This window comes from Triturus cristatus, chromosome 10 (assembly GCF_964204655.1).
Source record: "Triturus cristatus chromosome 10, aTriCri1.1, whole genome shotgun sequence".
Classification (NCBI taxonomy): domain Eukaryota; kingdom Metazoa; phylum Chordata; class Amphibia; order Caudata; family Salamandridae; genus Triturus; species Triturus cristatus.
This window is the reverse complement of record NC_140593.1, coordinates 189,648,668-189,720,756: the sequence shown is the minus strand read 5'-3', so window position 1 is coordinate 189,720,756 and position 72,089 is coordinate 189,648,668.

Genomic DNA, 72,089 nt, shown 5'->3' with positions numbered 1-72,089 from the left:
GGGTGATTGAATAGGTTGAGGGGTAATTTCTGGGCGACTGGAGGAGTGCATGGGTACTGCCTGAATGATTAAAATAGTGCATCAATAATGCCTAGGTGATTTGTAAGTGCACGGGTAATGCCTGGGTGATTTTGTAAGTGCATGGATAATGCCTGGGTAATTGCATGAGTGCACAGGTAATCTCTGAGTGATTGGAGGAGTGCATGGGTACTGCCTGAGTGATTTAAGGAGTGCATGGGTAGTACCTGCGTGATTGCATGAGTGCAGGGGTTATGTCTGGGTGATTGCATAAGTGCGTAGGTAGTGTCTGGGTGATTGGAGTAGTGCATGGGTACTGCCTCAGTGATTGAAGGAGTGCATGGGTGGTGCCTGCCTGACTGCATGAGTGCAGGGGTAGTGCCTGGGTGATTTAAGAAGTGCATGGGAACTGCCTGAGTGATTGAAGGAGTGAATGCATAATGCCTGGGTGATTGTATGAGTGCAGGTATAATGTCTGGGTGATTGGAGGAGTGCAAAGGTACTGCCTGAATGATTGAAAGAGTGGATGGGTAATGCCTCGGTGATTGCATGAGTACATGGGTACTGCCTGGGTGATTGTAGGAGTCCATGGGTACTGCCTGCATGATGGAAAAACTGCATGAGGAGTGCCTGGGTAATTATGTAAGTGCTGGGGTAATGTGTGGGTGATTAGAAGAGTACATTGGTACTGCCTCAGTGATTGAAGGAGTGCATGGGTAATACCTGAGTGATTGAAGATGTGCATGAGTAATGCCTGGGTGATTGCAAGACTGCATGGGTAGTGTCTGGGTTTTTTGGAGGAGTGCATGGGTACTACCTGAGTGATTGAAGAAGTGCATGGGTAGTACCTGTGTGATTGGATGAGTGCAGGGGTAATGTCTGGGTGATTGCATAAGTGCATGGGTAGTGTCTGGGTGATTGGAGTAGTGCATTGGTAGTGTCTGGGTGATTTCATAAGTGCATGGATAATGTCCGGGTGATTGCATAAGTGCATACGTGCCGTCTGGGTGATTGGAGTAGTGCATTGGTACTGCCTGAATGATTGAAGAAGTTCACGGGTAGTGCCTGCATGATTGCATGAGTGCAGGGGTAGTTCCTGGGTTAGTGAAGAAGTGCATGGGAACTGCCTGAGTGATTAAAGGAGTGCATGTGTAATGCCTTGGTGATTGTATGAGTGCAGGTATAATGTCTGGGTGATTGGGGAATGCAAGGGTACTGCCTGAATGATTAAAGGAGTGGATGGGTAATGCCTGGATGCTTGCATGAGTGCATGGGCAGTGACTGGGTGATTGGAGGAGTGCATGGGTACTGCCTGAGTGATTGAAAAAGTGCATGAGTAGTGTCTGGGTAAATGCATAAGTGTAGGGGTAATGTCTGGGTTATTAGAGGAGTGCATGGGTACTATCTCAGTGATTGACAGAGTGCATAGGCAATGCCTGAGTGATTGAAGAAGTACATGGTTAATGCTTGGCTGATTGCAAGACTGCTTGGGTAGTGCCTGGGTGATTGGAGGAGTGCATGGGTACTGCCTGAGTGATTGATTAAGGGCATGGATAATGCCTGGGTAATTTCATGAGTGCAGAGGTAATGTCTGAGTGATTGGAGGAGTGCATGGGTACTGCCTGAGTGATTAAAGGAGTACACGGGTAGTGTCTGCATGACTGCATGAGTGCAGGGGTAGTTCCTGGGTGATTGAAGAAGTGCATGGGAACTGCCTGAGTGATTGAAGGAGTCCATGGGTACTGCTTGATTGATGGAAAACTACATGAGGAGTACCTGGGTAATTGCTTAAGTGCTGGGGTAATGTGTGTGTATGTGGGTGATTAGAAGAGTGCATGGGTACTGCCTCAGTGATTGAAGAAGTGCATGGGTAATGCCTGAGTGATTGAAGACGTGCATGAGTAATGCCTTGGTGATTGCAAGACTGCATGGGTAGTGTCTGGGTGTTTGGGGGAGTGCATGGGTACTGCCTGAATGATTAAAGGAGTGCATCAATAATGCCTGGGTGAATTTGTAAGTGCATGGGTAATGCCTGGGTGATTTTGTAAGTACATGGATAATGCCTTGGGTAATTGTATGAGTGCAGAGGTAATGTCTGAGTGATTGGAGGAGTGCATGGGTACTGCCTGAGTGATTGAAGGAATGCATTGGTACTGCCTGAGTAATTGAAGGAGTGCATAGGTAATGCCTGGTTGATTGAAGATGTGCATGAGTAATGCCTGGGTGATTGCAAGATTGCATGGGTAGTGCCTGGGTGTTTGGAGGAGTGCACGGGTACTACCTGAGTGATTGAAGAAGTGCATGGGTAGTACCTGCGTGATTGCATGAGTGCAGGGGTAATGTCTGGGTGATTGCATAAGTGCATGGGTAGTGTCTGCGTGATTGGAGTAGTGCATTGGTAGTGTCTGGGTGATTGCATGAGTGGAAGGATAATGTATGGGTGATTGCATAAGTGCATAGGTGCTGTCTGGGTGATTGGAGTAGTACATGGGTACTGCCTGAGTGATTGAAGGAGTTCACGGGTAGTGCCTGCGTGATTGCATGAGTGCAAGGTAGTTCCTTGGTGATTGAAGAAGTGCATGGGAACTGCCTGAGTGATTGATGGAGTGCATGTGTAATGCCTTGGTGATTGTATGAGTGCAGGTATAATGTCTGGTTGATTGGGGAATGCAAGGGTCCTGCCTGAATGATTAAAGGAGTGGATGGGTAATTCCTGGATGATTGCATGAGTGTATGGACAGTGACTGGCTGATTGGAGGAGTGCATGGGTACTGCCTGAGTGATTGAAAAAGTGCATGAGTAGTGTCTGGGTAATTGCATAAGTGCAGGGGTAATGTCTGGGTTATTAGAGGAGTGCATGTGTACTACCTCAGTGATTGAAGGAGTGCATAGGTAATGCCTGAGTGATTGAAGAAGTGCATGGTTAATCCTTGGCTGATTGCAAGACTGCTTGGTTAGCGCCTGGGTGATTGATTAGGAGCCTGGGTAGTGCCTGCATGATTGCATGAGTGCAGGGGTAATGTCTGGATGATTGGAGGAGTGCATGGGTACTGCCTGAGTGATTGAAGGAGTCTGTGGGTAATGCCTGGGTGATTGCAGGAGTGCAGGGGTAATGTCTGGGTGACTGGAGGAGTGCATGGGTACTGCCTGAATGATTAAAGGAGTGCATCAATAATGCCTGGTTGATTTTTTAAGTGCATGGGTAATGCCTGGGTGATTTTGTAGGTGCATGGATGTTAGAAGGCGACCTCAGAGGAGCCCGGAGGCGGCCCTGACTATCCTGAGACCAACCCTTGAGGTATCGTAGCCGGGCACTGGCAGGAGACTCCTCAGGGGAGGAATCTCGTATCTAAGATCGTACACTTGGCACCACACGACAAAGAGACGCCACACCGTGAGTTCTTAAGAACAAATCTTTATCAAATCGGAGTCGTGGGATCTTTATGATCAGCAAGGCAAATATATACAAGTAGAGCACGGGCTCATAGAGTCTCGGGGGGGTAGGAGGTAGCGGGAGAGTCTTTGGGGATATGGATCAAATGCAGGGGCGTACCCGGCGCACAGCTCACAATCCTCGAGCTGGGGGATACGCTTGTCATCGTCTGGGTCCGGCGGGACCAGGAGAGTCTGTGGGAGCCGCGAGTCACTCAGCAGGGCTCAAGCACAAGTTCGGAGGTCTTACGATCTTTCGGGGAGCCGCGAGTCACTCAGCAGGGCTCAAGCACAAGTTCGGAGGTCTTACGATCTTCAGGGAGCCGCGAGTCACTCAGCAGGGCTTAAGCACAAGTTCGGAGGTCTTACGATCTTCAGGGAGCCGCGAGTCACTCAGCAGGGCTCAAGCACAAGTTCGGAGGTCTTACGATCTTCAGGGAGCCGCGAGTCACTCAGCAGGGCTCAGGTGTTTCCAAAGGCGAATCTGCCGGATAGTCCCAGAGCACCCCTTGTTATATGTCGACTCCTCTTTGATGTCCGGAGTCTGTGCAGGCAGGGGTCTTGTCACCTGGGGGTCGCTTGTCGGGGTTTCCTGCCATTGTCTATTGATCCTTTCAGGGCCGGGTCGGGAGGAGTCCCAGACACCCAGCAGGCGTGGAGCCAGCTCTCGGGGAGGCCGGAGGGCCGATCGAAACCCACCTTCCCAGGGGAGCTCAGAGGTGCGATGGAAACTGCTCCTCCCTCTCTCATCCCAATGGGAGCGCGATGTCCTCCCGCCGGAGTGGCGCCTCTAGGCCAGGGTCGCGCTGGGGCCGGGCGGCCATCATGGTGCATGAGGTGGGCACGCGGGCCCGGTGTGGCCGAAAGGAGGAAGGCCACGGACGGGGAAGTCCGGGTCGTGTGTGTGTGTGTCCTGGTGGGAAGGATCGGCTAGGCCGTGTGCTCGGGGGCTGCATGAGGTGCATGGGTCAGGATATGTGGTGCGGGGACAGGGATGGCCATGCCACGAGGCCGGGTCTAACACGCGTCCCCCCAGCTGAAAGCCGGAGAGAACTACCCATCTTCTTGGGGGTTCTCTTCGCTGAGGCGGAAGAACCGGGAGAGGCCTTCGGCGTTGGCGTGGTCAGTACCAGGGCGATGTTCCACGGTGAAATCCATCCCCTGGAGGGAGATTGACCACCGCAGTAGTTTGGGGTTTTCTCCTCGCATCTGCATGAGCCATCGCAAGGGGCGATGGTCGGTTTGGACTTTGAAATGGGTGCCGAACAGATAGGGGCGTAACTTCTTGAGGGCCCAGACTACGGCGAACGCCTCGCGCTCGATGGTGCTCCATCTCTGTTCTCTGGGCAACAGCCTTCGGCTGAGGAAGGCTACGGGCTGGTCTAGGCCCTGGTCATTCACCTGGGACAGGACGGCCCCAATGCCATGCTCGGAGGCGTCCGTTTGTACCACAAACTCCTTGGAGTAGTCGGGGGCCTGGAGGACGGGGGCAGTGCACATGGCCGCTTTCAGGGCATCGAACGCCTCTTGGCAGGCAGAGGTCCACTGCACTTTCTTGGGTTGTTTCTTGGACGTGAGTTCCGTGAGGGGACCGACCAGGCTGCCGTACCCCCGGATGAATCTCCGGTAGTAGCCCGTGAGGCCCAGAAAGGCTCGGACCTCCGTTTGGGTAGTGGGTGGTTCCCAGGTTAGGATGGCGTCGATCTTGGGCTGTAGAGGGGCGACCTGGCCGCTTCCGACCTGGTGCCCCAGGTAGACTACCGAACCTTGCCCAATCTGGCACTTGCTGGCTTTCACGGTGAGGCCTGCCTGGCGCAGGGCGGTAGCACCCTCCGAAGGTGCTGGAGGTGCTCACTCCATTCAGAACTGAAAACTGCGATATCGTCTAGATAGGCAGCGCTGAACTTTTCCAGCCCGGCCAGGACACAATTTACCAGTCGCTGGAAGGTGGCCGGGGCATTTTTCATCCCGAAGGGCATCACGCGAAAGCGATAGTGCCCATCCGGGGTGGAGAAGGCGGACCGCTCCTTGGCTCCTTCTGTGAGCGCAATTTGCCAATAGCCGCAGGTGAGATCGAATGTGCTTAGGAACCGAGCAGCCCCGAGTCGGTCAATGAGCTCGTTGGCTCGGGGAATGGGGTGGGCATTGGCTCGGGTGACTTCATTGAGTCCCCGGTAGTCCACGCAGAAGTGGAGTTCTGGGGCGACACCGGGGGCAGCTGCCTTCGGGACCAGGACCACGGGGCTGGCCCAGGGACTGTCTGAGGGTTCGATCACTCCCAAGGTCAACATCTTCGAGACCTCGGCTTGAATGCAGGACCGGACCCGATCAGGGACTCGGTAGGCTCGGGGTTTCACCGGTGGGCTGTCTCCGGTGTCCACGTCATGGACACACCAGTCGGTGACTTGGGGGACCAGAGAGAATAGGTCGGAAAACTGCCCTAGGAGCTGGCGGCAATCCTCACGTTGCTGGGAAGTGAGGGATGGGGAGAGGTTCACTCCCTCTACGGAGCCATCCTTCTCTTTGGTACACAGGAGATCAGGGAGGGGATCCGACTCCTCTTCGGCCCCGTCATCGGTGGCCAGCAGGAGGCTCAGTTCCGTCCGCACAAAGTGAGGCTTGAGGCGGTTCACGTGAAGGACCCGGAGGGGGTCCCGTGGGGACTGGACGTCCACCAAGTACGTGACCTGGCTCTTCCGCTCAATCACTTTGAAGGGCCCGGTCCATTTATCCTGGAGGGCGCAAGGTTTCACGGGGGCCATGACCCATACCTGCTGGCCCGGCTGGAACTCGACCAGAGTGGCATTCTGGTCGTACCAGCGCTTCATCTCTTCCTGGCTCGCCTCCAGGTTGGCCTCGGCCAGCTCTCGGAACTTCCTAGTCTGGTTCCGGAGGGTTAGGACGTATCGGAACACATCTCGTGGGGTGTTTCGGGGCGCCGCCTCCCACCCTTCCTTGACCAGGCTGAGGGGCCCCCGGACGGGGTGCCCATAGAGTAATTCAAACGGGCTGAACCCCAAGGATTTCTGGGGGACTTCCCGGTAGGCAAACAGGAGGCAGGGGAGCAGGACGTCCCACTTACGCCGGAGGGGCTCTTCCAGGCCCGCGATCATCCCCTTCAGAGTCCGGTTAAACCGCTCTACCAGGCCATTTCCTTGGGGGTGGTACGGGGTGGTGAACTTATAGGACACTCCACATTGTTGCCACAGGGACGTCATGTATTTGGAGATGAAGTTCGTACCACGATCGCTCACGACCTCGCGTGGAAAACCCATACGGGAAAAGATTCCCATCAATGCCCGGCCCACCACGGGGGCTGTGACGGTGCGCAGTGGTATGGCCTCAGGGTATCGGGTGGCATGATCCACCAGGACGAGGATAAAGCGGTGACCTTGGGAGGTTGGGGGGTCCAGGGGCCCCACGATGTCGATCCCGACCCGTTCAAAAGGGGTACTGACGACAGGGAAGGGTTGGAGGGGAGCCTTGCGCTTTCCTCCGCTCTTCCCACTAGCCTGGCACGTGGGACAGGACTTGCAGTGAGCTTCTACATCCGCTTTCATTCTGGGCCAGTAGAAGTGAGTCACGAGGCGACTGTAGGTTTTGTCCTGGCCCAAGTGGCCTGCGAGGGGGACGTCGTGGGCTAAGCCCAGGAGCAGGTCTCGGAAGCGTAGGGGTACCACCAGCACCCGGGCGGATCCTAGCTCCACCGCCTTCTGCTCGCTGTACAAAAGGTCATTTTCCCAATACACCCGGTGCGTTCCAGTTTGGTCGCCCGCGGCCTGGGCCTCTGCTTGTTGCCGGGGCCCGACCAGGGAAGGACAGGTAGCTTGCTCCCGGCAGAACTCCTCTCGGGAGGGGCCCCCCTCGTGGCGCCACTGGGCCAACTCGGGCAGATCGCCTAACTCGGTGACCTGTGCGGAGTCGGAAGGTGGGGGTTCGTCGCTGGCGACCGACCCTCCTTGTGGGGGGCTGTGGGGCTCCTCGGCGGGGACCATCCTGTCTTCTGTGGTCGGGGCGTCTTCGACTTCCCCAAGGGGGGGTCAGTCGGGCTGCCATAGATCGGGTGGTGGCGCACACCCACTCAGGGAGACCCATCATCCCTAGGTGGGTCTTGCTCTCGACTTGTTTCCAGGGGGAACTTTCCAAGTCGTTCCCCAGGAGACAGTCGACTGGCTGGGAGGTTCTCACTGTGACTTTCAGTTTACCGACCACCCCTCCCCATTCAAAAGGCACCAGGGCTACCTTACACAGACTTTCCGTATTGTCAGCGGAAATTACCGGGCAAAAGACGTTGGGGAGGACCTGGTCTTCGTTGACTAAATGACTGAGGACACCGGTGATGCTGGCCCCGGTGTCACGAAGGGCCTCTACTTGGTGGCCATTGATCGTTACGAGCTGCCCATATTTCTTCGTGTTGGAGGGCAGGAGGCTTCCAGAGACCATTTCTCTATCTCCTAAGGATACTAGGGCCATGGCGGCGGGTTCCCACGCTACGGTCTCCTCAACCTCCTCCCCCAGTGCTACATTGGCTATCTGTCTAGCGGGGGGTGCTGTCGGGGTGATGTGTGGGGCCATGGGGCATTCAGGGTCGTTGGCGTAATGCCCGGGCTTCTGACAACGGAAACAAGTGATGGTCACCCGGTGCCCCCGTCTCACGGGTGGGCCGGATACAGCTGGTGGGGGCACCGGGAAAGGCGGAGGTTGGGTTTTTGGGGGACTGGACTGGGACTCTCTCTGCCCTCCCTGGTTCCCCCCCTCTCTGACGGGGTGGTCCCTGACTGGCTCGGGGGTACTCTCCTACGGGGCCCCGGGAGACCCGGGTGTTGGTCCAGCGATCCGTCTCGACAGCCAGCTTTCTCGGATCCGTGAGCTTGCTGTCGAGCAGATGCTGACGTAGTTCCACAAAGCAGTTCGCAGCCAGGTGTTCCCACAACAGGAGGTCGGTTAGTTCTTCTAAGGTGGTTACCTTGCTGCCCTTGATCCACCCATCGAATGCACGGCTGAAGAAGTTTACATACTCCACCCAGGTGGTGCCTGGGATCTTCCTGCAGTCCCGGAACCGCTGCCGGTACATCTCCGGGGTGAGGCCGTACCTTGTGAGGAGGGCCTCTTTCATGTGGTTGTAGGAGGTCTGCATGGAGGTTGGTAGGTCGAGCAAGGTGTCTCTCCCTTCGCTCAGAAATCGTCCCCACAACCCGGCCCCCCAATCCTTCTGCGGGACCCGATGGGAGGTCATGGCGACCTCGTATGCCCTGAACCACTGTTGGATGTCATCGTTTTTGTAATATTCTTTGACCACATCCTTGGGAATGTGGACCTTCTGCTCCGCCGGGGAGGCCGCCTCTCGGTTTCCCGGGGGCCGCGCTTCTTCGCTTTTTGCTTTTAGCTCGATTTCCTTCAAGCTGCGTTCGTGCTCCAGTTGAAGTCTCCTTATTTCGTGTTCCCGTTGGAGTTTCTTCTCTTCTAGTTCTCCTTGTACTCGCATCTGTTCCACTGCCAGCTTTTTCTCGGCTAATTTCAACTCGCCCTCGATTTTAAGCTTGGACAATTCGAGTTCGTGATGGCGACTTCTCTCTCTGTCTGCGAGTTCCTCCGGGGATAGGCCCCCGCCTGGTACGAAGCTTCGCACCTGGTTGCTGCTGCGTTCTCCTTGGGAGGCTCCAGCTTCGTCGTGGAGCTCCACCGCTCCTTCTGGGCGGGGGGCTCCAGAATCCACCCAAGCTTTCAGTGCCTTCTGCATATCTTCTTTGGTGTTGAGACCAGTGGTAGCGTTTTTAGTTCTTTGCAGAATTGCTTCAGTTCTCTGTGCGTGTACTCTTCCAGTTGTTCCGCCTGGAACACGGTACTGGTGTCATTTTCTGTGAGACTCATGGCGTTTCCTTCTGCCATCTTTGACGGTAGTGCGTCAGCCGTTCACGGTACAATCTCTAGATTATGGGCCCGAATCCCATCGCTTGCCACCAATGTTAGAAGGCGACCTCAGAGGAGCCCGGAGGGGGCCCTGACTATCCTGAGACCAACCCTCGAGGTATCGTAGCCGGGCACTGGCGGGAGACTCCTCAGGGGAGGAATCTCGTATCGTACATTCGGCACCACACGACAAAGAGACGCCACACCGTGAGTTCTTAAGAACAAATCTTTATCAAATCGGAGTCGTAGGATCTTTATGATCAGCAAGGCAAATATATACAAGTAGAGCACGGGCTCATAGTGTCTCGGGGGGTAGGAGGTAGCGGGACAGTCTGATTGGAGTAGTGCATTGGTAGTGTCTGGGTGATTGCATGAGTGGAAGGATAATGTCTGGGTGATTGCATAAGTGCATAGGTGCTGTCTGGGTGATTGGAGTAGTACATGGGTACTGCCTGAGTGATTGAAGGAGTTCACGGGTAGTGCCTGCGTGATTGCATGAGTGCAAGGGTAGTTCCTTGGTGATTGAAGAAGTGCATGGGAACTGCCTGAGTGATTGATGGAGTGCATGTGTAATGCCTTGGTGATTGTATGAGTGCAGGTATAATGTCTGGTTGATTGGGGAATGCAAGGGTCCTGCCTGAATGATTAAAGGAGTGGATGGGTAATTCCTGGATGATTGCATGAGTGCATGGACAGTGACTGGCTGATTGGAGGAGTGCATGGGTACTGCCTGAGTGATTGAAAAAGTGCATGAGTAGTGTCTGGGTAATTGCATAAGTGCAGGGGTAATGTCTGGGTTATTAGAGGAGTGCATGTGTACTACCTCAGTGATTGAAGGAGTGCATAGGTAATGCCTGAGTGATTGAAGAAGTGCATGGTTAATCCTTGGCTGATTGCAAGACTGCTTGGTTAGCGCCTGGGTGATTAATTAGGGGCATGGGTAGTGCCTGCATGATTGCATGAGTGCAGGGGTAATGTCTGGATGATTGGAGGAGTGCATGGGTACTGCCTGAGTGATTGAAGGAGTCCGTGGGTAATGCCTGGGTCATTGCAGGAGTGCAGGGGTAATGTCTGGGTGACTGGAGGAGTGCATGGGTACTGCCTGAATGATTAAAGGAGTGCATCAATAATGCCTGGTTGATTTTTTAAGTGCATGGGTAATACCTGGGTGATTTTGTAGGTGCATGGATGTTAGAAGGCGACCTCAGAGGAGCCCGGAGGCGGCCCTGACTATCCTGAGACCAACCCTCGAGGTATCGTAGCCGGGCACTGGCGGGAGACTCCTCAGGGGAGGAATCTCGTATCTAGGATCGTACACTCGGCACCACACAACAAAGAGACGCCACACCATGAGTTCTTAAGAACAAATCTTTATCAAATCGGAGTCGTGGGATCTTTATGATCAGCAAGGCAAATATATACAAGTAGAGCACGGGCTCATAGAGTCTCGGGGGGGTAGGAGGTAGCGGGACAGTCTTTGGGGATATGGATCAAATGCAGGGGCGTACCCGGCGCACAGCTCACAATCCTCGAGCTGGGGGATACGCTTGTCGTCGTCGGGGTCCGGTGGGACCAGGAGAGTCTGTGGGAGCCGCAGGTCACTCAGCAGGGCTCAAGCACAAGTTCGGAGGTCTTACGATCTTTCGGGGAGCCGCGAGTCACTCAGCAGGGCTCAAGCACAAGTTCGGAGGTCTTACGATCTTCAGGGAGCCGCGAGTCACTCAGCAGGGCTCAAGCACAAGTTCGGAGGTCTTACGATCTTCAGGGAGCCGCGAGTCACTCAGCAGGGCTCAAGTACAAGTTCGGTGGTCTTACGATCTTCAGGGAGCCGCGAGTCACTCAGCAGGGCTCAGGTGTTTCCAAAGGCGAATCTGCCGGATAGTCCCAGAGCACCCCTTGTTATAGGTCGACTCCTCTTTGATGTCCGGAGTCTGTGCAGGCAGGGGTCTTGTCACCTGGGGGTCGCTTGTCGGAGTTTCCTGCCATTGTCTTTTGATCCTTTCAGGGCCGGGTTGGGAGGAGTCCCAGACACCCAGCAGGCGTGGAGCCAGCCCTCGGGGAGGCCGGAGGGCCGATCAAAACCCACCTTCCCAGGGGAGCTCAGAGGTGCGATGGAAACTGCTCCTCCCTCTCTCATCCCAATGGGAGCGCGATGTCCTCCCGCCGGAGTGGCGCCTCTAGGCCAGGTTCGCGCTGGGGCCGGGCGGCCATCATGGTGCATGAGGTGGGCACGCGGGCCCGGTGTGGCCGAAAGGAGGAAGGCCACGGACGGGGAAGTCCGGGTCGTGTGTGTGTGTGTCCTGGTGGGAAGGATCGGCTAGGCCGTGTGTTCGGGGGCTGCATGAGGTGCATGGGTCAGGATATGTGGTGCGGGGACAGGGATCGCCATGCCACGAGGCCGGGTCTAACAATGGATAATGCCTGGGTAATTGCATGAGTGCAGCTGTAATGTCTGAGTGATAGTAGGAGTGCATGGGTATTGCCTGAGTGATTGAAGGAGTGCATGGGTACTGCCTGAGTAATTGAAGGAGTGCATAGGTAATGCCTGGGTGATTGAAGATGTGCATGAGTAATGCCTGGGTGATTGCAAGACTGCATGGGTAGTGCCTGGGTGTTTGGAGGAGTTCATGGGTACTACCTGAGTGACTGAAGAAGTGCATGGGTAGTACCTGCGTGATTGAATGAATGCAGGGGTAATGTCTGGATGATTGCATAAGTGCATGGGTAGTGTCTGCGTGATTGGAGTAGTGCATTGGTAGTGTCTGGTTGATTGCATAAGTGCAAGGATAATGTCTGGGTGATTGCATAAGTGCATAGGTGCTGTCTGGGTGATTGGAGTAGTGCATGGGTACAGCCTGCGTGATTGAAGGAGTTCACGGGTAGTCCCTGCATGATTGCATGAGTGCAAGGGTAGTTCCTTGGTGATTGAAGAAGTGCATGGGAACTGCCTGAGTGATTGAAGGAGTGCATGTGTAATGCCTGGGTGATTGTATGAGTGCAGGTGTAATGCCTGGGTGATTGGGGCATGCAGGGGTACTGCCAGAAAGATTAAAAGAGTGGATGGGTAATGCCTGGATGATTGCATGAGTGCATGGACAGTGACTAGGTGATTGGAGGAGTACATGGGTACTGCCTGAGTGATTGAAAAAGTGCATGAATAGTGTCTGGGTAATTGCATAAGTGAAGGGGTAAAGTCTGGGTTATTAGAGGAGTGCATGGGTACTACCCCAGTGATTGAAGGAGTGCATAGGCAATGCCTGAGTGATTGAAGAAGTGCATGTTTAATACTTGGGTGATTGCAAGACTGATTGGGTAGTGCCTGGGTGATTGGAAGAGTGCATGGGTACTGCCTGAGTGATTGATTAAGGGCATGGGTAGTGCCTGCATGATTGCATGAGTGCAGGGGTAATGTCCGGGAGAATGGAGGAGTGCATGGGTACTGCCTGAGTGATTGAAGGAGTCCATGGGTAATGCCTGGGTGATTGCATGAGTGCAGGGGTAATGTCTGGGTGACGGGAGGAGTGCATGGGTACTGCCTGAATGATTAAAGGAGTGCATCAATAATGCCTGGGTGATTTTGTAAGTGCATGGGTAATTCCTGGGTGATTTTGTAAGTACATGGATAATGCCTAGGGTAATTGTATGAGTGCAGAGGTAATGTCTGAGTGATAGGAGGAGTGCATGGGTACTGCCTGAGTGATTGAAGGAATGCATTGGTACTGCCTGAGTAATTGAAGGAGTGCATAGGTAATGCCTGGTTGATTGCAGAACGCGATAGCAGAACGCGCTAGCCCAGGCAGTGACAGTATTGCTTTTTACTCGCTTTTAACTCGCTTTTAAAAATTGGTTCTATTTTTAAAATTGTACCTATCTTGTTGTGCTTTTAAAAACAAATTGTACTCACGCTTGCTACACACTTGAATCTTGGCTCTCAGGGCTCTCCTGACCGGTCCTGCACCTCCTCCCCGCCTTCCCCATGAGTCTAGGGGCCTCAGCTGCTGCTCAGCAGGGCTGATTGGAGGGGAGGGGCCAGGGGTCACGAGGAGCACAAAAGCAGCACGCTGGAGCAGACGCGCAGCGATAGCAGAACGCGCTAGCCCAGGCAGTGACAGTATTGCTTTTTACTCGCTTTTAACTCGCTTTTAAAAATTGGTTCTATTTTTAAAATTGTACCTATCTTGTTGTGCTTTTAAAAACAAATTGTACTCACGCTTGCTACACACTTGAATCTTGGCTCTCAGGGCTCTCCTGACCGGTCCTGCACCTCCTCCCCGCCTTCCCCACGAGTCTAGGGGCCTCAGCTGCTGCTCAGCAGGGCTGATTGGAGGGGAGGGGCCAGGGGTCACGAGGAGCACAAAAGCAGCACGCTGGAGCGGACGCGCAGCGATAGCAGAACGCGCTAGCCCAGGCAGTGACAGTATTGCTTTTTACTCGCTTTTAACTCGCTTTTAAAAATTGGTTCTATTTTTAAAATTGTACCTATCTTGTTGTGCTTTTAAAAACAAATTGTACTCACGCTTGCTACACACTTGAATCTTGGCTCTCAGGGCTCTCCTGACCAGTCCTGCACCTCCTCCCCGCCTTCCCCACGAGTCTAGGGGCCTCAGCTGCTGCTCATCAGGGCTGATTGGAGGGGAGAGGCCAGGGGTCACGAGGAGCACAATAGCAGCACGCTGGAGCGGACGCGCGCAGCGGGCGCGCCGCTGGCGTGCCGAAGCCCATGTTTATAAATACTCGGACATTGAGCTACAAACATTAGGCGCGGGCTCTCACCCTTTACACCCAGATACTTTGCTCGCCCTCCAGAGAGAAGGTATCCTCAGACCACAAGTGAAGGAGATAAGTTGCGCCTCTCCTCCACACAATCCGGACCTCGCCCATTCAAAGCATCGTACCCCACTGAAACTCGCTATACTCAACACAAGATCATTACATAAACACGCACCCGAAATCTTCATCTTCCTACAAGAAGACGCCCCCGATATCCTCGCCCTGACCGAAACTTGGCTCGACGAGGACTCAGGACCAACGCTAATCGCATCCCTGCCCGATGGATATGATGCCGTTTGGCATAATAGGACAGCAGGGAAGCGGGGCGGTGGGGTAGCGCTTATCTTTAAAAACCACCTGACTATCGAGAAGCTGTCGGGCGAAAACTTGGAGGCAGCAGACATTTTAGTCACCAAGGTCTGCAGCAGTGCCTCTAATATAGTAATCTTGACTGTTTACCGCCCACCTAACTGCCCTCCCTCCTTCGGTGATCTTTTTACCGAATGTATTACCACTCTCCGATCACGTTTTCAGCAAATCCTGATAGTAGGAGATTTTAACTACCATTGGGACCAGACACCTAGAGGAGCACAGGCCCAACAAATTGAGATAATGCTTACATCCCTCGGGTTTACCCAGCTAGTGTCAGGCCCCACCCACGTGAAAGGACACACCCTTGACCTAGCATGGACTACTCTCCCCTCTGTGAACCTAATGGACATCTCTCCCTGTGGGTGGTCTGACCACTACTTTATTAACCTCCTACTTCCCCCTATCAAACATAACCTCGGTCAGCCTCCTACCTGGAAGCTAGCTAGAAGCTGGAACAAAATCTCGGGTCCCAGCCTAGAGAGCTCTCTTCGGAGTAATCCTGTCAAGAGGCCAATCACACTGGATTTGGAAGAATGGACAGTTTCCATCGGCAATCAACTTACTTCTGCCATAAACACACTTGCCCCAACTAGAAGAAGAAAAACAGGAAATAAGGGCAAAGGCTCCCCCTGGTTCTCAGAAGAACTTCGAGTCCTGAAAAGTACTCTTCGCCACTACGAAAGACGCTGGCGCAAAGCCTATGAACCACAAGCTCGTGCAGAATATAGGGTAAAACTCGCCGCCTACAAAAAGACCTTGCTTAGCTGCAAGGCCAAACACTATGAGAACAGGATTCAGATGGCCTCAAATAAACAAAAAGAAACATTTAACATCCTCAGTGAACTGAGTCATAGGCAGGCACCAGTCATACCAGCTAGTAAGGACTCATGCAACAAATTCTTATCCTTCTTCTCGGAAAAAGTCCAAGACATTCTGACAGATATTAATAACTCCCCCTTTAAGCTCCCCCCCGACATTGAAGCGGAGTCACAAGTAAAACGACCTATGCTGATCTCCTGCTTTCAACCCCTTGATTTGGGGACACTGCGAAACATCGTAAATAAAACTAAATCCGGCTCACCGTCAGACCCTTGCCCTCCAAAGATTTTTAAACTGGCCTTCCCAGCAATTGAGGAAGAAATACTAGCCCTGATGAACTCCTCGTTGGAATCAGGAAAAGTTCCACCTCGACTAAAAGAAGCCAGAGTTATCCCCCTCCTTAAAAAGACTGGGGCCGACGTTTCCAACATGAAAAACTTTAGACCCATATCGCAGTTGCCATTCCTAGCTAAGATACTGGAGCAATATGTTCTCCAAACCCTCTCTGGATTTATGGAGACCCAGAACGTGCTTGAGGATAGGCAAGCCGGTTTCAGGGCCCATCACAGTACAGAACTGGTGATGCTGTCCGTCCTAGATAAAATCAGGACCAAAGCAGATAACAAAAACCCTGTGTCCTAGTCCTCCTTGACCTGTCGGCAGCGTTCGACACGGTCAATCACTCACAACTCCTGGACAGAATAAGAGACATCGGCATTGGAGGGTCGATCCTCCACTGGATTGAATCATTTTTATCAGACCGTACCCACAAAATTCAGATGGGGGACCTGACGTCAGAGAGGGGGTCTATCCCATGTGGTGTTCCTCAAGGATCGGCTCTATCCCCCCTTCTGTTTAACATCTACCTCGGTCCCCTGATCAAGAAGCTCGCCTCGATGAACTGCCAAGTTTTTAACTATGCGGACGACACACAAATTATTGTCCAAATAGATAACAGCACGCAAGCACACGATCGGGTAAAAAACATCTTGAGATTCGTGGTCAGGTGGATGACCACTAACTCACTCAAGATCAACCCAGATAAAACGGAGGTGCTCGCTATCACAAATAACAGCAACCCTTGGAACTCTAATTTCTGGCCCAACGAGCTGGGGGCGATCCCCGCCCCAGCAGCTATGGTAAAAAGCCTAGGAATTAAAATCGACGCTAATCTCTCCCTGTCAAACCAGATCACCTCCGTCTTCGGGACCTGCGTGAGCTTACTTAGGCGACTAAGAAGACTCTCTCCCTTCCTCTCCTTCTCATCAATGAGAACTGTTGTGTCTGCCCTGATCCTGGCCAGGCTTGATTACGGTAACGCACTGTATATCGGCCTACCAACCTCACTATTGCACAGACTACAGGTGATCATGAACGATGCAGCCAGATTGATCTTTAAACTACCCAGACACAATCGAGCTTCGCCCCTACTTCAACAACTACACTGGCTACCCATCAAGCAGAGGGCCAAATTCAAAGGCCTCTGCATTACACACAAAGCCCTGTTTGGGCAAGCCCCCAAATATATCAAGGAACGCCTGACAACCTACACCCCCTGTCGTACTCTTAGGTCTTCCACGGAGGGCCTTCTAAAATGTCCCCGCTTCCAGTACTCCACGAAAGGGGGCCGAGCCTTTTCCACTCTCATGCCTCAAATCTGGAACAAACTGCCAAGTGAATTGCGCTCTGAAAGCGGTCTCCTAGCCTTCAGGAGAAAACTAAAAACTCTCTTATTCACGGAAGCCTGGGCCTAAATGCTTACTCGTGATACTCTCGCCCCCTGGTATTCCGTAGTTCTGCTCGCAGCGCTTAGAGACCTGATGGTATTAAGCGCTTTACAAATTCAAATTAACATTAACATTAACATTGAAGATGTGCATGAGTAATGCCTGGGTGATTGCAAGATTGCATGGGTAGTGCCTGGGTGTTTGGAGGAGTGCACGGGTACTACCTGAGTGATTGAAGAAGTGCATGGGTAGTACCTGCGTGATTGCATGAGTGCAGGGGTAATGTTTGGGTGATTGCATAAGTGCATGGGTAGTGTCTGCGTGATTGGAGTAGTGCATTGGTAGTGTCTGGGTGATTGCATGAGTGGAAGGATAATGTCTGGGTGATTGCATAAGTGCATAGGTGCTGTCTGGGTGATTGGAGTAGTACATGGGTACTGCCTGAGTGATTGAAGGAGTTCACGGGTAGTGCCTGCGTGATTGCATGAGTGCAAGGGTAGTTCCTTGGTGATTGAAGAAGTGCATGGGAACTGCCTGAGTGATTGAAGGAGTGCATGTGTAATGCCTTGGTAATTGTATGAGTGCAGGTATAATGTCTGGTTGATTGGGGAATGCAAGGGTCCTGCCTGAATGATTAAAGGAGTGGATGGGTAATTCCTGGATGATTGCATGAGTGCATGGACAGTGACTGGCTGATTGGAGGAGTGCATGGGTACTGCCTGAGTGATTGAAAAAGTGCATGAGTAGTGTCTGGGTAATTGCATAAGTGAAGGGGTAAAGTCTGGGTTATTAGAGGAGTGCATGGGTACTACCCCAGTGATTGAAGGAGTGCATAGGCAATGCCTGAGTGATTGAAGAAGTGCATGTTTAATACTTGGGTGATTGCAAGACTGATTGGGTAGTGCCTGGGTGATTGGAAGAGTGCATGGGTACTGCCTGAGTGATTGATTAAGGGCATGGGTAGTGCCTGCATGATTGCATGAGTGCAGGGGTAATGTCCGGGTGAATGGAGGAGTGCATGGGTACTGCCTGAGTGATTGAAGGAGTCCATGGATAATGCCTGGGTGATTGCATGAGTGCAGGGGTAATGTCTGGGTGACGGGAGGAGTGCATGGGTACTGCCTGAATGATTAAAGGAGTGCATCAATAATGCCTGGGTGATTTTGTAAGTGCATGGGTAATGCCTGTGTGATTTTGGAAGTGCATTGATAATGACTGGGTGATTGCATGAGTGCAGAGGTAATGTCTGAGTGATTGGAGGAATGCATGGGTACTGCCTGATTAATTGAAGGAGTGCATGGGTACTGCCTTAGTGATTGAAGGAGTGCATAGGTAATGCCTGGGTGATGATGTAAGTGCATGGGTAGTGCCTGGGTAGTTGGAGGAGTGCATGGATACTGCCTGAGTGATTAAAGAAGTACATGGGTAATACCTTGGTGATTTCATGAGTGCAGGGGTAATGTCTGGGTGATTGGAGCAGTGCATAGGTACTGCCTGAGTGATTGAAAGAGTGTATAGGTAATACCTTGGTGATTCCATGAAGGCAGGAGTATGAGTGGGTGATTGGAGGGGTGCATGGGTACTGCCTGAGTGATTGAAGGAGTGCATATGTAATGCCTGGGTGGTTGCATAAGTGCATAGGTAGTGCCTGGGTGATTGGAGGAGTGCATGGGTACTGCCTGAGTGATTGGAGGAGTGCATAGATCCTGACAGGGTGATTGCATGACTGTAGGGACAGTGCCTGGATGATTGCATGAGCGCAAGTGTAATGTTTGAGGATTAAAGGAATGCAGAAGTAATGGCTGGGTAATTGTATGATTGTAGGAGTAATGGCTAGAGGATTAGATAAGTATATAGGTAGTACCTGGGTGATTGGAAGAGTGTATTGGTAATGTCTCGCTGATTGCATGAGTGTACAGATAGTGCCTGGGTGACTGAAGGAGTACATAGGTAGTGTCTGGGTGATATTATAAGTGTATGGGTACTAGCTACGTGATTGCAGAACTGCATAGATAGTGCATGGGTTATTGGAGGAGTGTGGGAATAGTGTCTAACTGTATAGATGACTGCATGGATAGTGTTTGAAAAAACTGGATGAGTGCAGTAAAAGTCACTGTAAACATTAGTTCATATTATCATGCTTATTACATTATTTGTTCTTACCTTTTTTATTAAAGAAGATACAAAACTGGGTTGAACTATTTTACAATAGTTTTGTTGTAAACTGAATTTAAAATCTTTTCAAACTTTAGAATTAACTTCTGTAAAAAAAAAAGAAGAAAAAGTGTTATTGCATATAATATTATAGTTTTAAGAACACAACATAATTTTAGAATTGAGTAACATATTCAGTTTACCTTTTTTGCTGCTCTCAGATTCTACTGAGTTCCACCTCACACAGCGACTTCAATGTAGTTCATCATACAATTAGCTTGGGAAAAAAGCAAATCTGTGCTGAAAATATTTACAACAACTGCAACTACCTGTTTACCTATCTACAGTTTGCTAGTTACATTCTTCAACTACATTAAATCTTATAATTCTCTCAAGTACATTTTGCAAATTATACACTCTCATTTTCATCGCGTATAATACAAAGATCAAATATACAAACTACTTCTTTCAAACACAGTTTTGCAAATGAAATAAGAATTAGCACAAACAATAATCCAAACAGTAATTGTTCACATCTTCCCAATAGGCCAAATAATGTTTCCAAAACCATTTGAATTGAAAATATTCAAAATAAACTTGTTAATTCATGTTTACATCTTCCCAATAGGCTGAATGATGTTTTTAAAACTTTGGCATCAAGAATATCAGATATGAATTTGGTAATTTGTAAGGCAACCGGCATTTAAATTCCAAATGGGCATCATTACAATGAGTCCATCCTTTATTGCACTTTAAATACACATTATAGTGTCCAGATGTTGTAGTGGGTCCATCATGAAAAATAATAGCCACTGCTTTAAAAGTTCTTCCTGAAATTGATACTTGACTTCCATCTCCTCTACAACGTTGTAGCATTAAAATGACATATTGTCCAAATCTTTCTATAAATAATATTGACAACATTTCTGATTTGCAATTAGAACGTTTCATATCTTGATTAGCTGTTTTTACTAATTTGCTAAAAGACACTGTTTTGCGTTCTGGTATTGTCAAATATATATATCGTCCAGTGTCTATTTCAGTGGTAAAAGAAAATTAACACTTTTCCCATTTATGATCTCATCTGTAACTTAGTCCAAACAAATTTTCAATTTCTATTCCTTCATCTTTCAATACTGCAAGCATAAACATAAGAAATTCTTGTGCATCTTGTTGTACATTAAGTGTAAGTTGCGAAGAACCAGTACATATATCCAAAAGATGTTGTATGCCAGAAGCAGTATGGATTTTAGTTCTATCAGTTACCAACTTTTGAAAAATATAATGTAATAAAGAACAGAATATTTTTTCTTGATTTTCCATAATTCCATGATGAAGATCTTCTAGATGAAACACATCACAATTACATTAGTATAGCAGTTGATACCTGAACTATTTTCTAACGGGTATCCTACAATATCATCAACATTTTCATTTTCTTTGCCGCTTCATCATTCTCTTGAATTGTTTTCTTTTTTTTGAACCTCCCTAGAATGTTTGTCATATTTTTGTTTTGGACACACTACACGTTTTTCATATATGGGATAGTCACCTAAGCAGGAGTATACAGTCTTCTTAACCAATGTTACACTCTCACACAATTTGCATCAGCACTAACCTTTTCAAAATCATTCAGATACACACCAGATAATGTTCGTACTCAAGACAATGCAACGTATGCCATGCCCTCTCTAAACACTGTACTTCCAATATCTACCATAGCACTGTCTACACTTAAACCTTGAGATTTATGAATGGTTACAGCATATGCTAAAGAAAGAGCAAACAGTTATCTAGGAACATAGAAGTATTTTACAAGCAAAAAATGAAAAGCACAACATACAATCTGTTTTACCTCTTTAATCTGATCAAATTTAATCCTCAAAAATTCAATTCCATCTCTGTTCTAAAAATGTACATAATCAACAACGTTTTCCGTTGCTCCATTTACTAAACCTTCTTCTACATTAAAATTACGCCGTAAAATTACCCGACAACTTACACATACATATAAAGTCTTTTCTAAACCTGCAGTCTTAGACACCGAGTTTTCCAAAGAATCTAATTTTGACTGTAATTTCTCTGAGAGAAGAATAGTAACTCCTTTGTGTTCCATTTTAACAATAGCTTCCATTTTCACTATTGGTTATTTCTCCAATTTCAAAAGTTCTTGATTAAACATAGAACACTCTTGCACTGTAGGCATTAGGCAAACTATAGATTTCTTTTCTGCATTTTTTTTGTACATTATTACAGATGCTATGTTTTCATTTGCAAACAAGTTTGTTCAAAGCTGACTTTGTAAAACTTCTTTACCATCTTTAGTCAAAACACCAATTCTAATATCTTGAAATATGTTTCCATAATGTTCATCACTTGCTTGTTGTATATTCTTAATAAGTACTTTATATTCAAAATGAGACCAAATGTTGACATTTCCAACACTTTCTAAAGATTTCCTAGTGTCTTTATGGGCAAGTGTTTTAAAAACAGGTTGCCCTGTTACAGGAGTAAGTTGTAATAGGTCGCGGAATACAATTACATGTTTTCCTCCAAATAGAACATCATAATCTGTTTTTAAATCTGTTGCATTCTTAAATGTACACAGGCAAGCATTAAGTTTGACACCATGCGCACTTCATCAATAATTAGAAGTTTCATTTTCTTGAGTACTCTTGAAACATCATAACAAGCTTCTCCAGATAGCTTGTGATATTCCAACTTGTTTTCATGTTCAACTGGTAGCATGAGTAATCGATGTAATGTAATCCCTTTAATTTTAATTGCTACTAACTCAGTTGGAGCGGTTACAACACAAGATAAATGTGATTCGGTGGTTTTGTGTGGATAACTGGTCAAAACTTTAATTAAGATACTCTTTACTGTTCCTGCTTGCCCACTGATATACATTAGAAAAGGTTTAAATGATGTGCATTGGCATTTTTTTTCATGCAGTAAACCATGCTGAATCTGTTGTGTCACCTGCTCATATATTTCTTTTTATTCAATATTTAGTTCTTCTTCCAAGTTTCCCAACTCAATAATATCCTGTTGTGCTTGCTGCTTCATTTTCAAAAATTGGTTGTCCTAGTGGATCTTGACTTAGTGGAGCAGAGCTTTGACTATCTTGAGAACTATCTCTAGCTATTTTAGCTGCTATAGTAGTTTCTTGTTCAATCTCTTCATTCAACATTTGTAGATAATTTGGAAAAATTGTACATTAAATTCTATCTTTACATGCGAGCAACAGCAATCAAATTATCTGCAAAATACTGGCTATCCATGTTTGCATTCCACATTGTCAAAATCACTGGATTGTAGTCATTAATATGCTTTGAATCTTCACTTTTTTATGTTGTAAGTATTCTTTGGAGATTTTTGAGGTATAGTATGTCTTACTGCTGACATAAAACTGTGGACTCTTCCTTTTGAAATTACTGGAAGTGGGAATCCAAAACGACATTTTCTATAAAATGTTCCCTTTGATGTGTATTTCCATCGACAATATTTTCCACATCGATGACTTTGAAACCGTAAAACGTATTGTCTTACGCTGTTTTCTCCTCCTTATTTTGGAATGGCACACGTAACATAGTCTTCAATGAAAGACAAAACAGAATTGTTTCCAAATTTAGGTGCATTCTTGATCCATAATAACTTGTGTATATGAGGAGCACCTCTGGCATGGTACTCCTTTCTTAAAAAGAAATCAATAACTTCCCCAAGAGGTGGATTACTTTTATTGCAGATAAAAGACATCATAGCTTGAAACCTATGATTAAAATATCTGCACACATTTACAAGATTCAACTAACACAGTTCTCCAGCTGTCTTCAAATCAATGTTTTTCACATCTGAATTTGCTTCTCATAGAAATTTAAGTAAATCGTCCTATGCGTATTCAGCACAACTAAGCGTAACAAACCATGTCGGGGTTCCTAAGTTTCTTAACATACATTTAAGTTCTCCGTGACGACGATACCAATACTCATTAATACCACTTTGACACACCATCAAATTAATTAACTGAGATTCTAAATGATTGTCTCCTTGCTGAACTTTGTCCAAGAATTTCTTTGCAGAAACATGTGTAAGATGAACTCCTGTTTTTAATGTCATTCACTGCATATGAAAGTCCAGATAAGTCACTTTCAAACACAAGATGAAATAAATATGGAACACATTGTCAAAATTGTGGATCTCCTGAGTATAATCTTGTCAAACGATATTCTGAAGCTGTAATCTGTACTGGTCGTTCATCATATTGTCTACCTTTTCCAGTGGGGAAGAGCTGTGGAAAACAACGAGCTTCTAAACTTTTTTTTCAAACACTCATGGGAGTTCCTTTCGCTTTCTTTATTTGGGATAATTCAATAGTGTTTCCAATCACTTCTTTTGAATGTAGAGGATGCATACTGTAATGTTTGTAAATTTCTGCACTCCTGGATTGCCCACCTTTTCAATTTGGCAGTTGAAATATCTCTATCATTTTATAAAGATATTTCTTGTTCTCCACATATACATTTTTATTGTAAATATTGTTTTGTATAAGATATAATGGTAATGTAGCCTTTTGAAGTTTAATGAGATCTACTAACTCTTGCTATATTTTCCGACTCTTTGTTGGTACACCATTAAGGGGCCGATTCTGATCCGGGTCGGAAAGCACTCTGACCGAGCCGGATCCGGAGTGTTTTCTGACGGATCCGGAGTCCTGCAGTCCGACCGAGTGAGTACGATGCGGACGTATGCTGCCGGACTCGGTTCGGTCGGACTGCCATAGAAGTCAATGGGAGCTGGTCGTACGACGCGTACATGGGCTCCCATTGACTGAATGGTCACGTCACTGACATGTGTGCCCCCTACAGTGGATACGCGTCGGTGCCATCCGCACCGTACATGCCTGTGTTGGGGAGACCCATGGGTCTCCCCCTGTGTCCGAGTCATAGGGCTGTGGGTGACAGGGGGTCTGACGCGGACCCCCAAAGGCAACCACCCAGACAATTTGCGAGCCGGACACTCCGGCTCGCACAGACTGTCCGACGTGTGCATCGTACTGGCTCGGTCGTGAATCGCATCCATTGCACACCACGGTTAGCTTACGACCGAGACGTACGGAGCTGTTCGGACCCAGAAACGACTCGGTCGGTGATTTTCATGTAGCTCGCATCGTACTTGCTCGCTCGTACAGCTGTACGAGTCGGCCGGAAAACACGCGTACGGCTCGTAGTTTTTCTGGCCGGATCGCGTTCGGTGCCCTTCCGACCCAGATCGGAACCGGCCCCTTACTAGAATAACTACAGGTTAACTTTCCTCTCACTCTCTCTCTACACAAACAGTTTCAATATTTTTCATAAAATCTAAAGGTAAATACAAAACTCTTCCTTCTAAACCTCTTTGTAAATCTGTTGGAGGCAGCATACCTGTTTTAGGCTCCATATGAACTATAGCCTAAAACGGGTGCACAGATTGAATAAGAATGGACTCATACGTACTTAAATCTACCAGTTCCGGAGGAATAGCTACCAACTCTAGGTTATTATGAACAGCTCTAGCTGGCATTTTGTTCTCTTCCAATTTGTTGTGACAATATTTACAAATACGTTGATCACTACCCAACTCAAAACAACCTTCCACCAACAAATAAGCACCAAATTGCTCTCACTTATCATTGTTTTCCTTTTCACTTTATAAATGTACATCAACATTCCTAGTTTGAGTTCTTTAGTGAGCACGTCGACAACAAATCCAAACATAGTTTTGTTTTCACAATAAACTACCTTAAACTTTGTCATTTCTTCTGCAAACTTCTCAGTAGTACTATCTTCCACCTCTTCTTCCACACCTAAACTTATTAAACTCTCACTTTCTATACACTCCTCTTGAGGACCAAAGAAACGAAACAGTATATCATCAGAAACTTTTTTTACATCCAATACTGAACCATGCAACAGAGCTGTGTTTATTTCACTTAAAGATAATGCATGACTTTTTACATAGTACAATCTTCTTACTAACTTCTGCATTTCTGAATGATGTACTGCTAACATTCTTAAATGATGAAAAGTACTTTGACACACTTTTCTGGAATTACAAGCCAGAGAAAGATCCTGCAAGTTAGTATATTTTCTCACTTTACAAGGATCTAGTTCTTGCAATATCTTAACCTTCTATTTAACACTTTTATCACCATAATCTTGTAAGAAATGTAGCAAAATATCAATAGATTCCTGTCATATACTACATATACTACTACAATTGGAGAAGTGCAAGGGTAGTGCTTGGGTGATTTAACTACTGTTTTACTAATGCATTTGTGATTGCATGAGTACAGAGATAATGTCTAGATGATTAGAGAAGTACATAAGTAATGTCTGGGTAATTGCATAAGTTGAGAGGTACAATCTGGGAAATTGGAAGGGTACATAGGAACTGCCTGGGTGATTTTATAAGTGCATGGGTACTGCCTAAGTGATTGGAGGAGTGTATAGATCTTGACAGGGTGATAAGCGGAGTGCAAAGATAGTGCCTGGGTGATTCAATCAATGTACAGGTAAAGAATTAGTGATTGCATGAATGCAGGGGTAATGTCTGGGGGATTACAGAAGTACATAGGAAGTGCCTGGGTAATTTTATAACTGCACGGGTACTGCCTGGGTGATTGGAGTAGTAGTATGGTAGTGTCTGAGTGATTGCAGGATTGTGAAGGTAGTGCGTGGGTGATTTTAAAACTGCATGGGCAAAGGCTGAGAGGCTCCATAATTACAGAGATAGTGCCAGCATGAATGGAAGAGTGCAATGGTAGTGCATGGATGATTATATAAGTGTATGGGTAGTGGCTGGGTGATTGAAGTACTGCAGGGGTGGTGGCTGGGTGATTGAAGGAGTTCAGGGTAGTGCCTATATGAATACATAAGAACAAAGGTAATACCTGGGTGATTGAGGAGTACTAGGGTAGTGCCTGGGTGATTACATAAGTGCATAAGTAGTGCCTGAGTGATTTTGTAAGTGCATGGGTACTAGGTAAGTGATTGGAGGAGTGCATACATCCTGACAGGGCGATTGAGGAGTGCAAGGGTAGTGCCTGGATATTCAACTAGTGTATAGCTAATGCATTGGTGATTGCATGAGTACAGAGGTAATGTCTGGGTGATTTGAGGACTACATATGTTATATCTGAGTGATTGCATGAGTTCAGGGGTAATATCTGGGGGATTACAGGAGTAAATAGTAACTGCCTGGGGGATTTTATAAGTGCATGGGTACTGCCTAAGTGATTGGAGGAGTGCATAGATCCTGGCAGGGTGATTGAAGGAGTGCAAGGATAGTGCCTGGGTGATTGAAACTGTGTAGCTAAAGCATTAGTGATTGTATGAGTGCAGAGGTAATGTTTGGGGAATTACAGATGTACATAGGGAGTACCTGGGTGATTTATTTTATAACTGCATGGGTACTGCCTGGGTGATAAGGGTAGTACTGCGGTAGTGTCTGAGTGATTGGGTGATTGTAAAGGTAGTGCCTGGGTGATTTTACAACTGCTTGGGCACTGGCTGAGTGGTTATATAATTACAGAGATAGTGCCAGAGTGATTGGAAGAATGCAAAGATAGTGCCTGGATGATTATATAAGTGCATTGGTAGTGGCTGGGTGATCGAAGGACTGCAAGGGTACTGGCTGGGGGATTTGAAGGAGTACAGGGATAGTGCCTACGTGATTGCATGAGACCCATGTACAGCCTGTGTGATTGGAGGAGTACTAGGATGGTGCCTGGGTGATTGCATAAGTGCATAGGTAGTGCCTGAGTGATTTTATAAGTGCATGGATACTGGGTAAGTGATTGGAGGAGTGCATACATCCTGACAGGGTAATTATATACTTCTGTTTTATACATCTATCATCTTCAGACACATAACACATACTATAATACATGTGCAGGTAGAGACATACCTTAGTCACAACACCATCCATAGCTCAAAACTTCACAGACTATACTTCAAATTTCAAACAGACACTGTGGTATGTATAAAATATACCTTTACACCCATCAGACACATTACTCTAATAAATAACATCTGTACAAACATATCTCTAACCTCTCTTTTGTGCGGATGCTATACCATTCTACAACTACTTATAATGTTACACCTAGCCAAACACAAAGCAGAAACCCTTCACATGTCTCTGCTATAAGTCTCACCATATTCCTGAAAGCATGCATGCATATGTCTACACATTTTTCTAGCAGCATCATAAATAAAATAAATATACAAGTAGATGCATACATGTGTTTTAAACATCTAGCATCTTCAGATACATAACACATTTCAGAATATATCTTCTGGTACAGACTTTCTTCTATCACAACACTATGCAGACCTGACAAATTCACACAACAAACTTCCAATTTCAAGGAAACACCAAATAATATGTGGCATATTTCAACTGTACCTCTCTACAGACTTGTAAAGGTAGCCTAATCACCAATACTGTTGCAGGGATTCTGCTCATGCACAGAACTATGCGCAGGAAACCAGGACCTCAGTGAATTGTGGTGTACCAAAAACTCACCTCAGAACCCCTATCCGACCAGCATCAGTGTCCCATTCGTTATCCGTATTATCTCGGAGGTCCCAATGTATAGACAACCCAGAACAAGTTAGTTAGTGTACTCTCAGGAATGGTGGGAATTAGAAATACCTGTTCGTTATTATTCTCATATCAGTCCACAACAAGAGTAAACAGAGACACAGTAAAGTTTAAAGAGTTTATTTTATGAACATCGTGTCCTCAGATGCAGTACTTTGTCTAACATAAACAGACAAATGATTAAAATCAAAACCATCAGCATTGTTACAATACCATAAAAAATGAAAGGAGAGATCATATTACAAATGACAGTAAAATACAGCCACCTTCCTTTCGCTAGTAAACTAATATTATTATTATAATAAAAGGTCTGTAGGCTTTATTATTATTATTACTGTAATTTATAGAGCGCGCAGCTACCTCCAACGGAGGTGTCCCGGCGCTAGCAGCATGAGCAGAAATGTAGTTGGGGCGCTGGAAAGTGCTAAGTCCGGTCAAACAGCCATGTTTTCAGGGTTTTCCTGAAAACACGTTCTGATGAGGACTTCCGCAGATGTTCAGGTATAGAGTTCCATAACATGGTTGTTCTTACAGAGAAGGCCCTGCCACCAATCCTAGATTTCTTAAAATGTGGAATCACCAGTAACTCCTGATGATTTGAACGAAGTGCCCTAGTTTGGTGGTATTTCTGGAGTCGTTTCTTAAGGTATGTTGGACCCAAGCCTCGAGATGCTCTATAGGCCAGGGTTAGTGCCTTAAACTCTATCCGCCTTTTTACAGGTAGCCAATGTATGCTCCGGAGAGGAGGAGTGATATGATGGTGAAAAGGGACACTCCTAATAAGTCTTGCTGCCGCGTTTTGTATGACCTGCAATTTTCTGATAAGATACTCTGGCAGGCCAAGATACAGACTGTTTGCATAGTCCAGCTGAGAGATGACCAATTCATGGACTACTGACTTTCTACAGTTAATCGGTAATAGCTTCAAGAATCTTCTCAGGGCTTTTAGCTTCCAAAAACACATGGAGGAGACCTGGCCTATCTGGGATTTGCCTGACAGATTGGCATCGAATTTAAATCCCAGATTTCTGGCTGAAGTTGCCGGCACCGGGGGAGGGTTCAGTTCAGAAGGCCACCAGAGTTCTGACCTGAGGGGGGAAGGTTGGTTAAAAAAGAGTATCTCCGTTTTATCTGCATTTAACTTCATACAGTTATCAGTCATCCAAGAGGCCACCTTCAGTAGACATCTCTTGAAGTTAATGAATGCCGCCTCTGAGTGTTCCCTAAAGGAAAACACAAGCTGAGTATCATCAGCGTAGGAGATAACTTTTACCCCTAGTTGTTCAATTATAGGGGCCAGAGGGGCCAAATAAACATTAAAAAGGGAGGGACTCTGGGCTGAGCCCTGCGGAACTCCAGATATCAAAGGGCTAGAAGAGGACACATACGGGCGGAGGAGCACTTTCTGGGATCGTCCCTCCAAAAAGGAGCAGAACCATTTTAAGGTGGTTCCGATCACTCCCAGTGAGGCGAGTCTTTCTAAGAGGATCTGGTGCGACACCGTATCAAATTCTGCGGATAAATCCAGCAGCACTAGCATCGCACAGTTACCTTGGTCCACCGTCTCCCTAACTGTCTCTGCCACTTCTAGCAAGGCCGTCTCGGTACTATAGCCCGATCTGAAACCTGATTGTGAATCGTGAAGAAGTTTATGGGACTCCAAGAATTTGGCCAGTTGTGTTTGAACTTCCTTCTCCAGTACTTTAGCTGGCACTGGAAGAAGCGAGATCGGCCTGAAATTCTTTAAATCTGCTGGGTCTGCATCTTCTTTCTTCAGGATTGGCTGAACAAACGCAGTTTTCCACTTAATAGGATAGGTGCCTATTTTCAAAGAGGAGTTCCAGATACAGTTAAGTAAGGGGTTCAGCCAGGGGGCAAGGATTTTAAAAAACTTAGGAGGACAAGGGTCGGCTGGGGAACCCGACTTAACTTTACACAGCTCCCAACAGAGAGATACCTGGACTTAGCAGACGGAACTCCGACCAGCACTCCCCATGCTGAACTGTTGGCGAAGTCTCAACCGATGGCCACGGAGTAGTTGTTTTAGGAAAAGTGGCATAAATGGTTTGAATTTTTGTCTGAAAAAAAGTAGCAAGATCTTCACATTAGCTCACTGAAAGAGCAATCATACTTTTCAAGACTTGTGGTTTTAAAAAGCCATTCACAATCTTAAAAACTTCTCTTGACGAGTTGTCAGAAACCTTTATTTGACCTGCGAAGTATTCCTTCAGGGCATTACGTTTTAATTTGAGGAACCTTTTTAGTGCCATTCTGTATGTGCCTTTGGCCTCGGCGTCATACCTTTTCCGCCATTGCCGCTCTAGACGTTTGCAGAGGCTTTTCTCCTGACGGAGTTATAACGAAAACCAGGGAGCTGTAGGTTTCTTTTTAGCCGATTTCATGGTGTTCAAGGGGGCTACTTTATCTAGAGCTGTGGTAATCCAATTATCAAAGGCTGATACATCTTGATCGGAATCTCCCGTGAGTAGAGGGAGCGTTTTCTGTAGTTCTAAACCCATGGACTCAGGTAGAACCTTCCTCCAATTTCTTCTGACTTAAGAGTCCAGACTGGGCTGACTGGTCTTCATCAGACCTGTTAGAGTAAAGGGGACCAGTAGGTGGTCCGTCCAGGTCAATGGTAGAGGGATCATTCGAAAAGATCAGGTCTAGTATATGGCCTGCTACATGAGTAGGGGCAGACACCCTCTGAGTCAGGTTTAATCCTGAAAGAGTACCGGACATTAAAGTCCCCATGAACTAGAAGGTTGGAATATTTTAAGGATAGGTCTGCAATAATGTCAAACAGCTCCTGCCAATGCGAAGGCAGGGAGTCAGGAGGTCGATAGGCCAGTAGACCTGCATACGAAAAAGTAGGGGATACTCTGATACAGAAAGACATTGCCTCTATGGACCCTACCAAATTGATTTTTCTTGAGGAAATTTCCCATTCCTTCTTTAGGATTACTGCCAATCCACCCCCACGTCTATTATTTGGCCGATTAGCTATGGCCATTCTATAGCCCTCGGGGATAGCCAGGCCTAGGTCTGGATTAGAGCTATCTTTTAGCCACGTTTCTGTTAGAAACATAATATCCCAGGAGTTAACTTCTAAGTTGAGCCATACGTCACCTGTATGTTTTGGTAGAGACCTGCAGTTAATCATGCAGGCCTGCAATATCCCTGGTGGTCGTAAGTATGCTGTTACTGATAGTGCCCCCGCACCACCCAAACTCTTGTCCCCTTTTCCTGGTTGCTTCTCCATGCGAAAGGGACAGGCAACACAGCATGCTCTCGAGCGGTCCTTCCTCCCACCCCACGTGGAGACATCTATGCAAGAAGGGTTAGTACAACCCGGTCGGGCAAAACTAAGTAGTTCCTCTCTCAACCAGACGATTCCAGCTGAAGAAATCTTTTGGGCAGCGTGGCTAGCGCTAGTCGCGATACGAGTGCGGACAGGCGCAGACGGGCTTGCCTTTAGCGTGCCTTTGGCGCGCCGTCGGCGCGCCCACTGCGAGCGTCCGCTGTGCGCTCGCTTAAGCATGGTGCTTATGTGTTGAATCCAGCTCCCGGAAATGCGAGAGGGAGGGGGGAGGATCCACGTCCCTCCGCAACAATCAGCACAACAGCCGTGGCGGACCGGGGACGGGCTGAGCAGAGACCAGGTATGTGCAAAGTAGGCAATGTGCAAGAAAACAAATATTATTTAAAAACTAGTATCAAGTATCACAATCATCAGACTTTAAAAGGATTTCCCCAATTTAAAAGCTTCTCAAGCGCTTCTTGCACCCAGCGTCCAGCATGCGTGTTATTGACTGCAGCGCGCGAGTCCTCTGTTTGCTGCTTATGTGCAGAATCCAGCCCCCGGAAATGCACGAGGGAGGGGGAGGAGCCACGTCCCTCCGCAACAATTGGCACAACAGCTGTGGCGGACCGGGGACGGGCTGAGCAGAGACCAGGTATGTGCAAAGTAGGCAATGTGCAAGAAAACAAGTATTATTTAAAAACTAGTATCAAGTATCACAATCATCAGACTTTAAAAGGATTTCCCCAATTTAAAAGCTTCTCAAGCGCTTCTAGCACCCAGCGTCCAGCATGTGTGTTACTGACTGCAGCGCGCGAGTCCTCTGTTTACTGCTTATGTGCAGAATCCAGCCCCGGAAATGTGCGAAGGAGGGGGGAGGAGCCACGTCCCTCCACAACAATCGGCACAACAGCCGTGGCGGACCGGGGACGGGCTGAGCAGAGACCAGGTATGTGCAAAGTAGGCAATGTGCAAGAAAACAAATATTATTTAAAAACTAGTATCAAGTATCACGATCATCAGACTTTAAAAGGATTTCCCCAATTTAAAAGCTTCTCAAGCGCTTCTAGCACCCAGCGTCCAGAATGCATGTTACTGACTGCAGCGCGCGAGTCCTCTGTTTGCTGCTTATGTGCAGAATCCAGCCCCCGGAAATGCGCGAGGGAGGGGGGAGGAGCCACGTCCCTCCTCAACAATCAGCACAACAGCCGTGGCAGACCGGGGACGGGCTGAGCCGAGACCAGGTATGTGCAAAGTAGGCAATGTGCAAGAAAACAAATATTATTTAAAAACTAGTATCAAGTATCACAATCATCAGACTTTAAAAGGATTACCCCAATTTAAAAGCTTCTCAAGCGCTTCTAGCACCCAGCGTCCAGCATGCGTGTTACTGACTGTAGCGCACGAGTCCTCTGTTTACTGCTTATGTGCAGAATCCAGCCCCCGGAAATGCGCAAAGGAGGGGGGTGGAGCCACGTCCCTCCGCAACAATCGGCACAACAGCCGTGGCGGACCGGGGACGGGCTGAGCAGAGACCAGGTATGTGCAAAGTAGGCAATGTGCAAGAAAACAAATATTATTTAAAAACTAGTATCAAGTATCACAATCATCAGACTTTAAAAGGATTTCCCCAATTTAAAAGCTTCTCAAGCACTTCTAGCACCCAGCGTCCAGCATGCATGTTACTTGGCTTGAATGGGGAACCCCATACCGTAAAGATCAGCTTAGTTGAATCACATCACAGGATCAGGTGTGCTCTGCTCCTGGGAAAACTCTTCTTCAAAATGAATTAAAAACACGCAGACTGCAATATTAAAAGCTCTCGACTCTCAGGTATTTGCCGCTGTGTGCGTGTTATGGCTAAATACTGGGCCGATCAACCTGAACTCGTAAACATGCATTGTCTGGCGACCCAGGCTGTTTCTTTACACAATGTTCAGACCAAGGTCGCAGTGCACGTCTAGGGATGTGAACAACAGACAGTTCTCATGTGAAGAAAAGGCGAGCAAGCAGTTTTCAAATAATAACATGTAACTGCAGTGTCGTGTGCAAAAGCAGCAAAAGTGGCAAGATGGCTTTCTAACATCTAACGCGGTTATGCTAACTTAGCAATGTATGTATATAGATTGCATCCCTCACTACAATACCTATGTCAACATCTTTTAAACAACACTTTTGTGCTGCATCTTCACCATTCTACTACTACTCACAGTTTTGAGCCTACCACATACAAAGCAGCAACATCTCTTTGTTATACATCATGCCCCTTGAAATATATGACATATGAAAATGCGTATACAAGTAGAGACATACTTCAGACACAAGTCCATGCACACCTTAAAACTTGACAGACTGCACTTCAAATTTAAAAGCATCACCTGAAATTATGTGGTATACCACAAATGTACATATCCACACACTAAAACAAACTACCATAAGCACTAATCCATCTTCCAATATTCACATATTGCTATACAGAATCTATTTCAAACAACATTTAACTACAATAAAACAAACTACAATACACATCTTTACATTTAATAACAAATTTCAAACATTGCAGTTCTTAAATAATTTGTAAAGATTAATAATAAAGCTATTGTATAATACACCTTGCAGATTTATAACTCACCTTCCAAATTGATTTGTAGGATATGAAATATCACAAACTCATAAAAAATTCTAACGCACACAATCAATGTAGTGCCCCACTCTCAGCTAGGCAAAACCAGTAATGGCAAACTTTCGCTCTCTTTCTTCACACAAATACATGTAAGTAACAAATCACATTGCTTCCTACATTATTTCAAATTGTAAAGCTCATTTCTATTGGTTAGACATATTAACCCTTAACAACTGACTTCTTAAAAGTGCCTAAACTGGTTCTGGAATTTTTGGGAGTCGCGACTCCACCATGCACCAACGCGATGGATCCACAAATAAAAATACCACTATTTTTTAAAAACACACCACTTCTAAAGTTAGCACTGACTTGGGAAATTTTACTTTAATAACACATCACTTATATATAAATTACAATTAATATTTTAAAACCACAGATAACATTCAACCTTTCCCCCATTCTGCTTAATGCCAGTTTCCATAGTAACAGTTCATGGAACATTCAACTGAACTAACAGGTCACAATCATATTTTCAAGTTCAGCAAGCACACAAGGTTGCAAATGCAAACAGCAGGTGTGGTTGACGTTTGCAAAATATAAGCTTATCCTATCTACTGTACCTTTTAAACATTTTTTACTAACCAATAACAAACATGCTTTTTCAAGAACGTAACATACACCCTATTTTGGAGTGTAAAATGTCCTTAAACAGCCAATCAATTCTCTACTTTGTAAAAAACAGCATCTCGTCCACCATTTTAGATACCTCTCATTCTACGAACTGACTACCTCAGCAACAGACATATTTTCATTACTTCCAGACATCCTTCAAGATGCTTACAGTATGGATTGTTGGGCACAGCTATGTTTTCTGGTGCAAAAGGTATGCTGAACGCAGAGGTATTGACAAAGACCTAGCTTTATAAAATGTGGATATTAAATGGATTGCACAGAGAGAATTAAAGTGGCACCAATTGATGCCTTTGGTTAAAACCTTTTTGCATCTCAAACCCCCTGATCTCATAATTGTGCACTGTGGTGGCAATGACCTAGGCACATTGACTAGGGTAGGACTGGAAATGCTCATGAAGGATACCTTTGCACAATTGATGTTGCTTCTCCCCCAAACTGTCTTTGTATACTCTAATATATGTCAAAGACAGAAATGAAAGTGGTCAAATCAATTCTGTCCACAGAAGGAAAAAGCTAGGAAAAATGTCAATAAAGCTGTTTCTGCCTACCTCAGAGACCATAGGATGGGCTCAATATATATAACAACAATCTACGTTTTGAGCAGCTTAACCCTGACATGCTCAAAGAATGGGCCAAGCATCAATGATATTAGTCATTATACTAATCAAATATGCGGAGATCGATAGAATAAAGACGCAAAAAGAAATCAATCGCATCAATGAGGAGCTTGGCTCACTTGAACCCAAAGAAGCCATTTCCAAAGGCAGAGAAGAAATCAAGGCGCGCTTAAAAAAACATGAAGAAACTATCAAAGCTCGCAAAATCTTCAAATTTGCCCGTGACGAGACGGATTATGAATGCGGGCAAATCTTCACCTTTGCGGGTAAATACGACACAATCAGGCGACAAAGGCTCAACAAACCAACGCAGGCGATTCCAGTGCAAGCAGCCACAAACATCACGGAGGGAGCTGAAGCCACATCTCTGTCGGACCTCAGTTCACTAGCTGAAAGTGGAACTGACTCGGATGATGGGAGCAGATGGCGTAACAGTAACAATGCCAGAGCGGTCAGCTGCAGTCTGGGGGAAAAAATTGATTTTTTAGTTTACAACAGACGCCAAACTCTTCGGCCTCGTCCTCCCAAGAAACAAAACGCCGGCGCAACCGACGGAGGTGCGAAAGAAGGAAATGCAGAAAAGCCAAGACAAAACTTCAAAAGGAGAGGAAACTGGAGGAACAAACAGAATTAGATGCTGAAACTATCATCAACCTGAGCAAGATCGATCTATCAGTTGCACTTGGCCTCACCTTCTGCCCCGAAAGCAGTTTTGACTATAGCAATACTCGCATTGATGTTTTTAAATTTATCAGGAAGCTTAAGCTGATCAAATTCTTCAAAACAAATCAAGGCAATACCAACGCACAAGCAACTCTGACCCAAATGCCCCCTGAAGGGCCCACTTTGACTGTTGCTGATATTCCCACGTTGCGCCTGTTGGGGGAATTAGAAATGCCGGGCACTTCCAAGCCAACTCAACAATTTCTACGTGATGAAGGGATTGAGAGTTCCACCAGAATCGCTAGCCCTTTCAAACCCCACTCAACATTCACACCTATAATGCCGAGGGATGCCATCAACATTTACAGAGACGTTATCATTGAGGAACTGAAAACCTTGTACCTCAAAACATCTTGTAAAAACAAGACACTCAAACAGCGGAATGTCAAGTACACAGAACTCATCAACAAACTCGAAAAGGAAAATGAAGTAATTATCAACGAGGCTGATAAGGGGGGCAACATCATGCTCTGGCCACAACATTTATACCTGGAGGAGGCCAACAGACACTTATCTGACACTAATTGCTACTCAACATCCAGCAATAAGGAAGTGGCAAACAGTAATAAGAAGCTCACAAAACACCTGAACACATTCCGAACACAAGGTCAATTGAGCAAGGAGGAACTTCTGTGTTTGAGCATAGAGTCACCAGTCCTCCCCTTCTTGTACTTTCTGCCCAAAGTCCATAAAGACACCATCCCGATCCCTAGGCGCCCGATAATATCGGCAAGGAAAAGTATATGTGAGAACATTTCAAAGTATGTAGACTTTTTTTTTCAAGACTTGGTATCTAGCCAACAGTCATACTTGCGTGACACTAGTGACTTCTTGCTCAAAGTGAAAAGCATCCCATGGCGTGAAAATTATCTGTTAATTTCACTCGATATAACATCATTGTACACGACTATCCGCCATACAGATGGGCTCGCTGCATGTAAATATTTCCTCAACAAAAGACCAATTCAATGTCACAAGCACAACAAACTCTTACTATTCTTGATTGATTGGTGCCTTAATCACAATTTTTTCCTGTTTAATAAAACTGTATACCAGCAACTCAGGGGTGTGGCCATGGGAGCCTGCTTCTCACCTAGCTATGCATGTTTACATGTTGGCTGGTGGGAGGAGCAGGCTCTCAGGGTCGACCACTCAAGGGCTTGGAATGAGAACATTGTGTCCTAGCTAAGATACATAGATGATATCTTTTTAATCTGGCGAGGTGACGCTGACAGTGCTAGGACATTCATAGCCGAGATTAACACCAATAATCTCAACCTTGAATTTAAAGCCAACATCAGTGAAACCTCAATAGAGTTCTTGGATGTCATCCTGTACATTGCCAATGATGTTCTGCACTCCAAACTTCATTGTAAGCTTACTGTAGGTAATTCCACTCTCCATGCCTTGAGTTTTCACCCCAGACATTTGATTGCAAGCATCCCTTATGGGTGGATGCTTCGTTTGTGCAGGATCTGCAGCACCCGTGAGGATATACTTGTATGTCAAAATGAGGCCGCTAAAAGATTTGGGGCACGTGGGTATGAAGCCAACACCATCCGTAAAGCCACTGAAAGAGCTAACGCCATTACTCGAGAGGAGCTACTGAAGGGAAAACCCGCGCCCATTGACAGCAGCGCAGGCAGTATACTTGCAGAACCTACAGGCACCATTTGCACCAGACTGATCATAACCCACAACACAGAAGAAAGATCGATCAGATCTGTAGTCAACAAACATTGGGGGATAAATAAATGTGACCCCTCCCTAGGTCCACGAGTCTGCAAACAGCCTGACATTACCTACAGGCGGGCATTCTCTATGCGCGACGCACTAGTGAGGAATAGCCCAGAGATCAAAACCACCCAAAACTGGCGAGCGGACAGAAAGGGTTTTGTTAAATGCAACAGTTGAAGGGCCTGCAAGTTTGGTAAAAACATAACGCAGCTAGACTCAACATTCAGACATGCACCTCTCACCATCAAGTACCGTCTGACTTGCAGAACGGAGTTCGCAATATACATCCTAGAATGTACTTGTGGCCTGAGGTACATTGGCAGTACTAAGCTACAAGTGCATCTGTGCATCTGCGCATCCTGCAGCACCTGATAGCCATTGTAAACAGCGACTTACCCGGTAGCTAGGCATTTCAAGGAGGTGCATGGTAACAACTTGGACCACCTCCAATACTCAGTAGTTGATCACATACCAACACTGAGACGGGGAGGTAATAGGGAAAAGCTTTTGTGTCAGTTAGAGAGCAAATACATCTTACAGTTCAACACTAAGGCACCCACAGGGTTGAACACCAGTGAAGACCTGCACCATTTCCTTTAAATATACTTTGTAATGAGTTCAAATTGAGTTTATCAGTGGCATTCATTAGTTGAGATCATACATGTATCCATGTTTTTGTTTTGCTTCATTTCAACACTGTATATACTTTGTTGGCCAATCTGTTTCTGTTTTTGTTTTTGTTTTTGTTTGTGTTATGTACATATGCATTCAGGCTAATTATTTGTTTTATTTCCTTGCATTATATATATTGCGATGCACTCTTGGTTTCTATTTTGAAGTCACGTCATTCACTTTAGGTGAATATTGAGCGTCCCTAGGTTCTCAAGCCTCTAATTAGTTTGACATATACGTGACTACATTGGGCTCATATATTGGTATATCGTTACCTACAATATGAGCGTTTCCGCATCTGAAAATCATTTTGTATTTTAATCAGCACTGGATTGAAGAGGCATCATGAATACAACACTTTCTCACTGTATATAAGCACTAAGCACTCACGCCTCTTTGCACTGTTCGACACCACAATTGCACATCCCTCACACGCACAATTCTATCTCAGTATATTCTAGTGGCGCACGTTCCTGCATTGATGCAGTAATATCGTTTTAATATTGTAGTGAGGTTACACTATGATCTTCTATGTTTCATCCTTTGCTGCCTGACCTCACAGACGTGAGCGTTTATCATGTGGTGCCCGTTTTAATTAAGTTTACATTACAGTTGCCATTAATAGCATGCCCTAGTTCTGGTTGCCTATTAACAGCATGTCACTCACGGGCACTTACGTCCTCATAGATCAGCGCATGTTGTTCCGGATATGACTGGATTACAGTGAAACTCAGCTTGAGATCACTTAGGATGCATCTCATGTGGCCGACTCGTAAAGACATTTAGTTATGATTGCCATTTGTTTTCCTCCATTTTCTACTTTCTCAGTCAGCCGGTTAGAGTCTGTCTACCATGTCAGTGCATGACTCACTACTGTTTATGTCATTTCTACCATTGGCAGCACAGAGGTACTACAGCCAAAACGAACCACATATAGTAAAACGCCTTATCACTGCAACGAAAATAGAAAAAATACTGCCACTATCACCTGTATATATTGCACCATTTTCCTTAAGCGCACTATGTGAACAAGGCCGCATGCCTTGGATGGTCGCGCTGTGGAACTTGTTTTGGATATATATATATATATACATATTATCTACTGGCGGTCGCCAGTAGATAGTTATAGTTAGGACCGTGTTTCCATAGGAAATCCGCAACATTCTATTTGGAATAACTTTGGCGCCGGTTGACGAATCCTCACAAAATTTTCAAAATAGGTGGGGCGCTCTGCTCCGCTCCTACCCTGAAAGTCTCGGGGTGATTCGTCAAGCGGGGGCCGAGAAAAAAGGGGGGTCCCAATACGTGTTTTTCCCATGCAATTTTCCATAGGGACCTTTAGTCCAAGGTACAGCCCGAACGGCTGAACAGAATTACTTAAAATTTGGCAGAGAGGTAGTCCTCAGGTCAGGGATGTGCCTTTTGCAGGTCTGGTGTCAATCTGTTCAGTAGTTCCTGAGAAAATCAAAAGTAAAATCATATATATATGTGGGCGGAGCCTAACCACACATCTCATCCTGAGATCTGATTGGCTGTCAGCACTTCATCCAAGAAGTGTTGGCAGCCATCTTGGGACCATTATACATGATAGCACCTCATTAAAAAGCATTGCAGTTAATAGAAGGTTTTAAGACTTTAGTTACATTATAAATCATTTGTTGATGGTACCATACTCATTTTAGGAATTGTGGTATGTTCTAAGGTGATTTCACCATGTGAAAAAGCCTTCTGCTGGGATATCATGATTGAGAGAAAAATATTTTCTCATGCTTTTCCCACAGAGGTTTGGAAGGTGATCTATAAGCTAAACTGAGAGCTTATTTTCTGTAAATTCACATTATCTTTCTCAGTCATGTGAGAATGAAGTCTGACATTCTCAGTAAAACATGTCCATCCAACAAGGGCAGAGACTGTCTGTTGATTCCTTTGTGTTCTACTGCAGCTTCCCAGAGTGTTCCAAAGAACAACTAGAGCGCTAACAGTCCTACTTATGATAAACGTATGGCACACCTGAAGCCATCTTGCTTGGATTAAAGTGGTAACTCTTAAAACATTTAATTTAAAAAGGAACAAAATGAGGGGGTTCATTTTTCCATAAAAAGTATGATTAGTGCTGCAGAAAGAAAAATTAGGGCACATTTTGAGTGACTTCTCAAATCCTCTTCTATTTCATTAAAACATTCTGACATGCAGACTGAAACATGCACTTTCAATACCAGCAGCAGTTTCCCCTGGTGAGCAGTAGCTTTACTACAGTGATCTAATGAGCAACAAGAGTGCTAACATTCTGAATTTAAGGCAAATGTGTGACACATCTGAATGCCTTCTTGATGGAATCAAAGTAAAAAACTGAAAGTATTTCCTACTGAGGAGACTGCAGTAAATGAGGAAATTAGGAAACTTCATAACAAATAAGTCTCCCAAGATGGCCACCAGAGACAAAAGAGCCCAAATGTAGCCCAAATATCACCCAGATGTAGCCCAAGTATAGCCCAATGACAGAATGTCCCAGAGTGTTCTTAAAAACAACTAGAGCGCTTACTGTCTTCATTATGACAAAAGTATGGCACACCTGAAGCCATCTTGATTGGAATAAACTGGTAACACTTAAAACATTTAATTTAAAAAGGAACACAATGAGGGGGTTCATTTTGCCATAGAAATTATGATTAATGCTGAAGAAAGAAAATGAGGGCACATTTTGAGTGACTTCTCAAATCCTCTTCTATTTCATTAAAAAGTTCTGACATGCAGACTGAAACATGCACTTTTAATACCAGGAGCAGACTTCCATGGTGAACAGTAGTTTTACTACAGTGATCTAATGAGCAACTAGAGTGCTAACATTCAGAATTCATGGCAAATGTGTGACATATCTGAATACCTTCATGATGGAATCAAAGTAAAAAACTGAAAGCATTTCCTACTGAGGAGACTGCAGTACATGAGGAAATTAGGAAACTTCATAACAAATAAATCTCACAAGATGGCCACCGGAGACAAAAGAGCCCAAATGTAGCCCAAAATCACCCAGATGTAGCCCAAATATAGCCCAATGACAGAAGTGTGCAAAACACTTATTATTTTGTGTTTTTGCAGTGTTATATAGTGCAGACTTGTCAGGTATTGGAGTGCTTTACATGAGCATTGGTTACATCACACAAGAACAAATTCATTTTGGTTGTAGACATGGGGCGACTAAGTGATTTGACCAGAATCACAGAATGTCGAGCTGAAGCAGAAACTCCAACCTGGTTCCCCAGTTGCAAAGTCTGCAGTTCTGGAAGTAACACCACATCCTCTCCCCTAAGTGCAACATTTAATCAAGTGGTCAACTGGATAAAAAAACAAAAAGATAACAAATAATTTAAAAGTGCTTTGTCGCTATTTGAAAACTCAGAAAATATGTCCTTATTTTAGTCTTTTAGAGCACTAACCATTATTTTGATGCCAATAAGACCCTCTCATACATGTAATTTCTAAAGGAAATGCTCTAGGTATTGCAGTTTTGATTACATCAAGATGACGTCAGGCGTTCCACACTTTTGTAATAAATATAGAATGTTAGCAATCTAGTTGTTCATTAGGATACTGTTGAGAGGCAGAGGCCAGGGGCACGGACTCTGAAAATTGAAGGCAGGTAGGAGGGTGCAAAGGCAACAATTTAACCACACTGAGCAAGCAGGAAGGGCCGTGGCAGCACAACAGACTATGGAGGGCAGTGGAAAGGGGGGCAGGGGCAACAAACCAACAATACAGGACTTGCAAGAGAGGCTGTGGCAATGTAATAGACAATTGTGGGCAGAAGGAAGAGGCAATGGTAGTACAACCATACATGCCAACAGACCCGATTCAGCCAGGAAACTTCCAATGTTTTTAAGCTCAAATGGGCTTTATTTGATCTGTCTCCTGTCTACAATCTCCTCTTTTTCAATGTGACTCAAAGGGGAAAATCAATACCCCAGTTTGTTTTTTAAATCTCCCTCTTACCAAGTTCAAAATGTTCGCAAGTATGGTACATTGGATCATGGAAGGAAATGGGGTAGGGACATGGACTTGGATAACAGAGGACAGGAGGGACATTGAGAGGTGCACCAAACTGACCCTGCAGGGCAGGCATCAGGGTTTGCAGCAGCACAATACACCACACAGGGCAGGCGGGACGGGAGTGCAGCACAACAATCCATAGAAAGCAAGAGGGAGGGGACAGGACCATGCACATGGACAACAGAGAACAGAGGGGCAAGAGGCAATGGTAGCTAGCTGACCATAATGGACAGACAGGAGAGAAAGCTGCAGCATAGCAGACCATAAAGGGCAGGAGGGACGGATCAGGGGCATTACAATGGAACAGACAAGCCAGGAGGGAGGGAGTAGGGGTCTGCACATGTAAACAAAGGGCTGGGGGCAAGGGGGCAGGGCAGGAGCAGCAAGATAGCCATGGAGGTCAGGCAGGATGGGCACTAGAAGCAAGACACACCATGAAGAGCAACAGTGAGACTGTGATGGCATACACACAGACCATGGAGGGAAGGTGGGAGGAGGTCAGGGGCAGCTAACTGACCACACAGGGAAGGTGGGAGGGGCCATGACAGCACAGAAGACCATGCATGGCAAGTGGGAGGGTTAGTGGCAGCACAATGGCTATGATGGGCAAGAAGGAGGGTGCAGGGGCATGCACAAAGGACGATGGAGGATAGAAGGGAGGGTCAGGACCTGTGCACAGACAAGAAAGTTCAGGGGAAGGGGCCTCACAACAGACCGCACGGGGCAGGCAGGAGGAGCAGTTGCAGCACAACAGACCAGGGAGGGCAGAAGGGTGTGGCAGTACAATGGACCATGTAGGACAGGAGGAAGAGGATAGGGGCATGGCATGTGGACAGGCAGGGTGGAGGTGGCAGGGACAGGTTACAGTCATCTGACAATGCTAGGCAGGTGGGAGGGGAGTGGCAGCTCAACAGAACACTCAGAGTAGATAGGAGTGGCAGGTCCATGGAACATGGTGGGCAAAAAGGATGGAGCAGGGGCATGCAAAAAGACATCGGAGGGCAGGGGGAAGGAGAATAGGGGCAGCAAGCTAAGCACAGAGTTTAAGCAGGAGGTCAATGATGGGGCATGGAATTGGGCAATGGAGGGCAGGAGGAGTGGACTGGTAAATCATACTAAATTGAGGGCAGTGGCAGCACATCAGACCATGCATGGCAGGAGGGAGGAGGCTAGTCCATGGATTCACACAACAGAGGATAGGGAGGAGGGGGATGGGGCAGCAAGCTAACTGTTCAGAGAAGGCGGGGATTAGGAACTTTATTGTTTTTAAAACGTGTGTCTGTGCGAACTACTTAAAATATGAACAAGTATGCAGCATAATCTCACTTTTATTCAGGAAGAAGAGGACGTTTGTGACTGTGACTCCAGGCTCACTTGGCAGAAACACCCCCTGACCCTCCACCCCCTATCGCAAAATGTAACACCCGTGAAAAGGGTAGGTGAACACAGTGTTATATAGAACATAGTCCTGAGAGCACGATTGAAAATGAAAACTAGATATAGTGTATGGTATAAACTATGCACCAAAAAGTGTGATATAAGATGAACCGGGCATGAAATATAATATGCAATACATTGTGCGCAATGACAGATTCATTGGAGAGCACGAGATGGCACAGGCACTAGTGCGTGCTATGCGATATGCGCCTTGGAGTGTAATATGCACAGGGCAGTGGTGTGTAACCTAACTAGTCTCTAAAGTTGTAGTATATAATATGTGCTGGGGAGTGTAACGTTGCATATGCACTGTGACAAAGATATGGATCCCAGATTGTAATATGTATGGCATAGCACTGTGCGTTATAACATAGGCATCGAGGAAGGCACGTTAGATGGGGCAATATAACCCGTGCGAAGACAAGTGTGGCATGACATATTCACGGGGTGGTGTTACAGTGCACATGGGCTAGAGAGTGTCATAGCATATGCACTAGCTAGTGGAATACAACACAGAGGTGTGTGGCACTCAGCAGGCAATGGTGGGTGTAACACAGCATTGGGCTCTGCAAGGAGCGCGCTGTGACTCTCAAGTGATGTTCGTCCCCTTTCCAGAGAGTAAAATAAAAAGTATTACACATCCGGCAGTGGATGTGTGTTTTATTAACCGTGAGGGGGGTTTCTTGCATAGTTTTGGTCGAATTTTTGTCGAATCCCCTTTGAATGGCTTGGTGTGCATGTGTATTAAATGTGCCCGTCAATAGCTACCCATGTTTGTATAAATAAACGACAAGGGTGTCTACCGGGATTAGGCACGGTAGGGCATCAGACATGTCAGAGCTTCACTAGTGGTGTAAATACATTCCACGTGGATTCATTGTATGCATAGTCGCCTTTTAATGAATATCACGCAAATCGTCATGGTGATAGGTACGTACGGTTTGTCCAACATGTCCTAGGTGTGTCTATAAATATATATTTTTTAAAAATAATAAAAAACAGTGGCCGGCCCTGGGGATTGGGGTCAACAAAATATAATTAGGAGACAGGCCCTGAGGGATGGGGTCATCAGGGCCAATAAATTAGAAGAAGAAGGGGAACCACACAGCCCCCCTTCTTAAAAAATTAAAATAAATAAAAGACTGGCATCGTGCCGGACGCCTCGCCCCCTCCTTGCAGCACTCTGCAAATGCGCCCCCTGGCGAGTTGTAAGTTGGGGAATTAATTCCTCTTCAATACTGAGGGTCCCTGAGGGCCAAATAGCCCAACAGGCATCTCCAGTATGCGCCAGGGAGCTGCGCTGCAGACAGGTGTTCTGAGGCCAAGCCCCTTTTTACACCTCTCTGCAACGCAGCTCTGTGGCGCTTACTGGAGGTACCTAGTGGTCTAGTTTGACCCTAGGGACCCTTAGGATTCAAGGGGACTTAATCTCTCAACTTAGAACAGCCACAGGGTGCGTTTACACAGTGGTGAAGGGAAGGGACGGGGCCTGAGGTGACGTGTGCAAACACGCACTATGGCACGTTTTAAATTGGGGATATAATTTCCCTTCAATACTGAGGGCCCCTGGGGGCTAACTAGCCCACCAAGTGCTTCCAGTAAGCGCCACTGAGCTGCATTGCAGAGAGGTGGTCGAGGCCGTGCCACTTTTTACACCTCTCTGCAACGCAGCTCTGTGGCACTTACTGGAGGTACCTAGTGGGCTAGTTGGACCCTAGGGACCCTCAGGATTCAAAGGAACTTAATCTCCCAACTAAAAACGGACACAGGGCGTGTTTACACAGTGGTGAAGGGAGGGGACGGGGCCTGAGTTAACGTGTGCAAAAACGCCCTGTGGCCTGTTTTAAGGGGTAGTTTTAATCCCCCTGCCCTATTATACACTAGGGGCTTACAGAGGAGGTCATGCTAATCACAGGAGGACCCCAACGCATAATGTTCCCTAGTGTATGTAGGTGTTTTCACTGTATTCTAACTGTCTTTTAACATAGCACTGGCTCTAGGACTGGTTAGTCAGACTCAGTTACCACCAGTATCCGTCTGAAAAAGTTGAGGGTACAGGATGATTTTGCAACAAGGCTTTTTTCTGCTCTTCTTTTTGTTCTTTCTGCACGTTATCCTTCTTCCTGCCCTTTTCTTCGTCTTTGAGGACTTCTGTTGCTTCTTTCGGCATTTCTTTTTTTACTTTCTGTGCATTTTTTCTTCTTTCTTCACATGTCCTATCTCTGTAGGCATAGTTAGAAATTAGCATTTAAAAAACCTTTGAAATTCACAGAAAAAAACATAGGTTTCAGGCACGTTATAGTTAGGAATTAGCATTTAAAAAACCTCAGACATTCACTGAAAAAAACATAGGTTTCCGGGGTGTTATAGTTAGCTGGACTTTTCACTTGTACAAAACCATTGAAATTCCCCCGTTATAGTTAGTTCAGCTAACTATAACTCGCGCGCCTGCAATGCACTGCTGATGACGTCACATATTACATCACTCATGACATGGTCAGTGACATCACTCATGACATCACTGATGACATCTCAAATGACATCACTGATGACATCACTGATGACATCATCCTTGTGATAGAGTGGCAGACCTCCTCTCACCCTAATATAACCTTTGATACACACATTCAAAAATAGAGACTCAAATTTTCAAAACAATGGACATACCAATACCAGTTACAACAACCTCTTCAGTAATTCTAAGATCCACATACACATCCACTCATTCACCAACAGTCCTATACAGTCACTCATACATGTACTCACTCATCATATGTACTCATACACCTATACATCCTGTTACACAATACCACTCATCCATAGAGTTACTCACACACATAGTCACTCATGCTAATAAAGAATCAAACATACATTTACTTGCATATACAGTTATACACACACCACCACACTTACTTCTACGGAAACTTACACATACTTAGTCTTTTAAACAGTCACTTATAGAAACACATACTTATTCATACAGGAACTCTTTCAATCTCTCACTCTCACATATACTCACTTATATACACCAATAGTCACATATACTAGTTTAAAACATATGTAGTTACTCATAAAGACACTATCGAGACAGTCATTCACTCACTAACACACCCATATACACACTCATCCACCCATACAGTCCTGCACACATGCTGTCTTCAACACATACAAACAGTGAGTCACTCATTCATGCACCTATGCACTACGTAATACCCCCACCGAACCATGCAGACACTCAGACTGATACTCAAAAAACCAACTAATAACCTATATAGACACCCATGTAGCCATCTCCAACCCATGCAGCCACTTATAGACTGATACAGATATTTAGATATTTAAACATTACTCACTAAGCCATGTATTCACTATGATACACTTAATCAGTCAGTTACACAATCAATTTTTCAAAAACAAATCATCCATTTAGACACTTATATACCCATTTATTCTTCCATCGACCTTGAGATATACATATATAAAACATATTTAATTTTCAGAAAAACACACATTCACTGGATGATGTCATCAGTGATGTCATTTGAGATGTCATCAGTGATGTCATGAGTGATGTCACTGACCATGTCATGAGTGATGTAATATGTGACGTCATCAGCAGTGCATTGCGGGTGCACGAGTTATAGTTAGCTGAACTAACTATAACGGGGGAATTTCAATGGTTTTGTACAAGTGAAAAGTCCAGCTAACAATAACACCCCTGAAACCTATGTTTTTTTCAGTGAATTTCTGAGGTTTTTTAAATGCTAATTCCTAACTATAACGTGCCTGAAACCTATGGTTTTTTCTGTGAATATATATATATATCCAACTCACAAGGTTGCCTGATGTAAAAGACGCCACACTATAGGAAAATATTCGCCAAATCTGTTTAATGATGGAGGCAGCAGCGTGAGTACAACTCAGTCCACAATTAAAAGTCCATTCCCGACGCGTTTCGTATATCACTTCCTTAGGGGCATTGGGCTTGACAACAACAGCAGAGCACTTCTGGCGACAACCTTTATAATTCCAAAACACCCCGCCTCAGTGGGCGTGGCCCTCACAGCGCCTCCTGGTACTTGTAGTGCCTGTCGTTTCTCTCAAGTGAGTTGCCTGCTGTTGAAAGTCATAATCAAATTCATATCATCACAGTGGATCGTGGCAACCAGTTACAGTTCACTGCCGCTGCTTTTAATCCCTTCAAAAACTGCACCTGCGCCATGAGCAAATCCACCGATTGACGGATTTGCAGGAATGCCGAAACAGCATCGGGTCGTCTTCCGCAGCTCAGGCAAGCCGCTTAACATCCAACTCACAAGGTTGCCTGATGTAGAAGACGCCACACTACAGGTAAATATTTGCCAAATCTGTTTAATGATGGAGGCAGCAGCGTGAGTACAACTCAGTCCACAATTAAAAGTCCATTCCCGACACGATTCGTATATCACTTCCTCAGGGGCATTGGGCTTGACAACAACAGCAGAGCACATCTGGCGGCAACTTTTATAACTCCAAAACACCCTGCCTCAGTGGGCGTGGCCCTCACAGTGGCCTCCTGGTACTTGTAGTACCCGCTGTTTCTCTCAAGTGAGTTGCCTGCTGTTGAAAGTCATAATCAAATTCATATCATCACAGTGGATCGTGGCAACCGGTTACAGTTCACTGCCGCTGCTTTTAATCCCTTCAAAAACGGCACCTGCGCCATGAGCAAATCCGCCGATTGACGGATTTGCTGGAATGCCGAAACAGCATCGGGTTGTCTTCCGCGGCTCAGGCAAGCCGCTTAACATCCAACTCACAAGGTTGCCTGATGTAGAAGACGCCACACTACAGGTAAATATTCGCCAAATCTGTTTAATGATGGAGGCAGCAGCGTGAGTACAACTCAGTCCACAATTAAAAGTCCATTCCCGATATATATATATTCACTGAAAAAACCACAGGTTTCAGGGATGTTATAGTTAGTTGGACATTTCACTCGTACAAAACCAGAGAAATTCGGCTGTTATAGTTAGTTGAGCTAACTATAACTCGTGCCCCCGCAATGCACTGCTGATGACGTCTCATAATACATCATCCGTGACATGGTCAGTGACATCACTGATGACATCATAAATAACATCACTTGTTGCATAATTCAGTGACTATGTGTTTCTGTAAAGTTTAAATATGTTCTTTATATATAAATGCTAAGGTGTATTGAAGAATGAGTGGGTGTATGAGTGTCTGAATGGATGATTTAGTAGGTAGGTGACTGACTGTGTAAGTGAGTGATTAATCGTGTCTGACTGAATGCATGGGTCAGTGACTAAACTGTGTGAATGTCTGTATCAGTCTGTTAGTTGGTGTATAAGAGGCTGGATGGGTTGGTCAGTAGCTACATGAGTGTCTATATGGGTTATTGATTGGTTGTCTGAGTGTCTGTGTAGGTGGGTGGGGAGTGTGTGACTCTGCATGGATGTGTGAGTGGGTGATTCACTAGGTGTATAGGTTCAAGACTGCATGTGTAAAGGGCTGTATGGGTGGGTGTGTTTGTGTATGTGTGTGTTGGTGAGTGAATAGATGTCTCAGTGGTAAATGTGTGAGTAACTACATATGTGAAAGGCAGTATATGTGAGTGTTGGAGTATATAAATGACTATATGTGAGAGGGAGTGATTTTGAGAGTGGCTGTATGGATGAGTGTGTGCTTGTATCAGTGATTGTATAAGAAAGCAAATATGTGTTGGTATCTGTATGAATAAGTGAGGTGGTGTGTGTATAACTGTATAGGTGAGTAAATGAGCGGGTGTGTGTGTAGACCTAGGAATCAGTGAGTGGGTATGTAGTAACTGGTATCAGTGTGTCTATGGTTTCGAAAATGGTAATCTGTATTTTAGAGTGGGTGTATCAAAGGTTATATTAGGGTATGAGGAGGTGCATCAGATTATCACATGGATGATGTCATCAGTGATGTCATCAGTGATGTCATTTGAGATGTCATCAGTGATGTCATCAGTGATGTCACTCACCATGTCATGAATGATGTAATATGTGACATCATCAGCAATGCATTACGGGGGCACGAGTATTAGTTAGCTCAACTAAATATAACGGCCGAATGTCTCTGGTTTTGTTCGAGTGAAATGTCCAACTAACTATATAGTCCCTGAAACCTGTAGTTTTTCCAGTGAATTTATAAGGTTTTTAAAATGCTAATTCCTAACTATAACGTCCCTGAAACCTATGTTTTTTCGGTGAATTTCAAAGGTTTTTTTAAATGCTAATTTCTAACTATAACGTCCCTGAAATCTATGGTTTTTTCAGGGAATTTTAAAGATTTTTTTGAATGATCATTTCTAACTATATCGTCCCTGAAACCTAGGTTTTTTTCAGTGAATATCTAAGGTTTTTTTAAATACTAATTCCTAACTATAAAGCCCCTGAAACCTATGTTTAATTCAGTGAATTGTGAGGGTTTTTTAAATGCTAATTTCAAACTAATCCTACAGAAAGAATTAGGAGAAATGCAGAAAGAGGCAACAGAAATCCAGAAAGATGAAGAAAGGTGCAGAAAGAAGCAAGAGATATGCAGAAAGAACCAACAGAGGTGCAGAAAGAGGCCTTGTTGCAAAGTCATCCTGTGCCCCCAACTTTTTGCTGACTGGTACGGGTGGTAACTGACTCTGACTAACCAGACCCATAGCCAGTGCTATGCTGAAAGACACTTAGATTACAGTGAATACACCTACATACACTAGGGTACACTATGGGTTGGTATATCCCTGTGATTGGCTTGACCTCCCCTGTAAGGCCCTAGTGCATTATAGGGCAGGGGGATTAAAACTACATCTAAGTCAGAGGTACAGAAAGAGGAAAGAGAAGTGCAAAAAGAAGCAACAGAGATGCCAAAAGAGCAAAAGAGGTGCAGAAAGAAGAAAATGAAGTGCAGAAAGAAGCAACAGAGGTGCATAAAGATGCAAGAGAGGTGCAGAAACAAGTAAGAGAAGTGCAGAAAGAGGCAAGAGAATTGCTGAAAGAAACAACAGAGGTGTAGAAAGAAGCAAGAAAAGTGCAGAAAGAGGCAAGTGAGGTGCAGAAAGAAGCAAGAGCAGTGCAGAAAGAACCAACAGAGGTACAAAAGAGGCAAGAGGGGTGCAGAAAAAAGGTAGGAGGGGTGCACAAAGAAGCAAGAGAGGTACAGAAAGAGGCAGGAGAAGTACAGAAAGAAGGAGGAGAAGTGCAAAAAAAGTAACAGAGGTGCTGAAAAAGACGCAAAGGGTGCAGAAAGAGCAAGAGAAGTGCAGAAAGAGGCAAGAGAGGTACAGAAAGAGGCAAGAGAGGTACAGAAACAGGCAGGAAAGGTGCAGAAAGAGGGAACAGGGATGCAGAAAGAGGCATGAGAGGTGCAGAAAGAGAAAAAGGGGTGCAGAAAGAGGCAAGTGATATGCAGGAAAAAGCAACAGAGGTGCTGCAAGAATGCTGAAAGAGGAAAGTGAGGTGCAGAAAGAAGCAAGAGAGGTGCAGAAAGAGGCAATAGAAGCAGAGAAAGAAGCAAAAGAGGTGCTCAAAGAGGCAAGAGGGATGCAGAAAGAAGTAAGAACAGTGCAGAAAGAACCAAGAGAAGTGCAGAAAGAAGCAACAGAGGTGCAAAAGGAGGCATGAGGGATGCAGAAAAAAGGAAGAGAAGTACAGAAACAAGCGAGGTGCTGAAGGAGGCCCGAAGGGTGCAGAAAGAGGCAAGAGAAGTGCAGAAAGAAGCAACAGAGGTACAAAAAGACACAAGAGTGGTACAGAAAGAGGGGAGAGAGGTATACAAAGAGGCAAGAGAGTTGCACAAAGAGGGAAGACGGGTACAGAAAGAGGCAAGAGGGGTGCAGAAAAAAGCAACAGAGGTGCTGAAAGAGGCAAGGGAGGTACAGAAAGAAGCATGTGAACTGCAGGAAGAATCAACAGAGGTGCAGAAAGACGCAAGAGACGTGCAGAAACAAGAATAGCACAAAGAGGCAAGAGAATTGCTGAAAAGAGCAATAGAGTTGTAGAAAGGAGCAAGAGAAGTACAGAAAGAGGCAAGTGAGGTGAAGAAATAAGCAAGAGGGGTGCAGAAAGAACGAACAGAGGTGCAAAAAGAGGCAAGAGGGGTGCAGAAAGAGGTAGGAGAGGTGCACAAAGAGGCAAGAGAGAGACAGAAAGAGGCAGGAGGGGTGCAGAAAGAAGGAAGAGAAGTGCAGAAAGAGGCAATAGAATTGCTGAAAGACGCAATAGAGGTGTAGAAAGAAGCAAGAGAAGTGTAGAAAGAGGCAAGTGAGGTTCAGAAAGAAGCAAGAACAGTGTAGAAAGAACCAACAGAGGTGGAAAAAGAGGCACGAGATGGGCATAAAAAAGTAGGAGGGGTGCACAAAGAGGCAAGAGAGGTACAGAAAGAAGGAGGAGGGATGCAGACAGAAGGAAAAGAAGTACAGAAAGAAGTAACAGAGGTGCTGAAAGAGGCACAAAGGGTGCAGAAAGAGCAAGAGAAGTGCAGAAAGAGCCAACAGAGGTACAGAAAGAGCCAAGAGAGGTGCAGAAAGAGGCAGGAAAGGTGCAGAAAGAGGGAACAGGGGTGCAGAAGGAGGCAAGAGAGGTGCAGAAAGAGAAAAGAGGGGTGTAGAAAGAGGCAAGAGATCTGCAGAAAAAAAGCAACAGAGGTGCTGAAAGAGGCAAGTGAGTTGCAGAACGGGACAAGAGATCTGCAGAAAAAAGCAACAGAGGTGCTGACAGAGGCAAGTGAGGTGCAGAAAGGAGCAAGAGAGGTGCAGAAAGAGGCAATAGTAGTGCAGAAAGAAGCAACAGAGGTGTAGAAAGAGGCAAAAGGGGTGCAGAATGAGGCAATAGACATGCAGAAAGAGGCAACAGAGGTACAGAAAGAGGCAAGAGAGGTACAGAAACTGGCAGGAAAGGTGCAGAAAGAGGGAACAAGGGTGCAGAAAGAGGCAAGAGACGTGCAGAAAGAGAAAAGAGGTGTGCAGAAAGAGGCAAGAGATATGCAGAAAAAATCAACAGAGGTGATGAAAGAGGCAAGTGAAGTGCAGAAAGTGGCAAGAGATCTGCAAAACAAAAGCAACAGAGGTGCTGAAAGAGGCAAGAGAGGTGTAGAAACAGGCAGGAAAGGTACAAGAAGAGGGAACAGGGGAGCAGAAAGAGGCAAGAGAGGTGCAGAAAGAGAAAAGAGGGGTGCAGAAAGAGGCAAGAGATCTGCAGGAAAAAGCAACCGAGGTGCTCAAAGAGGCAAGTGCTTTGCAGAAAGAGGCAAGAGATCTGTAGAAAAAAGCAACAGAGGTGCTGAAAGAGGCAAGTGGGGTGCAGAAAGAAGCTAGAGAGGTACAGAAAAAGGCAGGAGGAGTGCAGAAAGAGGCAAGAGAAGTGCAGAAAGAGGCAAGTGAGGCTCATAAAGAAGCAAGAACAGTGTAGAAAGAACCAACAGAGGTGCAAAAAGAGGCAAGAGATGGGCATAAAAAAGTAGGAGGGGGCACAAAGAGGCAAGAGAGGTACAGAAAGAGGCAGGAGGGGTGCAGAAAGAAGGAAAAAAGTACAGAAAGATGTAACAGAGGTGCTGAAAGAGGCACGGAGGGTGCAGAATGAGCAAGAGAACTGCAGAAAGAGGCAACAGAGGTACAGAAAGAGGCAAGAGAGGTGCAGAATGGGACAAGAGATCTGCAGAAAAAAACAACGGAGGTGCTGAAAGGGGCAAGTGAGTTGCAGAACGGGACAAGCGATCTGCAGAAGAAAGCAACAGAGGTGCTCAAAGAGGCAAGTGAGGTGAAGAAAGAAACAAGAGAGGTGTAGAAAGAGCTAATAGAAGTGCAGAAAGTAGCAACAGAGGTGCAGAAAGAGGCAAGAGGGGTGCAGAAAGAGGCAAGAGAAGTGCAGAAAGAGGCAACAGAGGTACAGAAAGAGGCAAGAGAGGTGCAGAACCCGGCAGGAAAGGTGCACAAAGAGGGAACAGGGGTGCAGAAAGAGGCAAGAGACGTGCAGAAAGAGGCAAGAGACGTGCAGAAAGAGGCAAGAGATATGCAGAGAAAAGCAACAGAGGTGCTAAAAGAGGCAAGTGAAGTGCAGAAAGTGGCAAGGGATCTGCAGAAAAAAGCAACAGAGGTGCTGAAAGAGGCAAGAGAGAAGTAGGAACAGGCAGGAAAGGTGCAGGAAGAGGGAAAAGGGGAGCAGAAAGAGGCAAGTGAGTTGCAGAATGAGACAAGAGATCTCAGAAAAACGCAACAGATGTGCTCAAAGAGGCAAGTGAGGTGAAGAAAGAAGCAAGAGAGATGCAGAAAGAGGCAATAGAAGTACAGAAAGCAGCAACAGAGGTGCAGAAAGAAGCAAGAGGGGTGCAGAAAGAGGCAAGAGAAGTACAGAAAGAGGCAACAGAGGTACAGAAAGAGGCTAGAGCTCTGTAGAAAAAAAGCAACAGAGGTGCTGAAAGAGGCAAGTGAGGTGCAGAAAGAAGGAAGAGAGGTGCAGGAAAAGGCAGGAGGAGTGCAGAAAGAGGCAAGAGAAGTACAGAACGAGGCAAGTGAGGTTCAGAAAGAAGCAAGAACAGTGTAGAAAGAACCAAGAGAGGTGCAAAAACAGGCAAGAGATAAGCATAAAAAGTAGGAGGGGTGCACAAAGAGACAAGAGAGGTACAGAAAGAGGCATCAGGGGTGCAGAAAGAAGGAAAAGAAGTGCAGAAAGAAGTAACAGAGGTGCTGAAAAAGGCATGAAGGGTACAGAAAGAGCAAGAGAAGTGCAGAAAGTGGCAACAGTGGTACAGAAAGAGGCAAGACAGATGCAGACACAGGCAGGAAAGCTGCAGACAGAGGTAACGGGTGCAGAAAGAGGCAAGAGAGGTGCAGAACGGGACAAGAGATCTGCAGAAAAAAGCAACAGAGGTGCTGAAAGAGGCAAGTGAAGTGAAGAAAGAAGCAAGAGAGGTGCAAAAAGAAGCAATAGAAGTGCAGAAAGTAGCAACAGAGGTGCAGAAAGAGGCAAGAGGGGTACAGAAAGAGGCAAGAGAAGTGTAGAAAGAGGCAACAGAGGTACAGAAAGAGGCAAGAGAAGTGCAGAACGGGACAAGAGATCTGCAGAAAAAAGTAACAGAGGTGCTCAAAGAGGCAAGTGAGGTGCAGAAAGAAGCATGAGAGGTGCAGAAAGAAGCAATAGAAGTGCAGAAAGTAGCAACAGAGGTGCAGAAAGAGGCAAGAGGGGTATAGAAAGAGGCAAGAGAAGTGCAGAAAGAGGCAACAGAGGTACAGAAAGAGGCAAGAGAGGTGCAGAAACCGGCAGGAAAGGTGCACAAAGAAGGAACAGGGATGCAGAAAGAGGCAAGAGACATGCAGAAATAGAAAACAGGGGTGCAGAAAGAGGCAAGAGATATGCAGAAAAAAGCAACAGAGGTGCTGAAAGAGGCAAGTGAAGTGCAGAAAGTGGCAAGGGATATGCAGAAAAAAGCAACAGAGGTGCTGAAAGAGGCAATTGAGGTTCAGAAAGAAGAAAGAGAGGTGCAGAAAGAAGGAAGAAAAGTGCATAATGAAGTAACAGAGGTACTGAAAGATGCAAGAGAGAAGTAGAAACAGGCAGGAAAGGTGCAGTAAGAGGGAACAGGGAAGCAGAAAGAGGCAAGTGAGTTGCAGAAAGAGGCAAGAGAAGTGCAGAAAGAGGCAACAGAGGTACATAAATAGGCAAGAGAGGTGCAGAAACCGCAGGAAAGGTGCACAAAGACGGAACAGGGGGTGCAGAAAGAGGCAAGACACGTACAGAAAGAGAAAAGAGGGGTGCAGAAAGAGGCAAGAGATATGCAGAAAAACCAACAGAGGTGCTGAAAGAGGCAAGTGAGGTTCAGAAAGAAGCAAGAGAGGTGCAGAAAGAAGGAAGGGAAGTGCAGAAAGAAGTAACAGAGGTGCTGAAAGAGGCAAGAGAGAAGTAGAAACAGGCAGGAAAGGTGCAGTAAGAGGGAACAGGGGAGCAGAAAGAGGCAAGAGAGGTGCAGAAAGAGAAAAGAGGGGTACAGAAAGAAGCAAGATATCTGCATAAAAAAGCAACAGAAGTGCTGAAAGAGGCAGGTGAGGTGCAGAAAGAGGCAAGAGACCTGCAGAAAAAAGCAACAGAGGTACTGAAAGGGGCAAGTGAGGTACAGAAAGAAGCAAGAAAGGTGCAGAAAAAGGCAACAGAGGTGCAGAAAGAGGCAGGAGAAGTGCTGAAAGGGGCAACAGAGGTACAGAAAGAGGCAAGAGAGGTACAGAAACAGGCAGGAAAGGTACAGAAAGAGGGAACAGGGGTGCATGAAGAGGCAAGAGAGGTGCAGAAATAGGAAAGTGGGATACAGAAAGAGGTAAGAGATATGCAGAAAAAAGAAACAGAGGTGCTGAAAGAGGCATGTGAAGTGCAGAAAGAGACAAGAGATCTGCAGAAAAAAGGAATAGAGGAGTTGAAAGAGACAAGAGAGGTGCAGAAAGAAGCAAGAGAGGTGCAGAAAGAGGCAAGAGGGGTGCAGAAAGAGGAGAGAGAAGTGCAGAAAGAAGCAAAATAGGTGCACAAAGAGGCAATAGGGATGCAGAAAGAGGCAAGAACAGTGCAGATAGAAACAAGAGAACCAACACACCCACACACACGCTCACCCACCTATACAGCCCTTCACAGATGCACTCTTGATCCTATACACCCAGTGAATCACCCACTCACACATCTATGCCCAGAGTCAGACACCCCCCACTCACCCACACAGACACTCAGGCTCCCATACAGATACTCAGACAACCAATCAATAACCCATATAGACATTCATGTAGCTACTCACCAACACATGCAGTCCCTTACACACCAACTGACAGACTGATACAGACATTCACACAGTTTAGTCACTAACCCATGCATTCAGTAAGACACGTTTAATCTCTCACTTATACAGTCTGTCTTGCACCTACAAAATCATCCATTCAAACACTTATACACCCACTCATTCTTCAATACACCTTGGCATATATATATATATATATTTCTTCCAAAAACGTCCACAGTTGAAAGTGCACTCAAAGAACAGGCCGACCCAGCTGTTACTTGCGAGGTCTTTATTTCATTATCAACCGGCAGAGTCCTTAGTACAATAGTCCAGCCCTACGCGTTTCAAAGCTAAATGCTCCTTGTTCACGGGCAAAGTGGAAAAGGCAGAAGGGAGCACCTTGCGTCATTGATTGAAATATCGCCTCCAGGTGGATTAGTCCCCAGTGCCTCATGGGACATGTAGTGCTCGTGTAAGTTTTTCAACAATAACCAAACAAAGATAAAACCCTGAATGGGTCCCAAATGCTTCCGCCGGTTAATTATATTTTCACCTATGAAACATATTTAAACTTTACAGAAACACACAGTCATTAGTGATGTCATCAGTGATGTCATTTGAGATGTCATCACTGATGTCACTGACCATGTCATGAATGATGTAATATGTGGCGTCATCAGCAGTGCATTGCGGGGGCGCGGGTTATAGTTAGCTCAACTAATTATAACGGCCGAATTTCCCTGGTTTTGTACGAGTGAAATGTCCAACTAATTATAATGTCCCTGAAACCTGTGTTTTTTTCAGTGAATTTTAAATGCTAACTTCTAACTATAACGTCCCTGAAACCTATGTTTTTTTAGTGAATATATTTAATGAATATATATATATATGTATATATTCCAAAATTCCAAAGTTACGTGCGCTCTCAGGCCAGTAAACGACAGATCCAAAAGTGATAGTGACCAGGTTTATTTCATTACGCGTTTCGACTGCATCCGCAGCCTTGCTCACATGAAACCGTGCAACACAAAACATCTTGCGACTATATACACCGGACATGACATTTTAGGTATAAGAGTTGAAACAGGACTAAACGAATGATAGCAGCCGCCATCTTGTAAAGGTCAATATGTGGAAACATAACGCAAATAATGAAATGATAAACATTCGAATGACCAGCAGTGCAAATAAATTCTCACACAACATGCTTGTCCGCATACTTAATGTAAATACAGATATATATGGCAGGACAAGATGAAAAAAGAGATATACGTAACCTGCTGGCCGTGCTGCTGTGTCCAAGACAGAATACTAAGTCACAAACGGCTGTGAAATGCCCAAGTATCTGGCATACTGATTATTAAGTGAAGTAAATGTCTGTCAGAGACTGTTGTTGTTATATGGCAATAAGATGATAGAACATCTAACAAGGGCTAGTGCTGTGCATTGATAACGGTGTGACTAAATATGACAGATGGCTGAAATAGCCTGTGTGTCTGGCGCAGTGGCTGGTGAGGTAAAGTCTCACAATGCAACCATATGACAATGTGTGGCTCAACAAGACCTAAATGTGTGACCGCTGTGCTCGCTGAACATGAAGCATCGGCTTAACAAGGGTCATAACAGAAAATATATACATAGGTGTAGGCATAGTGCTCATGAAGTTCCAATGTAACCTATATATTATAGAAACAATAATCAGAAAATTATCTTGAAAATGTTAGATCAAAATGTCCTTGACTGATGGAAAACCCAAAAGACACTTATCCTGTTACTCTCTGTGCCAATCTTAGAGGTGTCCAGTCGCGATAGAAGTGCCCAATTCTTTCTTAGTGGTGATAGAGTGACATCGAAGAAAAGGTTAGGCGACCTGTGAAGTGGGTAGGTACCTTCCTTCTCTCCTGAAAGAAACATAATAAACAAAGTTTAGAATAGGAGTTACATGATTGGAAGTCATCAATGTGACTAATGATAGAAAAAATATCGAAACGAAAGATAAAAAGATAAAAACATGTAAGAGTAAAGAAAGGGTCACAGAGTAAAGGACTCCAACCGTAAGGGCTGGAATCTCACTAAGCAGACCTGCAGAGGGATGAGGAAACTCACAGGAGAGCTACCCATCTCTAAACACATGAATAGTAAATAGATGGTAGATTATTCTTTTTTCAAATGTATCGAGAGTTCCTCATCTTGATTCATACCCCCTGGGGCCTTCGTTTGAAGATCAACAATATATTTGGACTCTCTCTGTCTTAGTTTGAGTGTCCTGTTGCCTCCTCTATGGTCTCTCTGGACTTGTTCCACAATGAAATACTTGAGTAGAGAAGAATCTGAGTAATGTTTTTCTTGGAAATGTCACGCCACAGGATACTTGGGGTCTCTGTTGGTGATGGCCCGCTTATGTTCTAATATCCTTTTCTTGGCCATGAGGGTGGTACTGCCTATATAATATAGGTTACATGGACATTCTATCGCATATATGGCGAATGTGGTACTGCATGTAAGGAATTGGGTTATCTCTCTGCGGTTAAAGCCTTGTTTGTATTCTTTGCGAAAGGTGCTGGCAGAGCACGCTTTGCAGTGACCGCATGGAAAAAATCCCTTGAGGTTCTGAATCCGTCTATCTTGTGCCAAGGTGATGTCGCTGTGGACCAGTATGTCCCTTAAGTTTCTTCCTCGCCTATAGGTGATATTGGGTCTGTTCTTAAAAGTGTGGCCTATGCTGTTATCGTTCTTAAGTGTGTTCCAATTTTTTGAAAGAATGTGTCTGATGCTGTCAGATTCTGAATTATAGGTCATGATCACTCTGGTCTCTGCTTCACTGATTTCCTCTATCTTGGTGGTTTCTTCTCTAAGTGTATCTTTCCTGTCCACCAGTTCTGCTCTTCTGATATCTTTCTTGAGGACCCAGGTAGGGTATCCTCGGAGCTTGGATCTCTCAATCATCTGTGCACTTTCCTTGTCAAACGCTTCTTTACTGCTGCAGTTCCTCTTTGCCCTCAGCAGTTCGCCAAATGGAATACTCCATTTGAGGGTGTCAGGATGACTGCTGAGGGCATGTAAGATGCTGTTGCCTGCTGTGCTTTTGCGAAAAAGAGAGGTGTGTAGCATGTTGGACCTGACCTCAACTTTCACATCTAGATATTCGACCATGTTGTCGCTGATGTTCCCTGTGAGTTGTATGTTGCGATCATTACTGTTCAATGCTGCAATGAATTCCTGGGCCTCTGTGTGGCTCCCTTTCCATATGATGAAAAGGTCGTCGATGTACCTGAGCCAGAGTTCAACCTTACTGAGGTTCCTGATGGTGATTTTATCCGAGAAAATCTCTTCCTCCCAGAGGCCCATAAAAAGATTCGCAAAACTTGGGGCAAGACATGAACCCATCGCGGTACCGATCAACTGTTTGTAGATGGTACCGTTGAAAATAAAGATGTTATTGGTAAGACAGAATTCTGTCATCTCATTAATCATACAGTTGTGTTCCCAATATTTTATCTGTCTTTGTTTGAGAAAGTGATTGCATGCGGCTAGTCCCTGTTGGTGGTCGATTATGGTGTACAGTGAATGTACATCTAGGGTGATCAGAAGTAAGCCGTTTTCCCATTTGATAGTTTTGAGTTTGCCAAGAAAATCCTTAGTGTCCCTAACATAGCTGGGGAGTTTGGTGACGTATTCCCTGAGAAAGTGGTCCACATATTTGGAAATGTGTTCCGCTACACTTCCTATAGATGACACTATAGGGCGTCCAGGTGGTGTTTCAGCATTTTTATGGACCTTGGGTAGAAGGTAAAGTACTGGTATCTTTGGAAAATCCTTTTTGAGGTAACAGTACTCCTCCCACTCAAAGATCCCTTTGTCCCTCCAGGTGGTAAGTTTATCCCATATGGTGATGACACTCTCATTGTAAACCTCTCTGGTAATCTGCATATAGGAATTGGTGTCGCCCAGTTGTCTAAGAGCCTCAGTGATGTTTTGTTCCCTGTCTTGTATGACCACATTCCCGCCTTTGTCTGCGGGTCGAATGATTATGTCTTTATCATCGGCCAGTGATTTTAGAATCTGTCTTTGGTTAAAAGATAGATTGTTGTTGGATTTGTTTTTATAGTGTGATCTATTTCTTAAGTCAATGAGGGCCTTAGTGACATTATCATGGAATGTATCTATTCCATCATGTGGAAATGTCGAAGGGGGTCTGAAGACTGTTGCTGTGGCTGAGTTATGGGTGATACCCATTTCACCCAAAATATCAGCTTCTTCCCTGGTCGCCATGTCATTATCAGTATCGTTGTTCAATTCAAATAGGGTAGTCAAAGTATCTAAATCTCCTATTGCCAGGTTAGCTCTCTGTTCTTCCTGTGTACCTATGTTGGTTCCTACTCTAGGTTGCTGGCGGCGTAGTATATGCCATTTTTTAAGCTTGAGTTTTCTTACATACTTAAAGAGGTCTATCCTGGTTTCAACATAGTTGAAGTTGGATGAGGGACAGAATGACAGACCTAGACATAAGGTGTATTTTTCCACATCGTTCAATTGTCTTTTAGAAAGATTAATAATAGTTTTATTAACCATGCTTGAGTCCATCAATATGTTCGTTTGGAGCGCGTCTTGTTGCTTCCCATGCGGCCCCTTCCTCTGCCTCTTCTGCCACCGTTGTCTGATTCGTTGACGTCTGTTTCTCCGTCCCCTCGGCCTCTGCCTCGACCCCGTCCTCTTTGGCCCCTCGATCTCGGTGTTGCTGTGTCCCTCGTAGTTTGTCGCGTTTGTCGCATTGTCCTGTACTCGTCTAAAAAAGTGATGGTTCGAGTACTGCGTTCCTCGCCTGAAGTCTCCCCCTTAGATATGTCTGATTCTGTTTCACTGTCCGTCGATGCCCCTGATAGTTCTTCCTCGACAGTATTGGTTTTTTCTGTTGTTGTAATCTCTTTGTCCTTATAGAGGTGATCGTATTTACGATTGAAAGTTAATATTCTTCCGCTGTTGTAATCTCCATAATCTCTATTTAGTTTCCTCTGTTTGCGCCCTTTGATATCCTCCTTATGTTTCACCAATCTTTCTTTCATATTCTCCATCGCCTTGTTGTATGCCTCAATATTCATGATCTTCAAAACATCTTCTTGTAAGTCTTTAATTCCTTTTAATAACAAATCGCGGTCAATCCAAGCGTATTTTATCAATATCTCAAGCATACGTCTGGAGCTGAGTGCCGAGTTCTGGGACCATTCCTCAAGCATCTTGGGGTTCGGTTTCTCGTACGAGGGAGTGATGAAAATCCTTAAACCTCTCGGGGCCATCTCTTGGTCAACATAGTTCTGTAATGAGATGGCCTCCCACCATTTTGATATCTCTGCTCTCTTTATTTTCTCCAATTTTCTCAGTTTGTCCTCTATTGTACGAGTTTCAGGCTTAATTTTTTCTGTTTGATTCCTCAGTCCCGGCTTCCTTGTAAATAAAGTAAGAGCAGCCGCTCTTCTTTCGGCCTCATCCTCCATGGTGCACAGGCCCGGTCACTTAATTTGCCAAAAATTTGGAAGTGCGTTTGTTGCCCCCCTTGTACATAGTAAAGGGTTCTTTCTGCCATGTATCAGAGTTTAGATGTCATCACAGTCAATCTTGTGTTAATGAACATGGGAAACGGCAAAGGTATGAGTCTTGGAATAAGAACACAGAGAAGGTGCGGGATGTTAAAAGACAAAATACTAAGGAATAATCCTACTCAAATCGTCTGCACCTCTGTGTTTGTCTGTGTTCTTAATGTTCTTTCAACGCTTAAAACGCATATACCAATGGCGTAGCGCAGAAGGTAACCACCCAGTGAAAGGTCCCACTTCCCCGGTTAGAAAAGGAGTCTCGTGCATCCACTGATGCACGTTAAATCTAGTCTGCCCTAGGGACGGAAAACAGACACACGGGCATACCTCTGCTCTGTAATCCAAATCCAGTGCTCGTTGAAGAGCATGAAGTGAGCTGCTTACTCCAAAGAAAAGTCACGGCCGGTACAGCGCTGTCCTCAATATAAATCCAAATTCCAACAGCTCCTCTTAGCAGCTGTTGGAATTTGGATATATGTATATATGTATGTATGTATGTATGCATGTATGTGTGAGTATATATATATGTATATATGTATGTATGTATGTATGTATGTATGTGTGAGTATATAAATATATATATATATATATATATATATATATATATATATATATATATATATATATATGTCAAACAACTCCGCCCATTGCCTTGCTCTCAGCAGTGTGGGTGCGATGGTTGTGTAGGCGGTCCACAACAAAATATCTCCAAGAACACACGTCTCCCAAGATAACGTGAATCGCACTCCGAGCTCGTATTCCAAATCAAATCTTTATTTTACTCTCCGTGGAAAAAGCTGACACACGCGTATCGGCACCCTGGCCTTCGTCAGTGTCAGTTAATACATAACAAATGCCACATATAAATAATCACTGTCATCATTGGACAGAAAGGAAAGTGAGCAAAACCAACAAAGGACTAATCAAATAGATTACAATGAATCAATCGTTATGTGTCGGCCATTTTAGCCTAGTCAATTATCAGAGAATTACAACAAAATTGGAAGGGTAATTCATCAAACCATGGCAATTGTGTGGGTAAATGAAACAATCTGAAACCCTTGAGACATATCAAGCATGCAAAAACGGATATGCACGAATTGCAAATTGCCTTAGAGGAGAGAGGAAAATCAGTTCATTCACTTGCATCAATTTTCAAAATTAAGCACAACAAATTCATTGAAAATATAGCTCCCTCATCTCACATATTAAAATTTAACAAAAAACTCTGTCTAGGGTCAATAATATTTTGTGAATTTCAAAATAGAGCCCTCCAATGGGCTGATGTCTCGTAATAAATGTAGAATACAGAAAATATATACAGGTATCCCACACATTGCTCGTTCAGCCAATCTACTGATGTTTTAGCATTTTAAAGCCAATTATGGACATGGTGTCCCCTGGGATTGAAACTTTGAATTAACCAATAAAGGACCACAGTTCTTCTTCCATATTTAGGCCCCCCGGAGTGCGTGCGTACGGGGAGCTGTTGCGGCTGAAAAGGAACTGCACGCTCGCCGATGACTATACTCAGGCAGCTAGTGAGTCGTTGAGTAGATTTAGATCAAGAGGATACACCAATGATCTCCTCAATGATACTGCCCTGAAAGTGCAGGCGATTGAGAGACAGTCTTTATTGGGCTCAAAAGAGCCTAAGAAGGCTGCCACATCGGAAGATATTGTAAGTCCCCGACTTATTTTGGGCTTCTCTACACAAGCCAGAACCATCAGGGGACTTGTAGAAAAGAATTGGAAAATTCTGCAAACTGACACTGTTATCGGGAAAACCATCCCCGAGCAACCCGAGGTAACCTATCGGAAAAGTAAATCATTGAAAGATCTACTAGTGCGCAGTCATTTTTCTGATAAAATTCCGAAAAAGACTGTGTCTGGCTTTTACCCATGCCTTGCATGTAAAGCTTGTAAAAACAGCAAAAAGGTTAAAGAGTACATGGTCCCCGGTAGGAAAGGAATGTGCACTATTAACAGGTTCATGAATTGTAACACGAACTTTGTGGTTTATTGTCTGACTTGCCCGTGTGGTCTCCAATACGTTGGAAGTACCATTCACCCAGCGAAGAAACGTGTGTTGGAGCACACACGGGCAATCACCAACCGGGATACCAATTACCCGGTGGACAGGCATTTTGCCGAAAAGCATGAATCTCGCAGTGATAAACTGAGCTATTTCTGCCTTGACCACGTCCCCGTCACTGATAGGGGTGGAGACAGGGTCAAAGAATTGCGTCAACTGGAGGCACGCTTTATTGTTGAACTCCAGACACGCACTCCGGGGGGCCTAAATATGGAAGAAGAACTGTGGTCCTTTATTGGTTAATTCGAAGTTTCAATCCCAGGGGACACCATGTCCATAATTGGCTTTAAAATGCTAAAACATCAGTAGATTGGCTGAACGAGCAATGTGTGGGATACCTGTATATATTTTCTGTATTCTACATTTATTACGAGACATCAGCCCATTGGAGGGCTCTATTTTGAAATTCACAAAATATTATTGACCCTAGACAGAGTTTTTTGTTAAATTTTAATATGTGAGATGAGGGAGCTATATTTTCAATGAATTTGTTGTGCTTAATTTTGAAAATTGATGCAAGTGAATGAACTGATTTTCCTCTCTCCTCTAAGGCAATTTGCAATTCGTGCATATCCATTTTTGCATGCTTGATATGTCTCAAGGGTTTCAGATTGTTTCATTTACCCACACAATTGCCATGGTTTGATGAATTACCCTTCCAATTTTGTTGTAATTCTCCGATAATTGACTAGGCTAAAATGGCCGACACATAACGATTGATTCATTGTAATCTATTTGATTAGTCCTTTGTTGGTTTTGCTCACTTTCCTTTCTGTCCAATGATGACAGTGATTATTTATATGTGGCATTTGTTATGTATTAACTGACACTGACGAAGGCCAGGGTGCCGATACGCGTGTGTCAGCTTTTTCCACGGAGAGTAAAATAAAGATTTGATTTGGAATACGAGCTCGGAGTGCGATTCACGTTATCTTGGGAGACGTGTGTTCTTGGAGATATATATATATATATATATATATATTATCTACTGGCGGTCGCCAGTAGATAGTTATAGTTACAACCTAGTTTCCATAGGAAATCTCAAAATTCTATTTTGAATAACTTTGGCGCCGGTTGACGAATCCTCGCGAAATTTTCAAAACTAATGGGGCGCTCCGTTCAGCTCCTACCCTGAAAGTGTCGGGGTGATTCGTCAAGTGGGGGCTGAGAAAAAGGGGGGTCCCAAAACGCGTTTTCCCCATGCATTTTTCCATAGGATCTTTAGTCGCAGCTACAGCCCGAACGGCTGAACAGAATTACGTGAAATTTGGCAGAGAGGTAGCCATAAGGTCAAGGAAGTGCCTTTTGCAGGTCTGGTGTAAATCTGTTCAGTATTTCCTGAGAAAATAGCATTTAAAAGCATATCAATATCTATACGCGCGCACCGTGCGCGCACAGTCCGCGCACCCTGCCGTGTGCGAGCGCAATTCTGATTGGTTGTTAGATGTCGGTAAACATTCGAATCGGTCGAAACCAGGAAGTGTCGGCCGCCATTTTGTCTCTCACAGTCTTAATGAACATGGGAAACGGCAAAGGTATGAGTCTTGGAATAAGAACACAGAGAAGGTGCGGGATGTTAAAAGACAAAATACTAAGGAATAATCCTACTCAAATCGTCTGCACCTCTGTGTTTGTCTGTGTTCTTAATGTTCTTTCAACGCTTAAAACGCATATACCAATGGCGTAGCGCAGAAGGTAACCACCCAGTGAAAGGTCCCACTTCCCCGGTTAGAAAAGGAGTCTCGTGCATCCACCGATGCACGTTAAATCTAGTCTGCCCTAGGGACGGAAAACAGACACACGGGCATACCTCTGCTCTGTAATCCAAATCCAGTGCTCGTTGAAGAGCATGAAGTGAGCTGCTTACTCCAAAGAAAAGTCACGGCCGGTACAGCGCTGTCCTCAATATAAATCCAAATTCCAACAGCTCCTCTTAGCAGCTGTTGGAATTTGGATATATGTATATATGTATGTATGTATGTATGCATGTATGTGTGAGTATATATATATGTATATATGTATGTATGTATGTATGTGTGAGTATATAATATATATATATATATATATATATATATATATATATATATATATATATATATATATATATATATATATAATCTACTGGCGGTCGCCAGTAGATAGTTATAGTTAGGACCCTGTTTCCATAGGAAATCCGCAACATTCTATTTGGAATAACTTTGGCGCCGGTCGACGAATCCTCGCGAAATTTTCAAAATAGGTGGGGCGCTACGCTCCGCTCCTACCCTGAAAGTCTCGGGGGGATTCGTCAAGCGGGGGCTGAGAAAAAAGGGGGGTCCCAAAACGCGTTTTTCCCATGCATTTTTCCATAGGACGTTTAGACACAGCTACAGCCCGAACGGCCGAACAGAGTTACTTGAAATTTGGCAGAGAGGTAGTCTACAGGTCAAGGAAGTGCCTTTTGTAGGTCTGGTGTAAATCTGTTCAGTATGTCCTGAGAAAATAGCATTTAAAAGCATATATATATGTGGGCGGAGCCTAACCACACATCTCATCCTGAGATCTGATTGGCTGTCAGCACTTCATCCAAGAACTGTTGGCAGCCATCTTGGGACCAATATACATGATAGCACCTCATTAAAAAGCATTGCAGTTAATAGAAGGTTTTAAGACTTTAGTTACATTATAAATCATTTGTTGATGGTACCATACTCATTTTAGGAATTGTGGTATGTTCTAAGGTGATTTCACCATGTGAAAAAGCCTTCTGCTGGGATATCATGATTGAGAGAAAAATATTTTCTCATGCTTTTACCACAGAGGTTTGGAAGGTGATCTATAAGCTAAACTGAGAGCTTATTTTCTGTAAATTCACATTATCTTTCTCAGTCATGTGAGAATGAAGTCTGACATTCTCAGTAAAACATGTACATCCAACAAGGGCAGAGACTGTCAGTTGATTCCTTTGTGTTCTACTGCAGCTTCCCAGAGTGTTCCAAAGAACTACTAGAGCGCTAACAGTCCTACTTATGATAAACGTATGGCACACCTGAAGCCATCTTGCTTGGATTAAAGTGGTAACTCTTAAAACATTTAATTTAAAAAGGAACAAAATGAGGGGGTTCATTTTTCCATAAAAAGTATGATTAGTGCTGCAGAAAGAAAAATTAGGGCACATTTTGAGTGACTTCTCAAATCCTCTTCTATTTCATTAAAACATTCTGACATGCAGACTGAAACATGCACTTTCAATACCAGCAGCAGTTTTCCCTGGTGAGCAGTAGCTTTACTACAGTGATCTAATGAGCAAAAAGAGTGCTAACATTCTGAATTTATGGCAAATGTGTGACACATCTGAATGCCTTCTTGATGGAATCAAAGTAAAAAACTGAAAGTATTTCCTACTGAGGAGACTGCAGTAAATGAGGAAATTAGGAAACTTCATAACAAATAAGTCTCCCAAGATGGCCACCAGAGACAAAAGAGCCCAAATGTAGCCCAAATATCACCCAGATGTAGCCCAAGTATAGCCCAATGACAGAATGTCCCAGAATGTTCTTAAAAACAACTAGAGCGCTTACTGTCTTCATTATGACAAAAGTATGGCATACCTGAAGCCATCTTGATTGGAATAAACTGGTAACACTTAAAACATTTAATTTAAAAAGGAACACAATGAGGGGGTTCATTTTGCCATAGAAATTATGATTGATGCTGAAGAAAGAAAATGAGAGCACATTTTGAGTGACTTCTCAAATCCTCTTCTATTTCATTAAAAAATTCTGACATGCAGACTGAAACATGCACTTTTAATACCAGGAGCAGACTTCCATGGTGAACAGTAGTTTTACTACAGTGATCTAATGAGCAACTAGAGTGCTAACATTAAGAATTTATGGCAAATGTGTGACATATCTGAATACCTTCATGAGGGAATAAAAGTAAAAAACTGAAAGCATTTCCTACTGAGGAGACTGCAGTACATGAGGAAATTAGGAAACTTCATAACAAATAAATCTCCCAAGATGGCCACCGGAGACAAAAGAGCCCAAATGTAGCCCAAAATCACCCAGATGTAGCCCAAATATAGCCCAATGACAGAAGTGTGCAAAACACTTATTATTTTGTGTTTTTGCAGTGTTATATAGTGCAGACTTGTCAGGTATTGGAGTGCTTTACATGAGCATTGGTTACATCACACAAGAACAAATTCATTTTGGTTGTAGACATGGGGAGACTAAGTGATTTGACCAGAATCACAGAATGTCGAGCTGAAGCAGAAACTTCAGCCTGGTTCCCCAGTTGCAAAGTCTGCAGTTCTGGAAGTAACACCACATCCTCTCCCCTAAGTGCAACATTTAATCAAGTGTTCAACTGGATAAAAAAACATAAAGATAACAAATAATTTAAAAGTGCGTTGTCGCTATTTGAAAACTCAGAAAATATGTCCTTATTTTAGTCTTTTAGAGTACTAACCATAATTTTGATGCCAATAAGACCCTCTCATATATGTAATTTCTAAAGGAAATGCTCTAGGTATTACAGTTTTGATTACATCAAGATCATGTCAGGCGTTCCACACTTTTGTAATAAATATAGAATGTTAGCAATCTAGTTGTTCATTAGGATACTGTTGAGAGGCAGAGGCCAGGGGCACGGACTCTGAAAATTGAAGGCAGGTAGGAGGGTGCAAAGGCAACAATTTAACCACACTGAGCAGGCAGGAAGGGCCATGGAAGCACAACAGACTATGGAGGGCAGTGGAAAGGGGGGCAGGGGCAACAAACCAACAATACAGGACTTGCAAGAGAGGCTGTTGGAGGGAAGATCTATTACGGGTCAAGGAAGCTAGGGGCGGTCCCCAGAGCCCCGGGAGCCACCACAGAACTGAGCAGGAGAGTGAGTCAGGGACAAAAGGGGCACCTTAATTTGAGCCGGGGTGCCTAGTAACGCTTGCTCCAAAAATGAAGAAAACAGACATATGAGACATGGAATTAGAGGCAGAATACAATGGCAGTTTAATGAGAAGATGCAACTTCAAAGAAACCGCAGAATAGAGACATAAAGTACAAAATACAGAATCCAGATAATCATACAGCTGTCATGATATTCTCTGTATCTCAATTAATGTACTGACAGAGAGAGAGAGAAAACACATCTATAAATGCATCATGAGAAACAAGTTACACCAAGGAAAATGTTACCTAGGAACACTCACGTTTACTCTTAGAGCAAGCATTCCTGCAATTACAATACAAAATCTTTTAAATGCAAAAGTAAAGAGAACAATGGTTAAACATAACATGACATTTCATATAGGTAAAATAGAATAAGATACTTCAAGCAAAGCAGAGCAAGACATTTTAAGCAAAGGAAGACAAGAGCTCCCAGCTCTTGGGGAAAACCTGCACAGCCTGTTAACCTACATACAGACGGCGAGGTAGTCCGTCGATATCTGTGGGTGCTTCCTTTTTATATCATTTTGTGGGCTCCTTTGCACGCTACATCTACCTACGTATGCTACCCAAAAGCTTTGTCTGCAGATTTTACCAGACATTTCGTCATTTACCCACTTAATGCTGACAATGGACTGGGTGAAAAGGTCAGTCTCTCAGGCCAATCGTTTATCGTAAGTTCCATAGAGCAAGCAGAAAATAATGGGTATTGTACGGGAATTCAATATATTCATGTATAAAATCTCCTCAGTTCTCCTAACTTGACGCTCTGTGGTTGCCATTTCCTTAAAAGCGGGAAACCTGCCCAGGAAGCAAGTACCAGTCCAGGATGCAGCCTACTGTATGTCGACAGCTTCAGGGGGATGTTGAACTTTGATACCGAGCACGGAGCACTCGGGTAGGGTGGGGGCTACTAGTTTGGAGCAGAAGGCCTCGCAGACCTGCCTTCGGACTGCTATACACTAAAATTGCAGAGCTATGGTCAATTTAACAAAGAGGCCTACATATTGAACAGAAGGGCCTACACAGGGGTTTTATGCTGGCTGAGTGGTAAGGATGTCTCAGGATAATTATATAGCAACACAGGACCCGCTGGTCAATTTAATACGGCCTACAAATGCAGCTGGCAGGGCAAGGACAAGGGTCTCATACTTCAGGTGTGGACAGAACGGGCCAGGGGCCCCCTGTGATACAAAATCTACCCTCCTTCAAGGCTGTGGCAATGTAATAGACCATTGTGGGCTGAAGGAAGAGGCAATGGTAGTACAACCATACATGCCAACAGACCCGATTCAGCCAGGAAACGTCCAATGTTTTTAAGCTCAAATGGGCTTTATTTGATCTGTCTCCTGTCTACAATATCCTCTTTTTCAATGTAACTCAAAGGGGAAAATCAATACCCCAGTTTTTTTCAAAATCTCCCTCTTACCAAGTTCAAAATGTTCGCAAGTATGGTACATTGGATCATGGAAGGAAATGGGATAGGGACATAGACTTGGATAACAGAGGACAGGAGGGACATGGAGAGGTGCACCAAACTGACCCTGCAGGGCAGGCATCAGGGTTTGCAGCAGCACAATACACCACACAGGGCATGCAGGACGGGAGTGCAGCACAAAAATCCATAGAAAGCAAGAGGGAGGGGACAGGACCATGCACATGGACAACAGAGAACAGAGGGGCAAGAGGCAATGGTAGCTAGCTGACCATAATGGACAGAGAGGAGAGAAAGCTGCAGCATAACAGACCATAAAGGGCAGGGGGGACGGATCAGGGGCATTACAATGGAACAGACAAGCCAGGAGGGAGGGAGTAGGGGTCTGCACATGTAAACAGAGGGCTGGGGGCAAGGGGGCAGGGCAGGAGCAGCAAGATAGCCATGAAGGTCAGGCAGGATGGGCACTAGAAGCAAGACACACCATGAAGAGCAACAGTGAGACTGTGATGGCATACACACAGACCATGGAGGGAAGGTGGGAGGGGGTCAGGGGCAGCTAACTGACCACACAGGGAAGGTGGGAGGGGCCATGGCAGCACAGAAGACCATGCATGGCAAGTGGGAGGGTTAGTGGCAGCACAATGGCTATGATGGGCAAGAAGGAGGGTGCAGGGGCATGCACAAAGGACGATGGAGGATAGAAGGGAGGGTCAGGACCTGTGCACAGACAAGAAAGTTCAGGGGAAGGGACCTCACAACAGACCACACGGGGCAGGCAGGAGGAGCAGTTGCAGCACAACAGACCAGGGAGGGCAGAAGGGTGTGGCAGTACAATGGACCATGTAGGACAGGAGGAAGAGGATAGGGGCATGGCTTGTGGACAGGCAGGGTGGAGGTGGCAGGGACAGGTTACAGTCATCTGACAATGCTAGGCAGGTGGGAGGGGAGTGGCAGCTCAACAGAACACTCAGAGTAGATAGGAGTGGCAGGTCCATGGGACATGGTGGGCAAAAAGGATGGAGCAGGGGCATGCACAACGACATCGGAGGGCAGGGGGAAGGAGAATAGGGGCAGCAAGCTGAGCACAGAGTTTAAGCAGGAGGTCAATGATGGGGCATAGAATTGGGCAATGGAGGGCAGGAGGAGTGGACTGGTACATCATACTAAATTGAGGGCAGTGGCAGCACATCAGACCATGCATGGCAGGAGGGAGGAGGCTAGTCCATGGATTCACACAACAGAGGATAGGGAGGAGGGGGATGGGGCAGCAAGCTAACTGTTCAGAGAAGGCGGGTATTAGGAACTTTATTGTTTTTAAAACATTGTGTCTGTGCGAACTACTTAAAATATGAACAAGTATGCAGCATAATCTCACTTTTATTCAGGAAGAAGAGGACGTTTGTGACTGTGACTCCGGGCTCACTTGGCAGAAACATCCCCTGACCCTCCACCCCCTATCGCAAAATGTAATGCCCGTGAAAAGGGTAGGTGAACACAGTGTTATATAGAACATAGTCCTGAGAGCACGATTGAAAATGAAAACTAGATATAGTGTATGGTAT